Source organism: Pieris rapae, chromosome 20, assembly GCF_905147795.1.
Source record: "Pieris rapae chromosome 20, ilPieRapa1.1, whole genome shotgun sequence".
NCBI classification, from domain to species: Eukaryota; Metazoa; Arthropoda; class Insecta; order Lepidoptera; family Pieridae; genus Pieris; species Pieris rapae.
Genome location: NC_059528.1, coordinates 7,586,046 through 7,658,134, shown reverse-complemented (window position 1 = coordinate 7,658,134; position 72,089 = coordinate 7,586,046). Strand labels below are relative to the sequence as shown.

General features: G+C 32.9%; 6 protein-coding genes and 1 non-coding gene across 19 annotated transcripts in view; 6 read left to right on the top strand and 1 right to left on the bottom strand.

Moving 5' to 3' along the window:
- LOC110999899 (zinc finger protein 708) overlaps positions 1-5,486 on the top strand; it is an 8,936-nt gene extending 3,450 nt beyond the window's left edge. The window contains exons 6-15 of the mRNA XM_022269185.2: positions 732-806; positions 1,611-1,743; positions 2,168-2,289; positions 2,983-3,052; positions 3,321-3,343; positions 3,561-3,648; positions 4,124-4,246; positions 4,658-4,768; positions 4,919-5,034; positions 5,252-5,486. Of these exons, the coding sequence (XP_022124877.1) occupies positions 732-806; positions 1,611-1,743; positions 2,168-2,289; positions 2,983-3,052; positions 3,321-3,343; positions 3,561-3,648; positions 4,124-4,246; positions 4,658-4,768; positions 4,919-5,034; positions 5,252-5,378 (988 nt within the window). The 3' untranslated portion in view covers positions 5,379-5,486. The remainder of the gene's footprint in view (positions 1-731; positions 807-1,610; positions 1,744-2,167; positions 2,290-2,982; positions 3,053-3,320; positions 3,344-3,560; positions 3,649-4,123; positions 4,247-4,657; positions 4,769-4,918; positions 5,035-5,251) is intronic.
- A 510-nt stretch (positions 5,487-5,996) lies between these two features.
- LOC110999896 (PSME3-interacting protein) lies at positions 5,997-9,933 on the bottom strand. Its single transcript, XM_022269182.2, has 7 exons — positions 9,684-9,933; positions 9,336-9,434; positions 8,740-8,860; positions 7,828-7,942; positions 7,414-7,496; positions 6,876-6,996; positions 5,997-6,485 (listed from the first exon to the last, which is right to left on the bottom strand). The coding sequence occupies exons 1-7, from the start codon at positions 9,778-9,780 to the stop codon at positions 6,405-6,407; spliced, it is 717 nt and encodes a 238-aa protein (XP_022124874.2). The 5' UTR covers positions 9,781-9,933; the 3' UTR covers positions 5,997-6,404.
- Positions 9,934-10,340: 407 nt separating this feature from the next.
- LOC110999898 (guanine nucleotide exchange factor MSS4 homolog) lies at positions 10,341-11,300 on the top strand. 3 transcript variants are annotated; one of them, XM_045632528.1, is made up of 3 exons: positions 10,341-10,453; positions 10,561-10,735; positions 10,994-11,300. In XM_045632528.1, the coding sequence occupies exons 2-3, from the start codon at positions 10,601-10,603 to the stop codon at positions 11,228-11,230; spliced, it is 372 nt and encodes a 123-aa protein (XP_045488484.1). In that variant the 5' UTR covers positions 10,341-10,453; positions 10,561-10,600; the 3' UTR covers positions 11,231-11,300. The 3 variants fall into 3 exon arrangements, with proteins under 3 accessions (XP_045488484.1, XP_045488485.1, XP_045488483.1); XM_045632529.1 differs by having other exon boundaries at positions 10,355-10,445; XM_045632527.1 differs by having other exon boundaries at positions 10,373-10,735.
- Positions 11,301-12,103: 803 nt separating this feature from the next.
- Positions 12,104-12,176, top strand: Trnav-aac. The gene has a single exon. It is a non-coding gene; the product is annotated as a tRNA-Val (tRNA).
- A 12,033-nt stretch (positions 12,177-24,209) lies between these two features.
- On the top strand, positions 24,210-37,682 carry LOC110999900. Of its 4 annotated transcripts, XM_022269186.2 has the most exons (6): positions 24,210-24,291; positions 24,482-24,517; positions 33,900-33,975; positions 34,717-34,743; positions 35,727-35,813; positions 36,082-37,682. In XM_022269186.2, the coding sequence occupies exons 3-6, from the start codon at positions 33,903-33,905 to the stop codon at positions 37,623-37,625; spliced, it is 1,731 nt and encodes a 576-aa protein (XP_022124878.2). In that variant the 5' UTR covers positions 24,210-24,291; positions 24,482-24,517; positions 33,900-33,902; the 3' UTR covers positions 37,626-37,682. The 4 variants fall into 4 exon arrangements, with proteins under 4 accessions (XP_022124878.2, XP_022124879.2, XP_022124880.2 ...); XM_022269187.2 differs by lacking the exon at positions 34,717-34,743; XM_022269188.2 differs by lacking the exon at positions 35,727-35,813.
- A 3,324-nt stretch (positions 37,683-41,006) lies between these two features.
- Positions 41,007-47,197, top strand: LOC110999901 (facilitated trehalose transporter Tret1-like). 2 transcript variants are annotated; one of them, XM_045632739.1, is made up of 8 exons: positions 41,008-41,204; positions 41,971-42,200; positions 42,905-43,225; positions 43,849-43,975; positions 45,036-45,110; positions 45,764-45,981; positions 46,462-46,644; positions 46,909-47,197. In XM_045632739.1, exons 1-8 carry the CDS (start codon positions 41,147-41,149, stop codon positions 47,143-47,145), a joined length of 1,449 nt encoding a protein of 482 aa, XP_045488695.1. In that variant the 5' UTR covers positions 41,008-41,146; the 3' UTR covers positions 47,146-47,197. The 2 variants fall into 2 exon arrangements, with proteins under 2 accessions (XP_045488696.1, XP_045488695.1); XM_045632740.1 differs by lacking the exon at positions 42,905-43,225 and having other exon boundaries at positions 41,007-41,204.
- Positions 47,198-48,538: 1,341 nt separating this feature from the next.
- LOC111001779 (facilitated trehalose transporter Tret1-like) lies at positions 48,539-71,330 on the top strand. Of its 7 annotated transcripts, none has more exons than XM_045632638.1 (11): positions 48,539-48,612; positions 58,719-58,782; positions 62,873-63,105; positions 63,785-63,938; positions 64,918-65,087; positions 65,810-65,933; positions 66,727-66,816; positions 67,432-67,490; positions 67,766-67,924; positions 68,744-68,926; positions 69,907-71,330. In XM_045632638.1, exons 2-11 carry the CDS (start codon positions 58,746-58,748, stop codon positions 70,135-70,137), a joined length of 1,440 nt encoding a protein of 479 aa, XP_045488594.1. In that variant the 5' UTR covers positions 48,539-48,612; positions 58,719-58,745; the 3' UTR covers positions 70,138-71,330. The 7 variants fall into 7 exon arrangements, with proteins under 7 accessions (XP_045488594.1, XP_045488597.1, XP_045488599.1 ...); XM_045632641.1 differs by having other exon boundaries at positions 48,552-48,616; XM_045632643.1 differs by lacking the exon at positions 48,539-48,612 and adding an exon at positions 50,088-50,106.
- The last annotated feature ends 759 nt before the right edge of the window (positions 71,331-72,089 follow it).

The following is a 72,089-nucleotide window of genomic DNA, read 5'->3' as shown; positions in this document are numbered from 1 at the left end:
GAAGGGTTTTTTGTGCCATGCCCAATCTTAGCCATTCTAGTATCTCTATTCATATGCCCCCCAACCCCAATAATACAAAAAAAAATACGTTTATTTTGGAACATAAGATAATCATGGTATCACTTATTCCACGTCATTAAATTCGAGCCTGTTGGCATCCCTACTCATCGGCAAAGAAGACAGAGAGTGTTGGAGAGCTACTAGAAACACTTATAAAATTAAATGAGTTGTATTTTATTTATTAGTGTTGTATGAAGAAAACACTAATTAAAAAAAATTAAACATGGGATCACAGCTAACATAAAATTAGTGGGTGCGACGCTGGACTAACAAAAAACTAATGTGGTGTGAAAATGTGTAAACTTGAGGGGATGGGGGGGAGTGACAATTCGATCGCGTGTTTGATAAATCAGTTGACGTATTTGTCCCGCTATGCGACATAATACGCAAACTTTCCTCGTTATGCTTTTTTTTTTAAAGAGTACCGAGAGTTTTTTCGCCGGCTTTTTCTCTCGGCCAACACCCTCTGTTTTCTTTGCCGATGAGTAGGGATGCCAACAGGCTCGAATTTAATGACATGGAAGTAAGTGATACCATCATGATCCTATGTTCCAAAATAAACGTATTTTTTATTTTTCCCCCACTCCCTTGTTTAATGCTCAAAAAGTTTGCCGGTATCCAGGTATACCTTGAAAATATGTAAATCCGTCACTGAAGAAATGTGTTTTCAGATCGTCCGCGTTACATCACGAAGGGTCTCATACCGGGAACATCAAGACCTGCACTCTCTGCGGGGAAGAATTCAAGTAAGTGATCAAATAGTAATATGAGAAATAAAAAGTCAAAATTTATTTATTCATATAGGTAACATAATGTACACTTATGAACGTCAAAAAAAAAGAAATATTAAATGAATCTAATTTGCATTTACTGCCAGTTCTCTAATCCAGGGCGTAGAACGAAAGAGAAGAACTGGCAATAAACTCTCCGCCACTCTTTTTAATCGCCAAGTTTTTTTTACACAATGTTTTGTAAGGAGCTGCAACCACTACACCATGTTCCATATGAGTTATGACATATTGAGTAATAAATAATAAAAAAATAAAAAAAAAACAAAGATTTGTCCTCTATCAGCAGGAGGCATGGTGAAAGGGTAAACTTTTCCAGCCATCAAGTTCAGGGCACCGTTTGAATTCTTCGCTATTATATCGGATTGAACACTTGGATATATTCGGTAGTGGGCTTTAATCGGTTTTAGAGAAAGCATTGTTGGATGCCTTTCTCGAACCTAATTCGCTGTTTCGCATATTTTTTTTTCTGTTTTACCAAAAAAATTCTATAAATTTTATTTTGTTTTATTGTGTGCTTATTGTATCTCATATATGTTTTAATTTTTATTGTCTTTTTTTGTAACACATGTTTAATTTGTCATAAATTTTAGTTGGAAGATTTATAGAATCGTAATAGTATCAAATGTGAATTTAGTACTATGTATGATGACGTAAATTTAATAACTTAATATGTCAAGTCACTAACTATATTTGTCACAAACATTCACTATATACATTTTATTCATACATTTACACAGTATGTATAATAATATTTGACAGGCACCCATCGACGTATTACTCCCACTTGCGCACGCACAGGAGTCAACACATATGCACTATATGCGGCTCTTCGTTTGTCAGCGAAATTGGTCTTCAACAACACAAGCGCGTTAAGCATTGGGCGGGGCATACTGTAAGTGATAACATTATCTATATTTTAGCAAAGTCATAGTCGGATCGGAATACATTGCTTTAAAATATTTATTTCGTTGTGTGTGGCAGAGTTTCTGGAGATTTAAATGAGTGGCGGAGATTTCTTGCAAGTTCTTGCCGCTTCAAAAGTTTTTTGTCAGTTCTTGCAGAAGATGTTCGTCCCCAGGAACAAATGGATAATAAAAAAAAAATATTTTATTTTATAGAACAAGGGGCAAAAAGGGGAGGCTCACCTGATGTTAAGTGATATCGCCGCCCATGGACACTCTCGATGCTAGAGGGCTCGCGAGTGCGTTGCCGGCCTTTTAAGAATTTGTATGCTCCTTACATTTCAGGCAAATAAATTTTTAGTTGCTTCATTATGTGTATTGAACTTACTAAAGCGTTGTCTATGACAATTTTAGGAATCTCCAGAAGATGACGACTCCGCGAACACCTTCTGCGTGAAATGCAATAAACACTTTGAAACGCGGATGGCTTTCGAGGAACACCTGTTCCACTCAGCCATGCATACGGATAGTCAGCAGTGAGTCTATCTCCTTTAATTTTTAAATCCAAAACGACGGTTTTGCCTTTTCAAGTGTTTTTTTTAATAAAACCAATAATTGAATGGGAGTATCACCTGATACGTAGAGCTTTGGACGCGTCCAAAAGGTTGACGAGTACGTTTCCGGCCTTTTACATATGTATACTCAAAGACATATTTAAATATTTTTGCTAAGCGAGTGTGGTCTTTGATTTTCGGTTGAGCGATTATTATTATTTTTAAACGGAGTCGAACACAGGGCCTCAAGATCGGAAAATTTCGCCCTATAGCTAGGTTTATTATAAGTTTTATTTAAAAAGTACTTTTAACAATTTCTTGTTTTAAATTGTGCTGTTTGTATTGCGTATTTATGCCGCTCCCGCGAACCTTATTTTGTCAAATAAAATTTAAAAATTTAAAAAATTAATATAATACATTTAAAAAATTAATCCCTTCCTCTTGAAAGAATTGCACGTCATTAATCTATAATCTCTAGGATGGTCTAGGGCTTAACGTATTTGTTTTACTGAGCCTTCCTTTTTAGCAGTTACGTACCAACATATAGAACATTTTGCTATGCCCCATAGAGACGGGTTGCTTTTTTCTCTACATAAAAACCTTTCAGGAATAATAATAAATAAAATACTCGAATTGGCCTCACTGTTTTGTATGTGCGAAATATGTGTATTTCAGAAACGATGCAGAGAACAAAGCAGATGTTGGCTCAACAAGAAAAATACTCGGGAAGAAAATGCAGGCCAAGGTACTGTTTTACATTCTCAAACACTTTTGTTTTACATGGTATGTTCACTCACACGCAACCACACACTCACCCACACACTTACACACTTACTCATTCACTCACATGCACCCATAAACTGACTATTTCACTAACAGGCACACACAGATGCACCAATAAACTGAATATTTGTTAAAGTGTAAGTAAAAGTATTTCCAAATCTTACACTTAATGAATCTAGTCAAATTCTTGCTACTTATTGTACTATTTATCGAAGTATTTTTCTTTTCAGATTACGAGTCAATTAAAAAATCGGTAAGTCAATAGAAGTAACTCGTTTGTCACATGATATGCCTTAGTTACACGATCTTAAGATACTATTCACACAAACTATCCCTGAAAGCTTACCAAAGTATTTTCGTCTCTTTCTGTCATGTATGTTTTCGCTGTATTGAAAAGAGAGATGAATTCTTATAAAACCGTGCTGATTGATAACCATGGCAACTGCCCAATAAGGCTACACCTTTTACAGAAAACCGGATGATATAAAATTTAAACCTATGAAGAGAAGATGGCGTCGGATGAGGAAACAGTTCAGGAAACCTACGACTTGTCATCAGGTGAGTTGTTGGCTCTTTTATTTAGTTTAAATAATTGAAGTCATAGATATGTAGGTATTTTTATAATTTTCATTTTAAAGAAATCGTACAGGAGGCACTCGCATTGCCAAAAAGCTCGCTAGTGCGTTGCCGGCCGTACAATCAGTACGATCGCGTCATACCCTGAAACGCGCTATCAAAGTATTTCCCGTTGGGCATATATTCATCACGATATTTAAATTTTTTGATATATACCCCAAGACGAGGTTCAATCCCTACCCGGGTTCCTAGTCTTTCGGGAGATGCCCTTGCAGTTGCGCTAGTCGCGAAGAGAGAAAATATTCCTTCCGAGCCACGCTCGCCAAAACAGCCTGATCTATCTATATTCATATACATATATGAATACATATTCAACAATCAATGCCCAGTGGTTAGAGGAACTGTTCACCATTTCTCCACATACAAAACTAATTCTAACTGCACGTTTTTACCTTAGTGTGGAAAATATTTCGATTCCCAAATGGCGTGTATGAAGCATCATCTAGAAGAACACCCGCGTACATCGTTCTATGCGCCGAACGAACGACACATATGTGAGATCTGTGGCGCGTCTTTAGCGGTGAGTTAAAGTAGTGTCAATTTCAATGATGACATTTGACTTACCTTCAATAGATACATACCCTATAATGGCGGGATTTTTTTAGAACTGCACCGTTGCTTATTTCAATTTTAATTACATATTTATTATAGCAATAGAATGTACAATTAATTTTCACTCATAAAATATATTAAACAATCTGTTCTAAACGAACAAAGGCTTGGAAATGGAAATGGGGGCATAGTCAAGATGCCATAATAGTAGTGTGTGTAGAAAGTCGAAACCAAAGACACCTCACGTTAAAGCGTCAGTGTTAAGTTAAAACTGACAGATGTCAGTCTACATTAAAATATTGGCCTGATCAATATTGTTACTCAAATTTGGAAAAAAAATCTACTTTTAAGTAATAAAAAACTATCATTATTTTCACAGCCGGGTAGTGTACCGACACATCAAAATATGCACACAAAAGAAAAGGTACACTCGTGTGAGACTTGTGGACGGCAATTCGTATCCAATGTGGGGTTGAAACGACATAAATTGGTAAGATTTTGAAAATATCTTGAAATTATTTATAAAAGCCTTCGAAATCTCCAGTAGACTGTTTGCATGGAGGGTTTACGCACAATACCAAATGAGCGCCTCTCTCTATTCTATGAACATAGTTTTTTTTATTGATTCATCTATTTACAGACACACACAGGTGAAAAACCATACCAGTGCACATTGTGCGATAAAAGATTCACACAAAGCAACAGTATGAAATTGCATTACAAAACATTCCATCTGAAACAGCCTTATCCTAAAAGGTAAGTATTACAGATCAAAATGTGTAATTTCAGAGCTCTATATAAACAGTTCAATCCAAAAAATCTATCGAAAAGAAGTACGTAATCTATTTTTGTTATATCTTTGATGAATTTGCCTAAAACAATGTGCGACAGAGAGCGCTATACGATTCCGAAATTACCCAATTGTCTCGTTCTAAAGGTCGTCCGATTTTATTTCGGTAATTTTTTTTTGCAGAAATCGAAAGAAGAAAGAAAAGGATGTTATAATGGAAACGGCAAGCGAAGAGTCGGATGTCAATAAAGAAGTTGATCAGCCCGGAGTCGAACCCGTAAATGATGCTTTGTATGGCTATATACCCTGATGTGACATTTTGTGTAATGAGTAATGATAATCTCATTGTAATATTAGGTAATGAAATTTTGTGTATTTATAATTTGTATTAATGAAATGCTTCGTGTGTAATTATTTATTATTAAATATTAAAAAAAAGACTTATTTATTTTCTACAGCTTAGTACCTTGATTAAATTAAATTTTGTATTTTATTCCATTCACTCTTACTTAAACTTTAACTCGTTCTTACAATACATATATAATATATATACTAATATTATAAAGAGGAAAGATTTGTATGTAATTATGCTTGTAACGAAATGGCTCAAAAAGTGCTGGAACGATTTTAAAAATTCTGACTTAAATAAAAATAAGACCAAAATCAGTATATGCGACTATGCCCTGAAACAGAGGTGTCGTCTATGCCCCAAGCCCCATTTCCTTAAACTAAAATATATTAGAGGTAAGTATCGTGGACGTTCTCGTTGGACCAATTGGACAGATGTCAGCAATTACTTTTTTTTTTAATTTATTTATAAGCCGGACACAAAGTCCATTGGCAACAACAATGACATTTCAAAGAGTATTACCATTGTAAAAAAATAATTAAAATTATATTCGGTTTAAATTTCAATAAAAAACACACACAAATGTAAAACTTTATTACATTAAAAAATAACAATTCCAATTAGAAATTATGTACATCACAGAACAAAACAGTATTTAATAATTAAATGCCTAATGCTGTAACATACCAATGAAAATTGAATTTTATAATGTTACAAGTATATACCTCGGGTACATTCTGGGTGCTGGTATATTTAATAACTGCTACAAATCACTGTTACTGTAAAATTATATTTGTATTGACATTTGTTACCCCATACAAAAATCATTTTTCAAAAATACTATCCAGACTGCTATCTGTGTAATAACTGTGATATTCTATTATGGCCTCTCATAGTAAAATCGAGATGTCATTAAATACATCCAGATTTGTTTAGCCGTTAGGTGGTGAGGCGCACTAGACCGCGACATGCAGAATCTTAAAATGTTTAACATGAATCATCTTTTCTTTTATCTGCTACTTGCTCCGGTCTCCTTCCAAGTAGATCTCTCTTTACACATTTTTCATGCTGCGAAAAGAGTATAAACTCAATGTGACAGAATTTAATTAAATCTTTAAAAAGAGTGCAAGTAAACATACAGATATTATGAATAAGGGAGCGTGTTAGAACCCACATGAGTTGTATCATGTTTTTCAGGCATGTTGTTCTTCAATTCATAATAATCTCACCAACATTTATTTGGGGAAAAAATTTAATTTTGCCAATATTTCAAATATTGACAAAAGATTAAAGATTCAAAATCTTAAACTAAAAAAAAATTACTAACATAAACATTTTAATAAAATTACAATGTTAAAATAATTAATGTTAATTTTTACTTGAAGACAAAGAACCGCATGTAAAATGTCTAGCCAAAAACAAAATTTTACCAAATTCATAAATTAAAAAAAAACTAACCTCATCATCCGATGAGTCATCAGTGTCAGTGGATGTGTCCGTGTAATGGCCCAGACCAGGTAACACCGCAACAGACCTCATCGCTCCCAATGTCTCTGACTGCACTACTATATTGCTTACACTGGAAAAATAATAAAATATTAAATTATATAATATTTTACAACAAATGGGGTATTTTCAATTATAATTAATTTTAGTCACCCATAAATAATAGAATTTATTTATTTATATATACATTCTAAAACAATGTGTATGCCTAAAAACACACACAAGAAAATCAGACATCAAAAATTTAACACACATACACATAAATTACATTAAAACTTAAACAATATATCAAAGAAAAAAACTAAAGAAATGACCACAAAATAAACAAAAATACAATAAAAAAAAACAAATGTTAAAAATGTTTCCAGGAACATATATAATAATATTTAAACTATGATTAATAAGTGCAACAAGTTGTTAACCTCCTATTAATTATATTTAGTTTATATACATTAATACAAAATTAATTCATATAGATTGGAGAATTCACCTATCAACTCCATTTTTCTGTGGTGCAGTGTCCTTGTCTTTTTCTCCATCCATTTCACTCGCTTTCCTCTTTCTTACAACAACCTGAAATTATATTAAAATAAATCAGAATGTGGAACAGATTGATAGATATATAAAACTGTGAAATAAACCAGCTGTATAAATTTTTACTATATAATAATAATCATAGGAATTTTAAAATAGTATTATAATTATTGTTATCAACAAGTAACATAAAATTATGTGCAAAAATATATAAGGATTCCACAAATGGATAGATGATTAATTATGAAGATGAAGTATTGTGGCAGGTGTATTATTATGTTTTGTAGTTCAAAATCTGTGTAATTCTTAGTATAAGTGCTTTGTATAATTTTTTTAGTTCAGCTTGCAGCTAGTTATAAGTAATACTTACACCCTGCAATTTATTCTTCTGTTTTTGAGCTGCAGCTGGTGTAGTCCTTGCGGGTGCTAATTGCGCACGGAGGCGAATTATTTCCTCACTCTCTGCCAGGTTTGACACTCGCTCTCTGGAAATGCATTTATATTTGCACATTATATTATATTTAACTTTAATAGTGTACACAATTTTTAAGGAGAAAATATTAAGTACTGTTGAAATCTAAATATTATAACAAATAAAACAAAAATTAAGTTATTTATATGTTAATATATATATTTCTTGTGTGCGTGTGTATGTGACTGAACTCCTCCTAAACGACTGGACCGATTTAGACGAAATTTTTTGTGTGTGTTCAAGGGGATCTGGGTATGGTTTAGATTCACAATTTTGTCCGCTGGACAATGTTTTTTTAATTAATTTTCAATTTATTAGTTGTCGTTGATTTTGGAATGTTTTACATTGGATCCGACAGACGGCGCTACCATCGCAGTGTCAAATTTTAAATAATATTCGAATTTTAATTTTAGTCTGTCCCGAAATTTAAAAAAAGTTTTGTTATCATTGTGTTATATCGTGTGTGACCATGTGCTGGATCGTTAGATATTGTCATAACATTTGAATAATAATTTTCATCAAAATGGCTTATTAAACATTGAAATTTTGAAATTAAAGACGTGTAGACAGGACAACGTCTGTCGGATCCGCTAGTATATATATATTATGAGAAATGTTCTTACATGACACTGTGGGTATGCACCACTTACTTATTATTAAGGATTATTAATAAGATTAAAACTAGCAGTGGGCGCACATTAGCTTATACCAATTAGTGGTTACATCTCATTTGATGGACTGATTGAACTCTACCATAAGTTGTGCCACCTAAACTATGTCTATAAACATATATTAAAGTAAAACACTAACCGAAACTCCTGCATCTCTTTCTTCTCCTCAATGCTAATCTGTTGTGCAACTTCTGCTTTTGTCCTCTCAACCAAGTCAAGGAAACCTACTTCATCATCATCCAGACCTCTTATCATGTTCTCTGAAAAATTATACCATTCCATTATCACATAGTATATGTGTGTTACATTATGTATGTACGAGTTAGTCCTACATTTTGACTTCTGATTTCAATTCCTGAGCTCTAAATTTACTGGAATGTTTGAAGACATTCCAATACTCATGTAATATGCTAGTGAAAGCTTTCACTTAAACAATAAATGGTAAGTATAAAAAAAATTAAAATTAATTTTTTTCATTGTACAGTGTGCAAACAGTCAGGGGGCTAACCAGATGTTAAATGATACCGCCCATGGACACTCAATGCCTGAGGGCTAAAGATTGCATTGCCAGTCATTTAAGATTTGATACACTCTTTTTTTGAAGAACCCCAAGTCAAAGTTTGAATTGTCCAATTTAGTTTTATGTTTGTGTTATTTATGTATTGTATTATATATTTATACATTTTTATGTGATGGAATAAGCACTTAATTAAAAGTAAAAAATTTATGACTTACTAAGTTTGTGTGCCTCTTCAAATTCAGCTTCTTTTTTAAGCCTCTGTTCTTCCAATCGTTGATAGAGTGGTCGAGTATCATAAGGCTCCTCTGGGGCCTCTGTTTAAACAATTTTTGTTCTTGTCAATTTACAAGTCTTTGATTAATATGGACAATAGATTTTTGGTTTTGCCTTCAATATGCACAAAAAAAATTAAGAACATGATTGTTGTGTTAGAACACTTTTAGCAAATCAGAGATGCTACTAAAGTTAACATTAACACACATATAAAGAATCTTTTCACCAAATATACAATCATAAGCAAAAAGTAGCTTAATATTTGAGATAAGTACAGTAATTGTAAAAACCTTTAGGCTGATCTTCAGTGCGGACTTTTTCCCATTCTTCTTGTCGACGACGCCGAGCCTCCAAAATTTCTGATTCCGATATAAATCCGGAACTCATTTTGAAGAACTCTTTTTTACTTCAAGTTCAAGCAATTCGTGCTGCAGGTATGTACAATATTTTACAACCTCTGACAAGTATTATGGAATGTTTTCAATTTCATTTCATTACATTTTCATATTTCAATATCTCCGACCTTTCAATAGTAAAACGTCACAGATTCTATTCTGTCAACTGGTAATCAATTATCAAGTTACAGATACTACACTGTAACCAAAAAACACCCCAAATTCTAAGTTTTCAATTCAAATTCTGTTTTTAAAGCTTCTGTTTTATAAATATATGTTTGTATGTCGTAAAACTAAGATATACGCTTGATTTTTTTTTAGTAAATACGCTGACAAGAAACGATACTGGCTTAAAACTAACTAACTCTTAATAACCAACGTAAATAAAATACAAATCACAATAAACATTGTTTGATATCCTTTTTACACATAAGTATGGCCTTAGTAAACAAAGTTCTATGATTATTTTTATTGCTAGTTGTGTTTGTATTATAAAGTACATTACATAGAAATTGTATTTTAATTTTTACCTTTTTTACCTATAGAGAAAATTTTAAATATCTGTTGTCTGTGAATGTTTATAAAAATAAAATCGCATAAATTTTGAGTAATTTAATGTTTTAAAGTGGACAAATCAATCAATTAAGGGTGGACTAGGTTGTTAGGTATAAGTGGAAAGTTTAAATTTACCTATTTAAATTAAATTGATATTTACTTTTCTTAAAAAATATCAACTTAAGTTGTTTACTATAACGATACTGTTTTTTAACAGTTAACAGTAATATCATTGTGGGAATAAATTATCAGTTACGATGTCTGATGCCGACACAAAAGATGCCGTCGAAAACGAATATGTTGAGGATGAATCTAATAAACTCTTGATAAAATGCAAATTTTGTGGTTCTAAAATTCTAGAACGGAAATCTGGAAAATTTGTTATAAAAGAGGTATGTTCATTTTCATCGCTTAAAACCTAACCTAATAATTAATAAGGTTTTTATCGTAAACGTATTCCAGAATGTAGACCATATACTGTACTGTGTCACTGTGATAGATTGTTGTTTTTTAATGCTTAATACTAATTCAACTTGTTTCACTAAATGTGAATAATTAAATAGTATAATTTATTTTGTGCTTTAAGAAATACAGACTATAAGTCTTACACACATAGGCCAAAGAAAAACTAAAGATATTTCTTCTTACAGATTGATTTACCACTAATGGAACAAGATAAAAGAGCAGAGGCGAAAGTGCAATATGAAAAAATTAATCAATTTTTCTTTGTAGAAAACATGTATACTTTTGAAAACATAGGTTTTACACATACAATAGATAATTGTAAGTATTTAAGTTGTGCCGATTGTGATGCGGGGCCTGTTGGCTACTATAATATGGACACAAAACATAGTTATGTAGCTTTGTCTAGGGTTAAACATGAATAAAATTAAACATATATATATTATAAAGTAAGACTATCTCAAATTCAGCTATCCTATTATGAATATACCGGATATAAGCTATCATACAAAATAAAAAAAACTTATTTTATATCATTTTAAAATCAACATGAAAATTTATTTAAAAAAATACAATGGTGATTAATGTTTTGGTGATTTCCAGAATCCAGATTAGTATTAGACACATTGTAAGAATTACTATATATTCTGATATTGTATAGATTTCTACCATTTTAAAAGTCTTTGCTTGCATTATTGTTACTATAATGCTTTGACTTTATTGAATTAATTTTTATGTAAATTAAGTGCATATTAAAAACTTGGGTTTATCATTCCATGCATTAGCATTTCACTTTAAATAATATATGCTGAAATTTAATTACTTTTACTGTACTGGGCTTATTTATGTAAATATATTTATATAATAATTTTAAATCTGGTTTCATTAACCTTATAAATACATTTTGTATACATAAAATTAGTAATGTGATATAATATATTATATCTACAGCTTTCTCTACAAAATTGTTTGGCACCATTGTAATTTCTCTTCAATTATGTACTAAAAGTAAAGTAGAACTATTTTTACTACTTTCCTTTTTATAAATCAATTGGTTTTATATAATACATAGATGACTCCTACTTCTCCCAATCATGAAAATATTTCACTAATTTTATTATTTACTAAACTTTTCCAAGGTGCCAAAAGCCAGACAAGACTACACCTTTAGCATATTATGATTATGTTACTAATATTCATTATCACAAATGCTATTCAGATCAAACATTGTTCTGAAATTTGGTTAAAGTAATTTAAATTTATAAATAATATTACAAAAATTCGAGAATCTCGTATCGGTTTCCGTGGTGTAGCGGTTATCACATCTGCCTAACACGCAGAAGGCCCCCGGTTCGATCCCGGGCGGAAACATACTTTTTCATTTTCTTATTTTTGCTTTTTATAAACATATTACTATAACAGTTTCACACTATAAATGAAAATAACGTGCTTCTCTATCTTTTCACCCAATATCGTATTAGTACTGCAATAATAGTAAAGGTTTTGGAATTCCTATTAAGAAAATGCAAGTCGATCTCACGGTTCAAAAGTCATGCATGCATAACACTTGCTTATGTGTGGCTAGTAGATCAGCGTAACGACAAAGATTAGAACTTTTCCTACTCCCCTCTTAACCCCAAAACAGGTCTAATGTTCCCTATTGCTATTTTTGGCTACAGTACTGTTTTTTTTATTATAATGTTTACGAATAATATTATTTTAAAATGAGAGTTATACATTCTAAACAGTTGACAGTTTATTATGACAGTTGCCATATATTTTGATAGCTTATACTATCTATATGAACTATTTTATTTGACACAAACAAATCCGATTAATAATTATTGTATGTAAGTATGTTTGTAACCAATTGGCTGAAAAAGTACCTACTGGATGAATTTTAAAAATTCTAGAATGCTCCATTATCACTGATATTATATGGCTATTTTAAATGCAATCAAAAAAGTAAGGTAACCTACTAAAACTACAATAATGTTACTTAATGTGTAAATAATGCCTATAAAACTCTTTCATTGCAAACACTGCTAAAACTTTTGATGACAGGTCAAAAAAATATCTAGGACTGTGTTTCCCAACTTGGGGCCGACGCCCCAAAGAGCTGCAATTTTATCGGTTTTTTAAATAAGTAATTATTGGTAATTTTAGTTTTTCAGTATGTTTTAAATGTACTTACTTATCGTTAACAATTTCTTAGTAATGTCTTTGTAGAACCAACCATATAAGTTTCTTAAATAAATTTTGGGGTTGTCACTGTTCTAGAATGTAATATTACCACTCTTATTTATTTTTAACTGTCGCGTTATCTTTTGATTATTTGGTAGTAAACTTCGACGTAGTATTACAATATTTATGTATTAAAACTTGGTTGTAGAAATACAGATAAACCGCTATCGAGCGATCCCTACTAGTATAAAAAAAATTTGATAAAGTGATCGCAAAAATTTAAAACATATAAACATAGTCTTCGATGTCGAGACCCTTGGTCCGTGGGGTCCTAGCGCTATAAGGCTTATCAAGGAAATATCAAAAAGGTTAGTCGACATCACTAGACACCGAAGAGCTTTTTTTTTACTTGGAGAAATGCATTGCGCATACCCCTCCGCGGAGCGACTGCTTGGTGCAGAATGGTTATGTGGGACTCGCCATTGTGCATACCCACTAAAACCCCAAGGTGCCATACATATTAAGTAACTTAAAAAAAATTATTTGTAAATAATACTACATTTTACTGACAAAGTAATGGAACGCAGCAAAGTAATTAAATCATATTATGCAAACACGAAATGGGACAATAATAAAAATGGCTGACATGAAGAAGAGCGTTTTATTGTCGCACCGCTTTTCTCGTGGCCTGTTAGAAAGCTGCTGACGTCAACACTCGTTAACTTCGTTACATAGAACGAGTCATCAGATTTATGCATCTCCGGAACTAGCAAGTAACGTGCCTACTGCCTACCGGTGAAGATTTTCTACAGATTGAATAATATTGTTTTCCTGTCCTGCTAATGGCTGCGATTGCCTGCTATTTTCCAATATTGTATAATTTGTTTTATTAATAAGCACATATTTTGTATTTTTTTTAATTTACATTCGCTCGTATCAAACTTTATTACTATCAAGTTATAATTTGAATGAAAAATGCTACCCTTTAAGAGTACTCTTAAAATTAAAGCTAAATCAGCTGCATCATGAGGACTCCACACATACATCACATTCCACACAACAGCCGATTTAGGTATTATGATTATATAGAGGAAAATTCATAGAAAACCCAAAAAAGTTTTCATTCCGGGAAACCGAACCGCTTCTGGGGTAGCATAGTAAAATGTTCCATGTTGGTATGTACTAAAAAGGTAGGCCAAGTTCACATTAAGGAGAAGCGAAGTTCGCGGGGGCAGCTAGTGTTATATATAATTTATTTATTTGTGTTACGAAAAAACAATTGAATAGCACTTTAATAACTTTTAATATAACCTTTCTCATAAAAACAAAAAATATTTATCGTAAGCGGGTTATACAGTCAACCAGTAACAATTTAGGTCATTCCCAATCTAATGTCTACTGCATGTAGGAAATTGATTCGAACGTCTGGAAGGCATAGAGTTTCTAATTTCCGCTGTGATAATGTGTGACTTAGTTCTTTTGTTTCAGCACGAATAATGTTCGAACGTTTCCAATTTCAAAAAAGTTCGATGCGTTTCTAGAGTCTTCATCCAATCTATTATGTAAAAATTCACTCCAAACACCGGCCTTTCTGGATATATTGTTCATCGTACTTATTATCGCTACAGATTGTAAATACCGCTGCATGTCTGATAATTTACAGTTATTCGTGTTAAAAATAATTATAGTCTATATCCGTTAATGAAGTATTTAAGTATTATTATTAAGCTTTTGTCTATGACTTATAAAACTAAAATGTTAACAACACAAAGTTATAAAATTGAATTTAGTGTATTACAATTAATTTTTTTAAAACATTTTGTTTCTCATGATTAATAAAAATATTTTAAATGTTCTTTATTTTACTCTCCATACATAGTCTTTGAAACGCGTAGTTATCAAAGGGATTGCATTATTAAGTCATATATAACTCATACCGAAACTGCTTATCACCACTTGATAATTTGCTTTAATGAAACTATTATAAAGTGAATTATACATTATGTTAATTTCTCGTAATTATGTACATGATGTATGTTATACAATGTTGACGTGAAATGGTTTTAGTTAGATTTCAAGCGACTTTTACATATTTTACTAGACTAGAACGAGAAAATATTTTCTAGATTTTTATATAATGTTTAGAAACGTTTACAGACAACATTTAATACCACCAAATTTGTTAATCACAAATGTAAATACTCAAATATATTACGCGCGTTGCAAACTGATGTTCAAGTTAAAAAATATACGCAGAAGAGGACAATTTAGAAGGTGCATCGACCAGACACAGTGAAGACAGGAATGGCGGGATTTGGAGGAGGCGTCTACCAAAAAGGGAAAACCGATATCTAAAAAGAACTAGATGATGGAAATATAAATATCTAAAAATGTAAAAGTCCAGTTGAATATAACATTTAATAAGAATAATATTAGAATAAGAATAAGACATTAGGTTCGCAAATGCAATAAATTGAGCCTCTAATTTACACAGTATTATATAGTATTTCCATGTATAGATAAATGTCGGTTAATTGTAGTCTGTGGCTGCTTTGTTATTAAAAGCGAAATTATTACATAACTAAGAATTATAAAAAAAAGTGAACTCCGCACCAATAGAGCGTATTAATATGGCAAGATTTTTTTCGACAAATCATAATATCAAATCCTTGTCAACTTTATGTAGCGTTGCCTAAAATTGTCAAGGATTACTTAAAATATATGAAAATTATAAAATCACACTTCATTTTTATTATGTAGTTCCTGCGTTAAACAATAATGTTTTGTTGAATTTATTTACAAAATAAAACAATAATTTTTACATAATACGCAATTAAGTACCTATACATAAAAATCATATAATATATTATTTAATTACTTCATAGCTTATAACTATTCCTCTCTTACATTAATTAACCTGTGAAAAAGCAAAATTAAATACATATTTTCAATTAAAGGCGCATATGTTAATAAAATAAAAAATTAATGGCATACAATACAGTATACACGAACAAACAAACAAACAAACAATTAGGTAATACAGTATACACGAAAGACACGACGGAATTAAAGAAAAGAGCGTACCTACTCCCCAAAGGCGGGCAATGCGTGCGCTAACAAATTGAGTTTCCATGTGTTATATCTGCTTTTTATGACCGTCCCGTAAGCTCTGTTGTCCAATTTAATTTAATTATATTATAGGGTGTATTTTAGTGGTACTTCTGCTTTTGTGTCACAGTAAAACTTTATTTAAATAACTACATATTATAATGTAGCTTTTCTAGCCATTTTTGTTCTGTTCGATAAACGAAAGCGAAGCCATTTGCTAAAGTTTACAATTATGTCATAGGTGAGGTTTACACAATAATCGCCGGAACATATGAATGTTACGTGAACGTCATAAATGTATGAATACTATACGGCACCAGAGATATGTAACTTATTTACAATGTCTCAGACACTTCTTAAGTCAATTGTCAAAATCCAATGCGCTTTTGACGTACGTGAGTCTGAGTTAACGCTAAGTCGATTCTGATTCGCTAACATTCACGTAAATCCAAATCCAAAAAAGATATCAATTGTTGTTGGAATGGGATTATAATTAAAAATCATTTTGGCTTTCTAGCACGCGTGTTGAATGTCGTAATTGTCTATTAAAGTTCTAGGAAACTAAAAGTCTTTAGAGGTGATTAACTAAAGATTTTTAAGCCCACGTATATTTCAGTTTAAGGAACTGTCGAAGAAAAATCGAAATCGCTTCTATACTTTTTGAACACTACCCGTTTCATTCGAAGGGCTTTCGATGAAAATAGTTTGGCCTCCTGGTCCAAAATTTCCTACGTACATTCAGAAAAGTACCTAGTAATAATATAGATCTGACTGTAAGGTACTCTAACAAGCTGTTAATTCATTAGTTTTAGAAAGAACTTGTATTGAACTGTCTAGTCTGTTTAGGACGTTCTATAACCAACTATATATAACATGAATCTTGTAAATACATTTTGATTAACCTTTAATTATAATAACATTGACCTTATTTAAGATTTTACATAATCAACACAAAAATTGTAAATATTGCATAAGTTTGTCATTGGTATTTTTAAGCCGTATAAAGTCGACCGCAAGAACTTGGCCGTTAATATGATAAACTTCAAACACATATTTATTCTGTGGGCCGCAGCAAAGACATTTTAATTTTAACCGGAAATGATAAGTGACTTGCCTTAGTATTTTTAATACAGTTATTTAGAACGCATTTTATATCTACCAATCAAAGTTTAAATAATTTAATAATCCGAATAAAGAACAGATAAACGCCATTATAGCGTGCCTTAAGTGTAAAACATTAATAATCGTGGTCATTCTAACATGTTCAAAGATTTTAAGATTAACGTCAGTTAATATTAAAGTATGAATAGTTTTTGTATTATTTAAAAAAGTATTACAAACAAATTCAAGAGCATACACGCTGAGCGTATAGTGTGTGTGTGTGTGATACCCAGTGAAAAAAAAAGGATATTAACGAAACCATTTTTCATCCTTCAACCTTATAACACACCACAGGTTCCTTATCTCTATCAAGCTACAGTCCGGAGTACTGCAGTCATCTCGGGACCGGTTCTGCCAAATGTCACCTTGGAGGCTATTGAGAGGCGGGCGATGCGAAATCTCAAGTCTTATTGTATCTAAATTTTATTAAATAATACTATTGTTTAATAATCTGTAAGGGTGCGTCCACATCTAGCGAATATGCCGTGATTGTGCAGCAAGCGAACCGTTCGCCAGCTGCGCGCGTGCATGTTTGTTCGTCCGCCGCCAAACAAAGCGCCGCGCCGTATACGATGAGCGCGCGGGCGGCTCACGTCTTCCTTCCGCCCGCACCAACTAAGCCAGTAACGGAACTGTAAGCGCGGGAAATGAGTACGCGTGCGCGCTCCTTTTACGAACCTTGCACGCGCGGCTCGCTAGCTGCACATTCGCCAGATGTGGACGCACCCTAAGAGTTCAGAGTCGACAGTTACTTACGTCATGCTACCATATGTCAAAAACGTATAGGATTCGTTTCCGAATATCCTAGACCTGCCCTCTGCAATACGAAATGTCTATAGCCTAAGATTATTATGGCGCTTCTAAACGGGCCATGTTTTGCTGCAATTGATGGCTGCAACACATGGCCCGGCAACATTGCAAACAATGTCAGCCACACTATGCAATATTGCAGTAATGTCCCGGCCATATAGCCAAACATGTTTTGTGTAGCCACTTATGGCCGATATGGCCCCGATGGGTTGCCGAACGATCGCTAGGCTATCGAATTCAACTGCAATATTGCACAGCCAGTTCTATTGTTGTTTCAGTCACTCTCTTTGTTATGGCATAGTGTATCCTTTTCTACGCGACATGAAGTTTGCTATGAGTGAAGTGTGCCTGTTGCTATATTCTGTGTTTTGCGATCAGCTGCATTTTGACAACTACGTAAAAATGGTTACTGGTCTAACAAGACAATTACTGATTTTATTAAAGAAATACATTTGCACCCCGAGTTGTGGGATATAAAAACCGGCACATACAAAGATAGAAATGCTAAAAAAGATGCATGGAATGAAATCGCTGAAAAGTTTGGCATAACAAGTAACGAGGCTTACAAAAAATTCAGAAGCCTAATAACTTACGCAAATAATGAGGAGAAAAAGAAGAAAAGTGGTAGTGCTGGCGGTAAAACAGTAAAGTGGTTTGCTTAAGATGCGATATCGTTTCTCTTTATTCAAAATACCACGAATATAGGATTACATAGTGAAAATGAAAACTTCTAACGTAAGTATCTTTAATAAAGTATTTTAGTCATTATAAATGTACATATCTCTGTATTACGTATGTATCATATCGATTGATAAATTGAACTTCTTCCCTCGAAATCTTTTGCAACTTGTTTCCATTCTGTTACTCCTGAGTCCTGACGGCATGTGAAAGGCTTAAAGATATACTAACAATTTTATGCATTCACAGGCGACTGAAACTACACACACTGACATCAGTGCTGACCCACGTGAAGTCGTAGAATCAGAAACAACCGACACTTTGGAAGCCGTCGATACTACTCCAAAACCACGTACTAAAAGGCTAAAAATATTATACGCGATGCTGGCGAAAATAAAAACGAATATGCTGCTACTAAATACCTATTATTATTAAATTTAAAAAGTACATAATAGTTACTACCTATGAGTAACATATTTAATAAACCTATGTTAACTTACCTTGATGTATTATTTTAATCCTTCTATAATAGCTGTACACACCTCTGGAATAAAAGTTGAAATCTAACACTCGGAACAGGTACATAAAACTTTTAAATAAATCTCCTGTTGCCAAAAACCGTAGAGTTATCGCAAATCTCGTGATGGCGATGAAACAGGTATTGCTGTTCTCATGTTTGTATCATTTCTTTTTATTTTTGGTCCAATTTTGTTTAAGAGAAAGTCAAAGTCGCCTTTTGAAATTCTAGCCAAGTTCTTGAATAATTTATTATCAAGGCTTATTACTGCTAGACTCAAATTGTCTACAGTTTCACGCCTACTTAAGTAAGGTAGAATCCTCAATCTCTTCTTTTTCTGTTCTTTTAAAATTAATATAAGCTGCTGCGACAAGTGTGATTTCATCAGCCATTGTTGCCGGTATGTGTGGCCCGTTTAGGAGTCTGCATCATGGGCCATACTATTGCTGACATATTGCAACACATGGCCCGGCCATAGATTGCTCGGCCATCATCTGCATTAAAACATTTTTGTGATGGCCGGACAATTAATTGCCAATAGTGCAGCCATCAATTGCAGCAAAACATGGCCCGTTTAGAAGCGCCATTATGTTCATTTATTAACAATACCTGTAATAGAAAATATTGAATTTTGCTTTTTGACAGGATAATTAAAGTGTTTAAAGCTATGAATTGTATATTTAATTGCGTATATGTAAAATAATTTCTAACTATTAACAATAAACGTATTTATAAGTTTTTTTACCTTATTTCTTGTCTTTTTGGAATTAATTCTTGTTTTAGTTATATATATATTTTTTTGAATGTTTCCATATTAATGCGCTCTATTGGGGCGGAGTTGTCTATTCTTTCTCTTCAATTCTTAGTTATGTAATTTATATAATGAATTCGCATTTAACAAACCCACACAGACTACTATTTACGGACATTTATGTATATATGGAAAGTATTTATGAATTTAAATTAATTTAAATATGCTCATTAGTTTTCTCTTTTCGCACTTTTAGTATATTTATAAGAAAGTATTCATCAGAGCATAAACAATGACGTCAATTATGCTTGAATCCTTCCATATCTAAAATTAATTACCTGTGGTTAGCTTGGACGATTGTAGACTATGAGTTTCTAGAGTCGATTTCCTTCCTTCCGGGTCTAATATGTCAGTGTAGATAAGCCACCGAGCCTAAAGGACAAAAAATGAAGAATATATTTTACAATTTTACTATTAAAATCTTTCACATAAGTCTATAAGTACGATTGTGTGTGACAACTTCAGACGCCAGCAGTATCCCAAAAATATTAACTAAATAATATAAACATTACTGGGGTAATTAGTTTTTTTATGACAGTATCTCAGTTAAGTAAAAGTAAAAAAAAGTCCCAGAAATGTACTGAAGAACTCTCACAGAAAAGAAATGTTTTACTGGATACATGTGGTTTTTTATTAATGTATAGAAAGTTGCCAATTTCATTAACATAGAAATTAATTTGTTTAATTAAATAAAAGTGTATTGTAATTAAAATAATATAATTATGTATAAAATTAAAGTTCTGATTTAAATTATTGATATTTTTTCAAATAATAGATGTTTGTACCTCTACTATACGTCTACCCGACTAGAGGTTCCGACAATGGTACAGAAGGAAATTAGGTTATAAAGTAATAAGATAATATTCATTTTTATAATATTGGATGTGCCGCGTGCATATTCCAACTTGGTTCGCAAAGCGCTACTCACGACAGCAAAACAAATAATTAACAAAATTTCTATTGTGGTAGACCTATTAGTACACTGGCTGCGTTCACAAGAGTGGCTTGCTATATTGTTAGTTATAAGATTTAGGCATATAAGTATAATTTTTAATGTTTTTTTTATGTATGGTGTGGGTTATTTTGGAGTTATAACGAATTAATAGTAACTGTTAAGGTATATGCCTTAAGCCTCTCAAACGTAGGTTCTGATATAACATTTTCCTAATAACGAATCAGTGGTTTTCTTAGTTTATACATCTAGATATTAATTGAGTATTACCTGAGATTTCAATTCACTACTGTACACTATTTGACACTAATTTTTTTAAATCTTGGTACAGAAATAGAGAACAGTTTGATTAAATACATACACGTACATACACTAAACAATATTTGAAAACCTGAAATCTAATTACATCTGTACACAGCATTTTAGTGGCATCTTTAGTGCTGGTTCACCAAATATCAACCATTACATACAATACACACACACAACATACACATAATAAACTTAATGACAAAAAAAAGTACTTTAGGTTGCAAGTCATCACCGTGAATAATCTTTTAAAATTCACAAAATTTAGAAGCGAAAGAACAGAGATGACGGCGAGTCACATAAGACATTTATTTCTATTAAAATAAATATGTAATGAATAGTTTTGCAGTTAAAATTTATTTCCTGGTAATTTGTTCCATCGTTTGATTATTCCGACGATAAGACAAATTCACCTAAGTAATTAACTGGCATTAATATTGTAATTTTCGTTATGCAATTTGTGTTTTATGCGCGTTTACATTTCTAGGTCAACGACAAATTGTGAAGAGTAATGCGTACAAGATTGGGAGATGTGAAAAGAGCGGGAAATATCTATTGCAGTATAGCATAGATCATAGATAATTTACGTATTGGTATAGGTACAGTTAGTGCAATGTTGTCCTAGTGGCTTCAGCGTGCGACTCTCATACCTGAGGTCGTATGTTCGATCCCCGGCTGTGCACCAATGGATTTTCTTTATATGTGCGCATTTAACATTTGCTCGAACGGTGAAGGAAAATATCGTGAGGAAACCGACATGTCTTACTTGCCTATTAGATTTAAAAATGATCATGAAACAGATTCAGAAATCTGAGGCCAAGACCTAAAGAGGTTGTAGTGCCACTGATTTATTTATTTTATACATGGTACAGTTTAAAAAGTGCGTGCTTACAAAGTACATATGTCAAAAGTGAAACTTATTTGTACATTAATTATTACTAAGATCATGTACCAGTATGTGATCACTCCATGTATTTGTATATCTATATTGATGATCATAATGATAATATAAAAAAATAAAAATCTACGTTAACAAGACGTTAAGCGACAAAATTACCACCTAAATATATATGTAACTACTAAACGAATACATCAACCAACAGCGTGTATTGTTTGCGCGATTAGATGATAGGATTTTATATCGTGTAGCTAATTATATAACTCCTTTTTGAGCAGTCGCGTAAAAAGCTCAAGACGTCAATATTGCAACATTGATTGTCGAAGTGATAACATTTATTAACTTGTCTTTTGTTTAGCCGACATAATTCTAAATTGTTCTGAAACCAAATGGGTCTCTCTACATCTAATCGGCTTAAAAATATAATTTACTTATAAACCGAATTTTTATTGAATAAAATATAAATAGATAAAAGGGCTCAGTACAGTAGTTAAGCATGCGGTTAAACCCGCAAGATATGCGTTTGAACTCCGGCTGTAAAAATGATCAATGAGAAAGATTACGCAATTTGACGGCAACACCTTTAAAGTGTTGTTGTGAATGATTATAGAGAGAGATTATAGTTGTGACGATTTATAGAGAGAGACTCTCTCTCTCTGAAAAGTTAAATTTTGAATAAAAGTTTGACTTCCACAAATTCCTATCATAAGGGTATGCAAAATATATTAACTATTTCTATTATTATTATATTACCTATCATGTCGAATGAGAGCATTTCGATGGAGTCACATCGATCTATAACTGTGCACCAATGGACTTTTAATGTGCGCTTTAAAACTCGTTCGTATGGTGAAAGATAACATCGTGAGGAAACCTAAGATAAAAAAAGTTGACCGTGTGCCAGGCACAGAGGGTTGGATAGCTGCTTGCCTTAAAAATTATTACGGGACAGATACAAAAATCTGAGGCACAGACCTAAAAGCTTGTAGCACCATTACATTAAGTTAATGTCCTATAACCCCTAGGTGAGCATAGCTTGTAGCACCATTGGTATATATATATTTTGTAGAATGAAATCAGCATGTTCTTAATTTAAAGATATCTAACATCTTTAAATTATACTTAAATTAATTATACTAATGTAAAATAATATTTTAGTATATATAAATAATTGGATTGCAAGGCTTATTAAAGCACTGTGAACCAGATAGTGCAATAAAAAAAATATTATTTGTTTAGGGAGTCCCTTTTAACTCTAAGCTAGCCTTCGTAAGTTTCTCAACACTTAGAGCTTTTTATTAATTAAGATCTTTGTTTTTTTACACAATTGTTATACTCCTTATTGTCTAGGACTTAAAAATCTATTAATTATTACGAATTAAAAGTAGAATTTTATATATTTGTTATATCTAATGCTTTACAGGTGATTTACTTTGAACGTTGACAATCGAAATCGTAATTGATATGTCTATGATGTCATAGATTACAAAGTCATATGTCATATGTCACACTTAAAATGTATTACACCGTCCTTTTGATACAGAGTTTTATGAATGTGTGAAAACTGAAAAGTATATACTTTCCCTTTCATGTTGTGGGATTGATACAATATTTTTACAATTTTCAGGGACAGTTTTGTTCATTTACTTATAATATAAAACAATGCTAGAAAAATGACGTATATATAATTCAATAATTTCATTTGCCGGCCTTAATATGTGATAATTACAGATGAGCTGTTTTAAGAGACATTTTTCTAAATAAATAGGTAGTACATAAAAATGGTTGGTAATGTATCTTAAATTATGGTATTAAAATAGTTATGATTAAGTAATATTAGTTAGTGACCTTAAAAATTGTACAACCTTCAATCATTTAGCATTAATCAAGACAAATTAGTTGAAAATCAAAAGTCTAATACTATTATATCCCAGATAAAGAGAGTTACAAAATGGAGGTCGGTTTAGAATGGTGGTAGTGTCACCCAAGAGGTTAAAAGCGTGCACTATGATCCACTCGCGTACATTCTGCGCATACGATTGCTATTTGCGCGTTGAAACGGTCAGTTCATATAAAACCTTATTTAACAAAACCTCATTTTAACTTAAAATTAAAAAGAAACCTATTTGAAATTTTACTTTAAATTAATTTAAAATACTTAATAAATCGCTAATTTGAAAATAGAATCGCTCGAGCTTTGCATGGATTCGTAGTGTAGTGCTGTGGTTTTAATTGTTTTACTTTTTTTTAGGCTGTGGTGCTTTGTGATTGGAAATAATTATTTGTGGTAAGTTTTCTTTACATATTTACGTACTAATTAATGATATTTACAAAGTGTTTATCATAAATATATCGTAAGATTATCTGTAATAAAAAAACTAGTTGTTATACTACTACGACAATAATATATAAATAAAAAGTCAATATCTTTCACATAACGCGGGAAAATTCATTCATTATAAACTTCTAACTAGTCGAAATCGAAACATGACGTAATCTAATACAACAATATTTTTTTAAATAAAAAAATACAGTGATATTTAAAAAAATCAAACAAAATCTTATCTAACAAAACATTTAAACCGCTTGTCTTGTTTTGGCCCACGGACAAAAATTTTATAAATCATAGATAATTATTTATTGAGAATTTTATTTTTGAACTGATAATTTATATGGGGTGACTGCGAAGGGCTTCTATCCATGGTCACATAATTATCTATTACAAAAATTTGCAACCGACTTGTGATCTGTTTAAATGATATATAGTTATGTATATACTCTATTACCTATGTTTATCTGTATAATAATGAAATCGTAAAATTACCCAAAAGTCGTAATCTTTTGTCTTAGATCTTTTACGCTCAAAAACCTTAAATAAGCTATTGTTACGTTACATAATAGTTGTGATCAGATGTATTATGGGAACTGTGCCAGCGGTCGACATACTATACGCCATTGCACTCATGACATTTTTTTGCGATATAATTTCTGATGTAGAATTATTATTACACAAATTATGTATTCTATTTTTGAATTTTATCGTTATCTTTTACATTAAGTTACTTTTATTATAATCTTTTAATTGCCTCGAATGATGCAATTTCGGAAGCACAACACAAGGCAGACATTTAAAAAGCAAAAGTGAATAAACCTCTCAACTCATGGCAATGACATGTCATCCATAAACAAAGAGTTCTTAATTCGATTTTTAAAAATGAAACTGAAGTTTTGCATAATATACACAGTTTCTATAATCGTTCTCTAGTCTATGATTACCGAAGCATGGTTACTTCACAGGTCATAATGCCGAAAGTGATATGTGGAGAAAGTATGGAATTTATAATAATTGCTGTGAATAATTAAACTTATTTTGAGCCTATCATTGCGTCATGGGTCTTGTTAATTTTCGGGTAGGACCCGCTGTGAGATATCACTCTATTGGTATCGCCGTTGTGTACCGTCCCATATACAATATATAGGAGACGTTATAACGTAAACTGTATTTCATGTTATTACCAATGTAGTTTAAAATGTCATTTCAAGAAAAAAACATTAATCTCTCTATTGGTTTCATGGTTGTATAGCGCCTCATATACAATATACAAGAGACGTAACCTGTACTACATGTGAAGATAAATCTATTTTGAAATGTCATTTCAAAATTCAATAATGAGAGAGCGATTTTAAGATGCACTTATCGGTATTAAGTGTATTTCAAATGAGTTTGCTTATTTATGTTTCGTAATAGGGCAAAAATATTGAAGTTTTTGGTAGAGTAGTTAAACTGTTAATGTAAAGATCGTGAATTCTAATCACGGCGCATCATCGATTATTATTTTTTTATATTCATCAATCACTCGGTCACAGTAATATCTTTAAACATTGCTGAACAAGTCTTATTTAAAGTAACATAAACGTCTTCACACAAAAATAAACAAAATTTTTAATCTGTGATATAGGCTGTATAAAATATTTATGCGTATACAATTCACTGATAGATTTTAGTATTCTGAATTTAAATAATTAACGTGTTCGTGTGAATTTACCACGCCTTTTTACAATCTTATTTTTTTTATTCATTAGAAATATAATGCTTTGAAAGAAATTAATTACGCCTATTATATATATGCTACGGGGAATATACATACAGACATAATTATTAGATTTTTACGGATGACATAAAATATATAAAAATTTACTACTGGGATTTTAGAATTCGTAATTTAAATAAAGATAAATGTTCTTTATTTAAATTTTGAATTCTTTATATTTGTCATGCATTTACCACGCCTTTTTTACACCTGTTTATTTATATTTACAACTAGAACATAGGTTGATTTGAGTTTGTTATTGACGATATATAAAATCGTGGCATGCAATTTGACTCAATTGGGTAATTTAACTATAAAATTGATGCAATCGCCGCCGTAAACATACTCTTATAATACAATCAAGCTAATATGCGAGACCTTCAAGGTTCATATGGAAAATTTATAAGAAATCATACCAAGTTTTATATGTCGACTGTGAATGACCTGATATAAACTACCTGTCATTTGTAGGCAATTGTTTATATATGTCGCAGCAAACTAAGTTAATTAGCCGTTCAATTAACAGTCTAGCCTTTTAACTAAACGGCGCCATTTGACTAACGGCCTGAAAAATGTTCAGACAGTTGATCTAACAGCTAGGCAAATGACTTGGATCGATGACGTTTCATCACTTGCCTAGTCTTTTAATTTCAAATTTAATTCCACTTTCTGCCGCTCTTAAACTCGAAACGATTTTTCTAACGTGTTTTATTATTTCTATATTTATATAGTTTATTTTTATAAAATAGTTTAAATAATTCAAACACTGTTTTGCTGTTGGTAACAAAATGCATAATCCACTATTATAACGATGAATGATACAATGTTTCCATAAATTATCTTTAGAAATAATGATCATTAACACTGTCAATTTTGCAATGTTCCATTGTATATGATAATGAATCTTTTTAACAAATTTTCATGTGACATATTTAAGACTACTTTAAAACAAATGGACAATATTAAATCACCTTCTAAATCTTTGAAACTCCTATAGTAAATTTAAGTTAAGGCTTGGAGATGCCGCGTAAAGGTAATTTCTCACAGCGACAGGGTCAGAGGTGAGCATCGAACCCGAGACTTGTTTCTAACCTAGACTTTCCACGATGACCTTAAATGGTTCTCTAAGTTTCACTAAGGGCTAATGAGAGCCAATAATTTAGCTCTAACCTGTACGAACAATACAGCGAGTAGCATCAAAACTTAATAGATAATTGGGTAGTAGAAATGTTGTTAGATTAAAAAGAGTGTGTTTCTTGCCAGTTCTTCTTGCCCGCGCTACTTGATTTGCGAACTAGTAGTAAACGTAAATTTAGAATTAGAATATTTTTTCTGTTGACCTCCGTAAGTGTACTTGGTTTTTCATATTTAAGCAAAAGCTTCCTTGTCTGTGGAACATTAACATTTCATTAATTAACGAAATAAACTAATATTTTAACCCTTTTATAAATAAACTAATAAACATTTCGTTCTCTCTCGCCAATCAATATGATTAAAAAATAATAAAAGGCCCACCAGAGAAAAAAAAGAAAGATCTTCCTCTTGTATGATGGGCTGAACGGTTAAAGAAGTTAATAAGAAAATTGCTTAAGATAAAGAGAGACGGAACCAGATGGATGAGGCTTAAACTCTATAAGATTTCATTGAATAAAATTTAATTATGTTTTAAAGAATAAATGAGGCTTAATTATTATTATTAACTTTTTTTTAAATCGATTAAGTTAGACTTGATTAAAGTTTAATGGTCAGCGCCATTTGACCGCATAAGTTGCCAGCAACAAAGCCTTGGAAATCTAAGTGAAGGGTGTCATCAATAAGTTACGAATCTTTAAGGCCAATTCTAGTGTACTTAATGTTGCAACACCGCCTTGGCTCAGGTGTTAATTTAGAATTCGTACAAAACATCTTCCATAACGAAAAGTGTTTAAGATGCGCGATGGAGACAAAAAGCCTATAATCTATAAAAGGTCCTTGCAATTTGGATAATTGCTAGAGTTTAAATTTTAAATTTGAATTCGGAATGATGAAATATTAAACATAATGACAGCTTCATAAGCTTTATATATAATAGGGGGGCAAACGAGCTTGCGGGACGCCCAAAAAGGCAGTCATCGTAGCCCATAGACACCCATTTTTAGAGTGTGAGTTGCCGGCCTTTAAGGGAGGAGTACGCTCGAATTTTGAATTGTTGGAGGTCGTATCTCTCAGGGAAGACCCCCGCCGGTAGTCGATTTTCTGCACGTTGTTTATTAAGAGAATTAAGCTCGGCACAACTTTGAGCTTTTATGCCATCCATACAAATTATAATAAAGTGCAGTAAGCAGTGAGCAGTTTAGGCCTAATTCTAACAACTCATACCTGTGGACGTAGGTTCGATACCCGGCTGTGCAACGAAGGATTTTCTTTGGCATTTAGCACTCGCTCGTACGGCATTAAATCCAAAACGCGCGCGGAACATCTGCAAAAAACCAGACGATTGGCAAAAGATTACAGCTATCATAAAGCTACTTGAAAAGTATGTATCAGAAAAGTTTGTGAACGGGTTTTTTGTATTGTGTGTGAATTATCATTTTTAATGATAACTCTATATAAAATAGAAAAAAAAAACACGACATCCAACCAGCGAAAGCTACTTTAAAAACATGGCACGTCCTATTAATAATATATATTTCTCATCTTTTCAAAAAAATTATTTTACACACGTCGAAATTCCCTGGTTTTGGGATGAATATAATTTTAACGTCCCTCCATTTCATAGGTCTATAGCGATGAGTTTGCAGGCTGTGACCAATTCCTTCTGCAATCTGAGCAAATGCTTTTCTTTGAACCTTTTTAAGCATATTAATATCTTTTATAAAATAAGGATTCCAAATATGTTCACGTTTGTTTCCTTAATTATAAAATTACGAATTACAACAGAGATATTAATCGGATGATTAATGTTCAATCGAAAAAACATATTAATGAATCTAGTTTCGTGTTTCCCACAGCGTTGTGTGAACTTTTGCGTTATTGCTCCCATTGTATTTATAGAAAAATCTAATAATTGGTTTATGGATAATGTTTCTAAAACCACTCCCACCGCTGCGACCCAAAAAGTACCTTCGAAAGACTTCCAGCTTCATCCTCTATTCTGCGCAACACAAATATTTCTTGAAACGAACCTAAACTATTACTTTTATTTAAAAAACATGGGTATGAGCCGGTAGGTGGAGCTCTCTTTCCTTCTCTTTCCGTAAATTGTTGGCTTTCAGCTGGAGCCGAACCTTCTCCGCTCTGTCGATCTTAAACAAACCTGGACAATTATAGATTTATTTTAATTTCAGAGCGGAATTGAAACACAAGGAATTTCACAAATGTTGTCATATAGGCAACGTAATTGTAAAAATTGCATTACATATATGATATACCTACATTCAGATAACATAAATTAAGGAGGCACCGGGCCTATTGCTGTTGTTGTTGCTGTTGCGGGCTGTATTTTTACTATAACAAAAAACAAACAAAACAAAAATTTCCTTTATTAAGTTCCTGGTCTTAAATATAGATTTTAGTCCATCCCTTTTAAGTTCTATAACCTGTGTTAGGGATGCACACTCTTTCCTACATGTTGTTACTTAACAAAGGTCTAACAAAACCAAAATGAATTTAAAATACTAAAAGCGATTAGCTCAATCAAAAATTTCAATCAATCAATCTTCTTAAGAGTTATTACAACAGTTATTAAACTGCCCGTTTGCCCCCTGTTCTATAAAAAAAAGTAGTGTAGCAGTTTATGACCAGTGTTGGTCAACTTGCTTCAGCGTGCGACTTCTTTCCCTGTGGTCGTAGGTACAATCCCTGGCTGTACACCAATTGACTTGTTCATGTACGCATTTAACATTGGCTCGAACGGTGGAAGAAACATCGTGACGAAACCGGCTTGCCTTAGACCCAAAACGTCGACTGCATGTGTCAGGCACTGGTGGCTACTTGCCTATTACATTGACAAATGATCATGTAAGAAATACTAAAATCTGAGGAACAGACCGAAAAAGTATCGTCTGTAAATATATATTCGTAGCATGACATATAACACATAGGTTTGAATTTAAGAAACAGATATTTACATAAACGATGATAATGAATGTGCAAATCAGTGTTAGTTTGTCTCTGTCTGACCCCAAAACAGCGGAGCGTAAAACTGAAGGTATTGCGTAATTTTTAAACATTACAACATTTTATTGTTTTCTTTGGATCGTTCAGTGATTAATATAGCTATGTAATGCAATAGGATATCCATGGCTTAGTGGTTAACGTATTGAGAGCTGCAACTTTAAGGTACAACACATATTAAGTAATTAATAACCTGGATATTTAGGTATGGAAATGACATCTTCGTGTTGGATCTAAGTCCTATGTAAGCCCATTCTCTTAATCTAAAAAATCAATTTTATTTATCAGAAATGTAAGCTTCCTTAAATGTAACACTAGAAATATTTTTTTATAGAACTGGGCAAAAGGACAGGAGGCTCACCTGATGTTAAGTGATACCGCCCGCCGCCGAGTACGTTGCCGGCCTTTTAAGAATTTGTACGCTCTTGAAGGACCCTAAGTCGAATACTAACTATAAATATATATTAAATCATATACTAACTAAAACTAAACTACACTAAAATACATATAATAATATCAAATGAAAGCTAATCTTATGGTTAATAATGTATACACACAAATCTATATGTAGCTAATTACGACGTAGAAGAGACGCACAAAAATATTCTTAAATAAATTTAAAGCTCGTTTGATATTAAGAGGATGCTTTGCATAATAAACGGGGAGGATTCAGTTATTATTAACATTCTTTCATAATCAGGAAGTATTTGTAATCGAATTTGAACCAATTTCCAAATCGATATTGTGCGAATTGACGATTCATCTCAAAGTTACATCATTTGGTCTAGATTCATGACAATAGATCGTAAAATTATGTACTAAGTATGTTATAAGTGTTGCTAGTTTCGATTTGATTAATAGGAATGCAAATTATATATATATATATAACTATTATTGTTAGTTATGGATAGATAGATTTAGGAATATAAGTTAAATTTTTTAATATTTTTATCTAGAATAGTTGGTGTGGGAGTTATTTTGGAATTCTATCGTATTAGTAGTTACTGTTAAGATAGAAAAATTAAGTGAAAATAAATAAACAAAATTGTATATCTTTGTATATATATTTCTACTATACGATATGTCACTGAACTCCTCTTAAACGTCTGCACTGATTTGATTTTTTTTGTATGAGGTTTGGTGGCACCCTGAATTTTTTAGATTCACAAATCAACAGCAGATTTCGCTGCATCTCGCTATATCTCGGTTATACATATGTATATCTACGGCTGCTGGATTATATATAAATGGTCGGTACATGTGTTCGTTATTAAACACCTGAACGGCTGGATAGATTTTTATGAAATTTCTGTGACCAAATTGAGTATTTATTTATTTCTTGAGCTCTGATGAAGGTTTTTGCAGCTTAAAGTTTAAGAACAAATCAGAAACCATTGTACCAGAAATTGGAGAGAAAATTACACGAAAAAAACGAGTTTGACTAAATTGCAGTTTTTACTGCAAAATTAAGTTTAATTTTAAAAATATTTGAAAAAGATACTTTATAATATATAAGGTTTCAAATCCGAAGAAAAGATTTCTATGTTAGCCTAGGAACTTGTCACCCAAATACAGATTGTATTAGGTGGGCCATTAAGAGCAGTGTTCTTGTGTATTATTTCTCCAATTACCACAATTAAACACTTAAGACGTGAACAGTACATAATAGCGGAAGATGTTGCATAAAGTTGAATAATAAATACATAGAAATCTTTACCTGACCTAAAGATGCTTACGTTTCGTGAGTTCAGTGAAAGTAAAAACAGAATCAGACGAACAGTTGTGATCATACTAAAATCATGTTTGATTATTACATGTATGAGTTTCATTTATTGTTGTTATTTGTTTTATAAAACAGGAGGCAATTGGCATGAGGCTCTCTGATAATAAGTGATTCCCATAGACTGAATTCCTAATGGGTCGCGAGTGCGTTGCTGGCCCCTTTTTTAAAATTGACAGTTATTAAGTTGAACAATTGAGTTCAAAGAGGGATGCATTCAGTTATGAGTAAGCGTTAATGGCGCACGTTTAGAGTTATAGTTTTGAAAGGCCGGCAACGCACTCGCACGCTCTCTGGCATTTTTTTTCTCATTAAAATATTATAATTCATTTATTGCGAAACGTGTTACTTTACCAACTGATTTAGTTTTGTTACTATAGTTATATACTATGTTAGGTCATAGGTTCGATCCCCGTGCACAAATGGACTTTCTATGCGCGCATTTAAAATTCGCTCGAACGGTGAAGGAAAACATCGTGCGGAAACCGATTTGCCTTAGACACAAAAGTCTACGTATGTCAGGCACAGGAGACTGAGAAATACTTGCCTATTCGATTGGCAAATTATCATGAGACAGAAGTTATAAGCTGTTTCTATATCAGACATTACCAATATTAAATCCAGTGTTTCCGGAAGCACGAAGAACTATGCCACGCTATTATTCTTATATGTTTAATCAAAGGAAAAATAGTTGGTCAATAGATAAATGTCAAAATGACGAGTAATGCCACTATACATCTTGTAATTATGTAATTCTTTGTAAACGGGCGTTTGAACGCTTTGAGTAGGTATAGCTTTTTGATACTTCAGTTGTCAGTATTAAGTTCGGTGGGGGTTCTTGTAGAGATGTTCAAATAAATGTTGTCAATTTATGTATGAGTGGTAGAAACTATAGAGCTAGTGTTCGATGATTACATTTTAAATACGCTACTAATTATTTAAAAAAATGTTTATATGTAACTTCATTAAAGTTTTTACATAGCTCACCACTGGTTTGTTTTTCTATTAAAATTTCACATGTCATGATGATTAATTGATTAACGACCTCCGCAATTCGTCTGGCAGTAACTATTGTCCATTGTAGGTTCGATTCCCAGCGGTTGATGTATCGCTCTTAGAACAATAGGTAATCTTTATAACGCTCGTAAAAATTTATCTTCAAACAATTTGTTAAGTTTTATTGGGGTACATTTGGTGTTGTCTTAATTTAAGTTGCGATTCATTCCTATTTACTGTACGATGGAAAATATAGTTGGTGAACCGGCATGTATTAGAGTAAAACGAAGGCACAGAAGCCATCAAGCATCACCAACTTGCTTATTAGAAATAATGGAACGTATTCTGAAATATGGATACAGAAATCTAAGGCCCAACCTAAAATGCTTTAGCGCCATTAATATTATTTAGTATTAGTATTTTATATTATACAATTATTTTGCATACTTCGAATGTAGGCTATTTTTATATGCAATATAAAAGGCTATCTCTGCATATTTTCTATATCTATAATAAAGCTTTAATTGTATTAAATACCTTTTTTATATTGTTAGTGTCGTTATTTCTATTCTTTCTTATTTTCTTTCTTACGAATTTTTTTTTTACTTTTTTTTATTAAATATTCTTAAACGTTTTTTATTTTTCAGAACATGAGGTGGTGCTTGCTTCTTGCGATTTGCGCGCTCGTGTGCGCCGACGCATCGGAAACACACTCTCGCTTCCGTAAGTTAATATTCCCATTATATTTAATTGTGCTTCTATGTAACGTTGAAAAGTCCAATCTAAGAAAATTCATTCGTGTGTTTCTGTATTCAATTGGGAGATTCTAGACTCGATTTCTGATATAATAATGATTCTTTCGGATTGGCGAATGTCAGGCTATTACAAATACATCAGAAAGGTGCTCCCAATATGTTTAAACCTACCTCATTTGTATAGATATTATTGTATATGTTGTAATACTATGTCTAAGTTATTGGTGTTGTAACATCTAATACTGTCTATTACAAATTTCATACAGAAAGACCTTACTTGATTCTCAAGATACACATTTTTCACATGGGACATTAGATGTTAAACTGAAAAAAACGTTTTAAATATCGTTCCGGGTTCGATTCTTGGTGAAACGATAACTAATCGAATCAAGTCTGTTGTATTAAACTGACTTCGATACATACATATTTCATTGTCAAAAAAGTTTGATTTCCGAATCTGTTTTATGATCATTTGTCTGTCTCCTGAGCTTGACACACGTCACGACTTTTTGGGGTCTAAGAAAAGCCTTACTTTCCTTTACCGAGCGCATGCTAAATACACACATGGAATGTAAATCGAACCATCTCATGCACGAGATTCTCAATCAAGCCTAACGCTAGGCTAACACTGCTCAATATTAAACTGTCACTAACTATATGTTATTATGTAGTTGTATATAACCTAATGTAACTAATATTATTTTTACAGAACCAAAAAGACAAAGGTCTAGAAATGGTATGTTACAAGGAAGGATTACTTATAATTTTACGCCTGGACGCATTTATTCGCTTGCATATAAAAAGATATTATGTTTCATTATTGCTTAAAGAATACGAAATCAATAGTGAAATATACGAGCTTTCAATACTTGTTAAAGCACACTCAAACTCCTTAATTAAATCGTGTCCTATTTGCCAAACCAAGTTTGTTTCTTGTCGTATTCAAACACGATGTAAGAGATTTAATGTGTATTTCTTTTTTAACGTTCATAAGTGTACAGTATGTTACCTACATGAATAAATGATTTTTGAATTTTAATTTGTAAATGTTTCTTGTGACGGGGTCTGTCTGTCAAAGTCAAATCATTTATTTCAATTATGCTAGGCCTTGTAACTATTAAAAAGGCACCTTTGAACGTTAAAATTACAAATTAAACATATAAAAAAGTTTATCTAGTTGCCCCTTTCAAAGGTTTCATATTGAGAAGAAAGGGCAAGAAACGTACTTACTCTTATAAAATAGCTCTTACAGTATTTTGAATATAAGGATTTGATAATTGTATGTGAAGACCATGCCCCTAGAACAAAAACTACTATACTAAAAAAAATTGGCGCATGGTTATATGCAGACAACTAAATTATGTATGTATTAGGTGCATATTCAGAAATATTGCAATTATAGATTTTAAAATTTAGATTTTGGCTGGGTTTCTTTCTTTGTTCTTCTTTGTCTCTTCAAACACATTCGCAAACACTCTTTGAAACACTTTGAAAACTGGTGTCTCGGTAATTTTGTTGTTTCAAAAAAATTACTTATCTGTCTTTTGTTTCTTCTTTTAACAAAATTTCTTGTACTTCTTCCATTAATTAATCATCTATATTCCAACATTATTCTGCTTTCAACTATTTGTTTCTTCTTACGTCTTCTCTCCTCTGAGATCTGTCTTTGGTGGTGGAATGATTCTCATAGACCTGCCTGACTTTGAGGCAATTTTACAGCTGACCAACTCGGAGATTCCACAGATGAAATGATTGGTCAACTTTTGCAGTGGATTCAAGGGCTTACTCAACAACGAAGCCGAAAAGGTCTGTCTTAAGATCCATCATTCGAAATTTTCTCCTCCCAGAGTTATATAATCATGTTTTTTCAAGATTGTTTGATACAATGTTTCATTTTATATATATATATATATATATATTGATATTTTTTATAGGTAGGGTTCGCTACTCTATTAAGAAGAGTTACTCACCTAGCACTGTTATGCACAGCTTAGCTACAATCACAGTGCACATTGCATTCAATTTTAACTATAAATTATAATTAAAAATTTAAATGTTATATTCTAAATTTCAGCTCGTCAGTACTTTGGAGGAAAACCAGAGAAGCCAAGGCCATTTGAACCAGCATCGTACCTCCCACCTGCAACTGGTTATCCTGCAGCCGGTTCTCGACCGACACCATCCTACAGTGAAGGACCTTCACCAACTTACCCTCCATTCCAACCTAGCGTACCGTTCCAGCCTTCACCAGAACAACCAGCCCAACCTCCTTATACAACAAACTATCAACCCAATCAGCCAACCGTCCCACCTTACCAGCCTTCACAAACCCCCGACCAACCCTCAGAAACTCCATTTCAACCAAGTCCTACGTATTTCCCCAATCAACCAAGCAACACAAATGAGCCAAACACAGATGAGTCTACCAATGGCTTCATTCCCAGTCAAACATCTCCCGCGGAACCTAGTCAACCAGACAGAACTGACGACACTTCAGCTACATCTGATGGGGCACAGCAAACCGTAGAACCCGAAAAACCTCAAAATAACGGTCCGCAAATAACACCTGCAGCACCAGACGATGATGAAGATCGTCACCCACCTCATATCCACGCCATTTCTGTCGATTGTGGTAAAGAAATGATGACAATTAATATCGAATTTAACAAACCATACAACGGTATTATTTATTCTCAAGATCACTTTAAGGATCCGGACTGTATCTACGTCAGGGAAAACTCTAATCAAGCGAAATATTCCTTTACTGTCAGCCTAAACACATGTGGGACAAGATTTTTCAGCGATTTCGAGAACGAAGGTCAAGCGTATCTGGAGAATGTTTTGGTGCTGCAAAACGAGCCTGGAATTCAGGAGGTTTGGGATCACATTCGCAGAGTGAGATGTCTTTGGGAGGGTAATTTGACCAAGCAGTTAGTGTCATCGTTGAGTGTTGGAATGCTTAACCAGATAACAAGCAACTTTAGCGGAGACACCGCCATGGCACGTTTGGACATTCAGGCTGGGAGAGGTCCATTTGCGCCTGAGGCCAACGGCTTAATCAAGATAGGAGAGACTATGACCCTTGTTGTATCTGTCACTGGAGATGCTGGCTTTGACATATTTGTTAGAGAATGCGTAGCTCGTGATGCTGATAACAATTACGTTGTACCTTTAACTGACTCAAACGGCTGCGTGCTTAAGCCAAAACTGTTCGGAGCCTTCCAAAAAACAAGAGAAACTGGAAACACAGGCGCATCCATCATTGCATACGCATTCTTTAAGGCTTTCAAGTTCCCTGATGAAATGGACCTGATCATTCAATGCGAGGTTGAGCTGTGCAAGACTGACTGTGAAGTGTGCACTAACCCAGGAAGCATAGAACCCAGAAGAAAGCGTAGAGACGTCATCCATATTGGTAACCAAACCATGGAACCAGTAACGATTGGCAAAGGTTTGAGGGTTGTTTTCGCTGAAGATCTGCCAATCGAACCAGATTTCTGTATGTCACCAACCACAGCAATGTGGGGCTCAGTCTTGGTACTAGCTGCGTCATTGTTAAGTAGTATAACAGTCTCTTATTGCTGGCAGAAATCGCGAGGTATTGTCAAGTTCTCGTAAGCAATACAGTTTATTAAGAATACTCAAAAATACAAAAAAATACATTATTGATCATTATGTAAATACGTCAAAGTAGTTCAAATTAGGAATAAATTTAGATTAAGTAGTCTTTAGATAAACCTGCTTATAATTGTTATCAAACACTGCCAATAAAAATCACTAATTAACAGTATTCTGTTAGTCAATTAGATTATGGTTATCTAATTCATTAATTTATGTTGTATGTTTGTAAATAGTATTTTTATTTGTATTAATAAAACGTTAAAGTAATTTACAATGTTTTATTTATTGCTCCAAAAATTTAGAGGCCCAGCTTCTTTCTTTTGGCGGAAGGTTTTCGAATTTTTATCTCTTCTCTCATATTACTGTGAAGACTGTTCTGAAAAGTTATTTTTGGGTTGATCTCTTCTGATTTGTTACATCACTACAAACCATATTAACTCAAAATTTCATCAGCATCCCTTCATGGCTGGAAGTCTTCCACGCTTTACGAGACATTTTCTTTACTATCTAGCGATCTGAAGAATCGACTCCTGGTTTGAGTATTCTGCGAGATTTCCCATTATTTATTGTGAGCCTTAAACCGGTAACCTCCATAATAAAATGGGTGTTCACGGGCTGCGATGGTTGCCCGGAACAACAGGATTACCCTATTCTATAAAAATGTCAGAGTGGCTCGCCAGGTACAGAGAGAAAGAGATACTGTCTGATTCAATTTATTATGATGCAATAGAAGTATAATGATGCCGTCAATTCATTCAATATTTAGAATTCCTGAAACAGGTATGTTTTCATTAATTGACTATAATATTAAAATCTCAACAACTTTCATTTTTTGGTTTATATGCGGTTTTTTCCTGATACTTCTTCCCCTATACTCACTTGTTCCGCTGGCGCTGCAATCCACAACAGTGTATTGACCATCGAAATGAGTATCTTCCAACGCTCCCCGTCCTGTGCCACTTCCCGCCAAGTGTTGGCTTTCAGCTGCAGCAGGTCCTCCACTCTGTTGATCCAGGGGTACCTAGGCCGACGTATAAAAACGTAAATTAATAAATAAAGCTTTTTATAAATATGACGATTATTTAAATGATCCTAATCCTTGGGATTGATTTGCTCCAGTTCAAACAATTTGTGTGACTCAAAACTTGGTGATTAAAAAGAGTGGCCGAGAATTCTGCCAATTCTTCTTGCTACGTTTTGACTTGCTAGTACTAAATGTAAATTTAGAATCTAGTTAACATCTCTTTGTTGATGTTCATGTACTTGGTTACCTATATGAATAAAGTTATTTTGAGTTTGAGTTGACTAGGCTGGCTTGGGTAACACACAGCCAATTTAGAATTAACCTAGTGGTTAACACTGTATCTACTAAACGGATTTTACATGTATTTGCTAATGTAAATTCATGCGGTAACATAATCTGATAAATTATATGAATGTTGCGGGCGCTCTGTGGGTGAAATACTTTGCGCATTTTATTATTTCACTATTAATAATTATTCATATATTTTTATTCTGTTATCAATGACATTATATATTATTAGGTAATTTACCATGGCTACGACTTTCAATGACGAATTTGCCAACTCTCAGACAGTGACGATTCACCTTTCTTTAGTATATTAGTAAAAGACGAGGCTCAGTGATATCGCACCCATGGCGCGTTCAATGCCAGAGGGCTCGCGTGTACGTTCTCGGCCTATTAAAAATTGGTACACCTCTTAAAAGACCTAAAGTCGAATTGGTTTGGAAATACTTCTGTGGGTAGCTAGTTCGTCATAGAGGTGCGTGGCAGAGAGTTGTGGAAAAAATGTAGAAATGGACCAACGTAATCTTGAATAAGAACGCGGCTAAAGAAATAGATATTAAATCCCACAACGGTTCTCTTTCCGATATTATTGTATGGAAAACTCGAAAAATATATTATCGTATTGAAAGACGACTAAACCAAATCGTGAAGTTCTTATTACATACTCATTTAGTAGCACTACCATGACATGACAGTAATAAACACAGTAATTACTTAATTATAGAAATGGTTTGAGATTAGGAGTTGTTTCTGCCACGTTGTCGTTTTACACGTTGGATGTAGTACAGTCAGCAAACAATGATATGACATTTTTATATATATTATAAATTTTTAATATAACCGTAAATATTTTTTTTATAGAACAGTAAACATTTAAAGTTAAGTGATACCGCTCATGGACACTCAATGCCTTTCGAGTGCGTTGCCGGCCTTTTGAGGTAAGCTCTTTTCTTGAAGGAAATTGAATCGGTTTGGAAATACATCGATCGGTTTTTATTAAAAGATTATTTATTATTTTATTTATTTACATATAAATTAAATAAATATAAAATATGTATTTATTACTAAATACATCCTTACAGACTATGCCAATACGATAATTTCAAGAAACATTTAATAAAAAAATAATAAAGTACATATATAATATTAACCAAATATATAAACATAACGTATACAATTTAATTAATTATAAATTAGTGGAAATTACTCGAAACTTTAAATGAAGTGAATAAAAATGTTTGATTAACAAATTACAAGAAAACTTGGTAGCAAAAATAATTTTTATTTTTTGTAGACATATATATATATAAAATTTTGCTAACGCTTCCGACAATAAATATTTGACTACCGTCTATTTACACAAGATAATATACAACTACTATGGTACTATCTAAACTCGAATTTGTTTTGTCTTACTATCTTAAAATAGCAAGTTTAATCTTATAAAAGTAAAAAAAATTAAATACAAAAATAATTAAATTTACATTCAATAATTAGTTTAGTCAAGTGTACCGGTGTACTATAAAGAATTACTTCAAAACTTTTTCCCATTTATCACTTAAATGTCATTGAGTTTTCTGCCGTAGTTAGGAACAGTTTATTTACAAATTTGTTGTTTGATCTCAATGAAATATATTTCAATTGAATTTTACAAAATAAGTTAGTGGCGTTTTAGTTCTAGGCCTCAGATTTCTGTACCTGTTTAACGATAATTTATCAATCTAATAGGCAAATACGCGATCAGCTTTCTGTGCTTGATTCATGCCTTTTGAGTAATGGCAAGCCACGCTCACAATGTTTTTCTTCACCGACCAAATGTTAAATGTGCCCATAGAAAGTCCATTGGATCACAGCCGGTAATCGAACCTACGACCTCAGGCTAACACTGCTCTGAAAATTTTAATTTTTTATATTCTACGCCATTTAAAAGTTATTTTAAATAAAATATTTTAATAAAAGGAAACTGGTAACAAAGCATTGTTAAGATAACTTTAGAGAATCATAAAATTCAGTTTGTATATAATCCTATGTAATAAACTATAGATATTATTTATAATACAAGTATGTTGCATCGTAATTAATATACAGTTTCACTGAGACAAGTTCTTGTCACATAAATCTCTCTCTCTCTCTCATCTTGATAATAAAATGTTTTGAAAATTGTGAAGATTTTTGTCTCATGTTGTTGTGTGTTTAAAACTAAGTGAAAATGAGTGGAAAAGTGAAGACATCAGCTCTGTTGGTTCAAACACTTGCGACTTTTAGCAGTTTGTATTATTATAGTTTACTTGAGCGAATGTTAAATGCACACACAGAAAGAAAATCACACACACACTAACATACTAAGACAATACAACTAACTCTATTTACAAATATCATATATATTTTCATACGTAATTCTGGGTACATAATATATATACCTTTTTTGCATTACGTAGTGGAAGATTTTTACAGATTTTATATAACGCTTAAAAGACGACGTTAACGTGTTTAAAGGCCGGCAACGCTCACACGAGCCCTCTGGCATTGAAAGTGTCCATGACCGATTATTTATTTATTTATTCACACTCGTTGCAAAGAAATAATATCATAATACATGAAAATTACAAGGGATGCAACGGGCGGCCTTATCGCTAATAAGCGATCTCTTTCAGGCAATCCTAATTCATAATATAGAACAGAGGGCAATTCAATCGGTGCCTTCTGTATATTATTTTTTATCTTTAATTAAAATAAGATAATGGTCTGTCAGGTCAGGAGTATTCAACAAGATATAAAACATGTTGGCCTAGTGACTACAGCGTGCGGCTGATACCGGAGGTCGTAGGTTCGAACCCGGATGTGCACCAATGGACTTTCTATGTGTGCATTAAATACCCGCCCGTACGGGAAACATCCTGAGAAATCTTGCGTGACCAGGTCCCAGTCGACATCATGTATCAGGAACAAGTTCAATCTAATTGATTACAAAAACAAATGACTGCAAAACAATATTATTTTCAATCTCTTTATTATTTTTAATATTGTTTATAGTTGCGTATCTTACCGGACTAACTGGATTCATTTACGCCTGGCCGTCATACACTTATGAAACCTTCACAACAAACAAGACAGTGCTATCTGCCCCTCTGACTCCAACACAGATGTCTCTATTGGGGAGCCTGACAAACATTGGGGGACTGATAGGAACCCCCTTATGTGCCCTGGTGATTGATAGAATCGGGAGAAGATATTCTGCTATGCTGTTTGGGCTGCCATATGTGGTATGTTGTATTATAAGCATATATGTCCTATATATGTATATGTTGAAAATTTTAAAGATTGTAGTCTCTCCTCTATCATTAGATTAAACACCTTCTTTGCAATAAAAGATTATTTTTAAAAAAATCAGCTGTAAAGGGACGCCCAATTCATTGATCAAATGAATCTAGTGTTACGAAGACGGGTTGAGTGAAATGTTTATCGATTTTTCCACTAGTTACAGAACTTTTCAGAAGGCTTAATTGTGATATCTGCCCGTTCCTGGAAGGAGTCACATATTAGAAAATCCTAATTTTCAGGAGGGTGAAACTTTTATTCAGGTGATTTCAGAACGGGCGTAGTCAAGTGGTACATTTTTCAGGCGTTTTCTGGCCTAGTTATTTGATAAAGGAATACCCTCATTGATTTACCAAGAAATAAACCCTTGAATAGATCTTCGGCTTCTTTACTATTTCATCTCCTAGCTCATAACACAACATTATTACATACATAATAAATAAACATTCATTTCTATAATTCCAAGACTTATAGGGCAGAGGAGTTATTATTATTGTAGTTGATTATTCAAATTAGGTGGCTTGTATAAGGGAAAACAGATAAAGATTTATGTTATTTATTTACTTATAATCAATGCATATGTATTGTGATTTATCGAGATATAATTTCTCTTTTGTATTGTGTCGCATAAATACTTAATTGATTTCAGATATGCTGGGCGATTATATCAATGACAACATCCATTAATCTCGTCATGTTCGCGATTGGGTTTGCTGGGTTAGGCGCAGGTGGGCAAGCCATATCGACCGTCTACATATCCGAGATATCGGAGGACTCTATAAGGGGTGCCCTTACATCTTCAACCGTGTCTGCGTATTTCATAGGCCTCCTACTCTCGTACCTTCTAGGAGGCCAACTGGCATATCATCATGTTTTATATGTGCACTTGGCGATGTCTGTGCTGTATATATTGCTGCTTATGTTGTTAAAGGAGTCTCCTGTGTTTTTGATCCAACAAGGGAAAGAAAAGGTAAATACTCAGAGTTATACAAGATCATTAATTTAATCATTTTTTGAAACTAATTATAGGACTGCGACGCACCGTGTAATCGGTTGAGTTTCATAATGAAGCTTGTTTTGAGTAATTGCCAACAGTAAAACACTTTAAATCATTTTTAAACACGCTGCTAACTGTACTTGTAAGAAATAACAAATCTTTTTTTTAGTTTATTTAATAATATCACATTTAAAGTGATTTGTTTGGTAAGTAAAATATTAAAGTTATAAAAAGAAAAGTATTCCAAGTTCTCTGTTATATAGAACTTATAATGATGTTTCATTGACACAGAACTTGCGTTTGTATTATTTAAATAGTTCATAATCTTAGATTTTTAACGCCTGTAGAAATATAAAGGCTTTGTGTGATATTTTAACAAACTATTGCGATCTAGCTTATGCATTACATACACATACATACATTATCAGATTTAAATCCGAATTAATCTTTGGCGAACCTAACAGTATACGTGGCCTGTGTAGAATATATATGTAAATAGTTTAATTAACTAACAATTACTAATCAAACCCATGGGTGTCTTCAAATACATCAAATTTCCGAACAGTACATGATATGTTACATAAGTATATTTTCAGGAAGCTACCGAATCCATAGCCTTTTATAGACGCGTGGGAGTTGATTCAAAGGAAGTTGAATTAGAAATAAATAAAATAAAAATGCAACTTGATCCCCGATTTGATTTGATGCTTCAGTCTAACGAAGGTATCAACATTTTTTTATTCTTGGCTGACCTAGCAGTTTTGTTATTATTATTTAGGATTCGTTTACCGCTGCATTTTTCACACATGTGTATTATTCTGACATATTATAGTAAGAATTTGATTGTCCTTATTTTAGCATATGATCGAACATGATTTCAATAACAAAAATTCTTTATTCAATGTTCAACAACAAAATAATAAAAGTACTACATGTCCAGTGTACATTATTTCCTGGAATGTAACAAACTTATAACTAAACACATTTAAAAAAAAACAGATAAAAACTAAAGTAGGTGAGATTTGCGTTTTTGAACATATAATCAGTTTTAATATCTAATTGATTCTGATCATGATTGCTGATAGTATCATCATGGTAAAGTACATGAAAGGTGCAATACACCTTTATACATTTAAATATATTAACACAGTGAAACATATTATACAGTCGTTTTAAAAAAACAATATTTAAAATTCATTTTATTCTAATCGAAGATTTCTGATTTTTTATTTATTTATTTATAGCCTTATATCAGAATACAAAATACATTATAGCTATTGTTTTGGTTAATGAACGATAACTAATTCTATGTACCCACGGGCAAAGGCCTCCCCCATTTTCCTCCATTTTTCCTTATTGTATTAATCTCGTCCAGGTCTTCCCAGCAATTTCCACAATTTCGTATTACCTTTTAAATTACCTACCTCGGTTTCTTTTATGGCCTCTTGGTTGCCATTGTATTACAATTTTACTCCATTTATCTGCTCCTCTTATAGTATGTCCAGCCCATTTCAATTTTAGTTCTTTTATTTTATATACGAAGATTTCTGATTAGGTAAACTTAATTATGTATTTTTTTTAAATACTAATATTTTTAAAGCAACAATTAAAACTTCATATGTATATTATATTTATTATGGTAGGAGGTTAGCTTTATAATCATACAAAATAAAATTAATTATAAAATTACACACATCACCGCCATCACACAATTTAATATAAGGGCAACAATCCTTTACGCTTTTACTACCAGCATGCTTTCAGGTCTCTCTAATGATTCCAGATGCCAATGCGGTGAAGCACTTGCTAGAAAAACCAATGGAAAATGCTAAGAAGGAGCCATCTTGGAAATTTTTAAGTGAGTACATAGCTAATCTATATTGTTTGAAAGTCGAGTAACAAAGCTGCTTTATTGGTTTCAATTAATATTATTGCCAATATAATTAGTCATTAAAGAAAAACTTGTCAAAATAAAAAATAAAATCACGTTTATTTTGGAACATAAGATCACCAAGGTATCACTTATTCCACGTCATTAAATTCGAACATGTTGGCATCCCTACTCATCGGCATAGAAGACAGAGGGTGTTGGCCGAGAGAAAAAGTTGGCGAAAAAAACTCTGGGTACTCTTTTAAAAAAAGTGGCGTTTATGAAAGCGACACAGAAACTTAGAGTATCAGTTTTTCAAAATCCAATACATTTTTGACGAACGGGAGTTATTACCGTAAATATTTTTTCATTCACTCACTCACTTACTCATTTACTCATGGCACAACAAAAGACGAAAGTTATATATATAAATATGTTTTTTTGAAATTTACTATTAAATTACCAGAAAGTCGACGGCGTCTGACAGGTACAGGAGGCTGTTCACCTACTTGCCTTTACCAAATGATCATGATGCAGAAATCTGAGGCCCAGTCCTCAATAAAATAAATGTTGCCACTGATTTATTTTATTTTTTAACAACACTGCTTTTATACAAATTACAATTTTAATATTATTTACAGTGAAATCTGAGTCTTCCAAGGGAGCACTCTTCGCTGTCCTCTTTCTTATGGGAATAAACATATTGATGGGATCTATAGTGCTGCAAGTGTACGCAGAGCCTCTCTTCAAGGAGGCTGTACCTACGATGCACCCAAATCTATGCTCTATACTTTTGGCTGTAGATTATCTAGCTGCTGCGTTGGTCTGCGCCTTTGTCATAGACAAGTTTGGGAGGAAGGTATTTACGTAAAAAATCACGAAATTTGTTTTTGTTTTCAACCTTAAATTATTAATATATTTAAACTACAAACAGAAGGCAATAAATATGTTTTTATTCAATTGATTAAAAAAAACTTCAAACAAATAAGCGAGCCGCACTCATATTACCAGAAAACTCGCAAGTGCATTGCCTGCCTATTAAATAATTGGTATGATCTTTTACTCAGGCACTGGAGACTGATCACCTACTTGCCTATTAGATTTAAAAATGATCATGAAACAGATTCAGAAATCTGAGGCCAAGATCTAAAGATATTGTAGCGCCACTGATTTATTTATTATGATCTCTTACTGAAGGATCCCAAGTAGAAGTGGTTCGGAAATATCTGAGACTACATTTTGCATACAAAAACCTGGTACCTTGGCGGACTTGCAACTTACCCAAATAACTACACTATAACGTAATCTGTTGATTTATATAATAAACGTGTGTTTCTAGAGTCTGATGACAGTTACATCAATAGCATCAGGTTTCTTCAACATTCTCTTGGGCAGTCAGCTGCAATTCCACTGGGCTCCTCATTGGTTCACGGCATTTGTGATATACGCTTATAGCTTCGTGTTTAACCTTGGAGCTGCTGTAGTACCCTTCGTTTTAACCGCAGAAGTATTTTTGCCAGAGGTAAGATATATAATATGAAAGAAAGAAAAACAAGAATGTTAAATTATAATTTATGAGTGTGGAAAAAACTACTGCTCATATTGGCTTCATTATATTTACGCTTCTCATTATTAACTAATATATATGTTAACTTAACTAATGTTAGGTAACATAACTCTCAGAAGAAGGTAATATTGTAAGAGCCCGCACATATATGAATAAAACTTAACAATATTTGACACCTAATGTATAGTTTTAAGTATGGAGGCTGTAATTTGTTTCCAGGTCCGAGGTATATGCAGCAGCCTCTCTATGGTATGTATGTGGGTAATGAACTTCGTCACTCTAATAATTTTCAACCCATTGGTGGATCAGCTAGGCCTGGGTCCAACGTTTTATTTCTTTTCGATAATTTGCTTCATCGGAGGTACATATAGCCACCTGTGGCTTCCAGAGACGAAAGGATTGTCTGCTGACCAAATACAGCCATTGTTTATGAAGAAGAAGACCAGAAATACATAAGGTTAAGTTATATTGAAGATAAAGAGAATTTTATATTAAAATGTACCATTTTTTTTCTTTATTTTTTAACACAATCCCGATGGAAATTGGCGGTCCGCTCGGTACGAGCTCTATTTAAATCAATAGTACCTGGATGACCGAGCCTTGCTTGGTATGTTTTTTTTATAAATTGTGTTTTTTGGAAATTATATTTAAGTACGAATTACATACTAATAAAATGAGGAAATATGAATAAATTTCGATCTTACCGACAGATTAATAAAAAATAAAACACGAATAAAATGACATTTTTTAGAAATAATTCCTAGATCGATTTATCGCTCCCGAAACCCCCCGTATACTAAACTCCATGAAAATCGTTGGAGCCGATTCCGAGATTCCAATTATATATATATATATATACAAGAATTGTCTTGTATATATATATATATATAATTGGAATCGTTTAAAGATATAAGATAATACACTAGCGACTTGAATGCGCTGCTCTATTTAAATCAATATACTAGCGACTTGATTGAATATTGATCTTTTATTAACTGTATAGAGATTCAATTAATTCTCTGATTTAACTACTTTACTGCGAAAAGTACTGTCAGTATGTCGAAGGGAGGAGATGATGCCCCCGAGGCTGGGAATCCAAATATTTTTCCTAAATAACCCTGTTAACAATAACAAAAGAAAAGAAAAACTATAATATACCCAAGTATATTATAGTTTTTCTTTCTTTTCTCTTTCAAGATTACTCTTTTCTTTATACGAGTATCAAAACTCAACATTCTAGACAATTAAACAGCCGTTGATGCTGATGAACTAATAATTCTTACTAAATCTGAACACTTCAATTATTAGACTTACCAAAATAAATCATGAGATATGTAGTCATAATGTAAATTTAAATATTATAATCAGTCGTTATATTTGCATATGTCGAGTATTTTTCCACGCCGAATTCCTGTTATCAGTCAGGCTTATCTATTTATATTTTAATTGTGATTTTCTTAATAAAAATTTTTATATATGAATATGTTGGAATTAAATTAGCAATAAAAAATTTGAACATTTTAAATTAAATCAGAATAGAAATTGGCTTTTTGCGTACTAATTTTAGTCCATTTTCATTACTAGGTGTAAGATTTGAAACACCTTTTAAGTAAAAGTACGCCTTAGTGCATGCATGAATGTGTGGGTGCAAATGTGTGAGTGAGTGAATGAGTGAGTCAGTGAGTGAATGAATAAATAAAGTATACCATTTTTATAATTAATTGATGCCCAGCGGTCATTGCTAAGCCGGAACTTGACTTGTGCCTTTATAACCAAATTACAATAGTTTTTATCAATATTCAAAAAACCCGTTGGCGAATTTACTTCGCTATGTAAAAATTCCATCAGTTTTATGAGCTCCTTTGCCTGTGTCACTTGTGTCATATAAAATGTAGATAATTAGTGTGTGTATGTGACTTAAATGTGGGTAATTTAATTTATATTGGTGCTTTTATCGACAAACCTAAATCCCAATACCAAACAATATCTATAGAAATATTTATAAAACAAAACTAGTTAATTTGTCTCGACTTCTCTGATTCATTTAGCTATATTTGACCACCGTTTTAACTGTTTAATGTTTGTTTGTTGAGTATAATAATATTTTTTATATATATGTAATAAATATGAATAAAAAGGCCGGCAACGCACTCGCGAAGCCCTCTGGCATTAAGAGTGTCGATCGGCGGTGGTATCACAAATCATTAGATGAGCCTCCAGCCTATTTTCCCCCTGTTTTGTAAAAAATGTAAAGGTGATTTTTCTCCTGTTAAATTAAAAAACGCATTTTTCGGCTAAAATCTTCAGACATAAGAAATAATGATTCCTCTCGTCAATATATCTTTACAAAACTCATCAGTCAATCTTTACAAAACCACATTCGTACGGTAATCATAAATGAATACGCAACATTTGAATATTTATGTAAATAAATTATATATTTATGTAGCTTATCTCTGTGATAAGCTTTTGCCAAAATATTTCTTATCAATTTACACAAAATATTATTTTCAATTCGTTTCGACTTAATATGGTTTTCAGCCTACCTGTTTAGCAGTTACATAGCAACAATATGGGATATTTTCTAGCCCAACTATTAAAATAAAATTTAAATTACAACAGATTGGTTCACGGACGAAGGCGCTATAGCGCATATATATTTTGTATGTACCGTCGATACGGACGGACAATTTTGTATGTGGCCGAGTATATAAAAATGCCAACAAAAACCGAACTTGTAAAAGCCAGGTCTCCATATATGTAAACCAACATACGTATGTAACATATATATACAAGTTATAAATCAGAAGCGTAAAAAATGTAAACAATCATCGCCTTTTAATTTTTGTAGTAAAAGTATTTGAGTCCTCTTTAGATTTATGAACCCTTAGATAAGTCAAGTTTGGTTTTGTTAGCATCGCTTTTAGCTTTCATCGACCTGAGGTCGTAGATTCGATCCCCGGCCGGACCAATGGAGTTTCTTTCTATGTGCGCATTTAACATCAAGAAAACATCGTGAGAAAAACTAAATCTATTACACCCAAAAAGTCGACGACAGGCACTGGAGGCTGATCACCTACTTGCCTATTAGATTTAAGAATGATTATGAAACAGATTCAAAAATCTGAGGCCAAGACCTAAAGAGGTTGTAGGCCACTGATCTTTTTTTTTAAATAGCGACAGATTTAAAACCTAAATAGTAACTTACCTTATCATCATCACCATCAATACGCGTATCAAATACTTATCGATACTATTTCACCTAGAAATCCGTATGACGATGTGGTCGCTATCGCACGGTGTTCTCATAGTAGAGTTTGTTTGTGATGATGCGTTTTTGTTTATTTGTTGAATGCACCAAAATCGGATGATGGATCATGGAACAAAAGAAACGCGTCGCACTTGGAGACTACCGCGGTAAAGCTATTTTATACATTTGTTTTAGATTTTCTTCTGTCTGTCTGTCTCACGTGCAATAATATTCAGGGTGCGCAAGACACGCTTAAAATAGATCTTTACAAAGATATTTTTAATCGTACAATGTTTAGAATGGTAAATTTATCTTAGTACTAAAGAAATTTAATTCCTGACCTTAATAATGCCAGTCTAAATCTTGCTCAGTCTGCAATATCTTATATATAAAATTCTCGTGTCGCGGTGTTTGTGGGTAAACTCCTCCGAAACGGCTTTCCCGATTCTCTTGAAATTTTGTGTGCATATTGGGTAGGTCTGAGAATTGGACAAAATCTATTTTTCATCCCCCTAAATATTAAGGGTAATCCACCCCAATTTTTTTTCAATTGTTAGATTTAAAAAAAAATATGATACAGCATTAGTAAATACATACAACTCTGAATTTTCAACCCTTTACAAAAACAAACAACTCAATCCCTATTTTTTATTTCATTATTAAAAACTGATGTTGTGAACTCTGAAGTTTATACAGAAAAAAATTCACAGAACAACCTAAAAAAGATTTCATTCCGGAAAACCGAACAGTCTCTGGGATAGCATAGCAAAATGTTCCATGTTCGTATATACTAAACAGGTATGCTCAGTAAAATCTCATTAAGGAGAAACGAAGTTCGCGGGGGCAGCTAGTATGTTATATGTTTCTTAACACATATTGTGAATGTTGATACTTAAAAGATATGAATTTTGTATTAACTCAGAGTAGCACGATATAATATTTGCCAACTATGAGCGACTTGCAAAATGAGATTTTGGTGCCCCATTTCAATGTAGATGAGATTAGATAGGTAAGAAGAAATTTTATTTCACAATATATTCACTGTGAAGATTTATTCATTTGTGTTATTATAGACGTGCTATTCATCGGTGTTTGCGAGGTTTTTCAAATTTTTCCTCAGGTAATATTTTTACTAACGCTTTGCTGAATACTAAATGTCGGCTGATATTTGATGGCGACACACAACTACGATAGTAATGTTAAATTGTCGTGAAATAATTTTCATTGAACTGCGTTTTAATAAATTTAGAGGTAACGGTGATAAATAGTTTATGAATATTTTAGTTATTGATCATATTTTAAGTTATTCAATATAAAGAATTGATGAGGCGTACGAATAAAAAGGTCATTTATTTTGCAGTTTAATAAACAGAATCAGAAGGGTAGAGTTCGCTTTAGGAGAGTAGAAGTTGCTTTAGGAGGGTAGAAGTTGCTTTAGGAGGGTAGAGGTTGCTTTAAGAGCTCGAATAATTTGTACTGTAGACTTCCCTTTCTCTAGGTCAGTTACTCATATCTGACTTTATTGGTCAACGATCTGGTTCGTTAATAGTTAATAAACGGCATTTAACATGATACTAAGCACCTTTCTAGTGCAAATTAATTCTTCTGAAATGTTAGCGTAGTGGTTAGAGGCGGACTGGGTTTGAGCCACGCCTGTGCAACAATTATTTTATGTGCATAATTCGGACGCATAGGCCAATCAAATGGAAGAGAGATACATGCGGTGTAAGATTACAATGAGCGTAACGGGACATTGAGCGAATCGGGACAATTAGGTCACGCTTTTGCGTAAGCGCAGCCGACGATCATGATTAGACGTTCTCATGTCAGAAGTGAGAAGCCAAACCAAAGCACCGTGTATGCTACTCTACTGAGTCTCAGTGTATTTGTTTGTCATGTTTGACTCTGACAATTAATAATATTATTTATAATAATTTCTCGGATTAAATAATATAATTTTCACCATTGAATAACTTGTACTTAAATACTTAAATGTAATGATTATATTATCATTAACAAAACATGTAATTAAAACATTTGATATGGCTTAAGCAATGATAAAGGTATTCATTGGGCATAACCTCCACAACTGAGAAAAAACATTGCCGATACTCAAAATAGACGTTTATATACTCTAATACCCACTGTTTTCATGTCTTTCATGTTCTTTGTTCATTACCTCGGAAAACGAGTGTTTTGGAATACAACGAATAGCACACTACACCATAGTCTAACTAACTAGTCTAAAAACTTAGACTGTTTGCTCGTATTCGAAGGATTTGTGATGCGTTAGGTTCGAGCGTTTGATTTTTGTAGCCTTGGGTATAAAAAAGAAGATATATTGATCGTCATTTTCTTATTCGAAAACAAAAAACTGACATGGTATTTCAATGCCAAAAACGAAAAATTTGAATTAAACTGCTAAGTCATGTTATCACTGTATTATGCAAAGGATGCATTGGAATTGGAACATTTATTTATATCCACATCATTATTCTATCTTAACATTACCTACTAAAGTAGGACAGCACAATAATTATACCTACACCGATAATTCTGTAAATGAAATTACATTAAAACTTGACTAATAATAAAACAAACCGCTATTGTGTATTCACAATTGCGAGCCAGAGTACCAGAAAAAGTCTACCTCGAGAGAATTCTTGTTTATTATGTTTTATGGCGTACGATGACAGTGAGAAAACTGACATACTCTAGAATTCCTTAGAATTCTGACTTTAATGTGTTGCTACCAAAAAAGTACTCCACCGAAATGGGACAAATTTGAACCATTTGAGGGCATTTTATTGCCCTGAAAACTCAATAAAATGCTACCTATTTTTTATGTTTTACGTACCAAATGGTTAATCGAAATATTTACTTACTCAAGTGACCTAAACAAAAAAAATACCAAATATTTTAATATCGAGAATAATACTACAAACGCACGCACGCATTTTAAACGCACAAAAAAGGATTTTTATTATGAAATTTTTGTGCGTTTTACTGTTTGTGATGAACCTTTATTCAGATGTTCAGACTCGTATTGAAATTGAAAAATGTGCTATTTTTTATTAACATAGCTTTTACAAAAAATTATATTAAATAATTATAAGTTTATAAAACATAGCTTCAATGCGGTAACAAAATGTGTTTTCTTTAAATTTGAAAAATCTGCCTAGGCAGATTTGGCTAGCCATAATGGTTTGTAATATCTGACATGTAAAAAAATTTTAGTTGTCAGATTTTCATTGAATTAAAAATCTGAGTATATACTCATTTGTAATTAAACTGATAGATAGCATTGTTTATTTATTTACTTTTATTAACAGCCTAAACCAGCATATACACTTAAATATTATCGCACTCACATTACCAGATAGCATGCCGATTAAGTAATAATTTTATATGTTTTTAGTTATATAATAATAATAATAAAAAGTCTTTATTCATTTTAAGTACATTTTCTTTTAAGCGTAAGATGTGAAATCCCTTTTAGGTAAAAAATACCTGTGTTCGGGTTCCCAGATATTCCATAAACAAACTTAAAAATATATATATGATTATTCTTGCCTTCTAAACGTTTCCCTTCTCTCTGGGAATTGTCTTGATTAACTAAATATAGTTATATAATAAATATAATACATTTTTGACCTACATGTAGAAATTTTAATTCTCTCAGTACTAAGAAACTTTTTTTTAAAACATCACGTGAGCCTACCTTCTGCTTTTCTATAAAATATTTCATTCCAATTGATTGCCCGGCAACAGTCATTTATATGAATGTGTAAATTTTACGTTTTATCTTAAAAGATTTTTTATCTCGCAAGATAAATCTCTGTTTTGTATATTGCTTGAAATGTTTTATAAAGGAATACAGTTTCTTTATTAAGTCCTCCGAAGTAAGAAAATATTTACAATAGCGATGGTTATGTATGACTTGATATTTAGTGTCACTATATATTTATCAGTTTTTAATAAACATATTTCAAAGGAAGGAAATTACCGCCACTTTTTATTTTATTTTATATTATTTTTATTTTTACATTTAGGTACAAATACAGAAAACAGATTGATTACATATAGTTATTACACACTAAACAACATTTGAAAATCTGATTTCCAATTATATCTGTACACAGAATTTTACACTAAATATCAACTAAACAACATAGACATATTAAACTGAATGACAAAAAAAGAAAAGAAAATATGTATATACATTAATTAATTCAAATTAGTAATTAAGGTTGCAAGTATTTACCATGAATCTTTTTAAATTTACAAATATAATTGTGAAAAATATCAACTTCAGTACACACAGCATTATAATATTTGCACATTTGAACGAGCGGATCATTCTGGGACACATCGTTTTAAATGCATGCAGACGCACCACAATTGGACCGCAAACGCACTGCAACTAGACCGCGTTTTAATGTGTCCATGACGGGGTAACGCACTTTGCATAAAAAATTCGATTAACCACTAAATCAACATTCGCCAATATTTAAACAGCCCATAATTAATTACTTTAATAGTTATCCAGAATAACAATGAAACCAATTGTACAATCAAAACGCAGTCATGGGTGTTTTATTAGTAAAAGAATAAAACATGAGACAATAAATCACTTGTGAAAATAAATAAATTTAGTGGTTTGCAAATTTTTAAAAGGCCGGCATCGCACTCGCATGCCCTCTAGCATCGAGAGTGTCCATGGGCGGTATCACTTAACATCAGGTGAGCCTTCTGCCCGTTTGCCCCCTGTTCTATAAAAAAAAAACTCACTTTTGAGAATTGAATTTTTAAATCTTTCTGGTGGAATTAGCGCGGTTCTTGCCCTTACATGGGTCATTGCAATGACTGCATGTGCACTGTACACGATGCAAATACCGTACGTATATGAATGTGATGAAGATAACTTTTAACTTACTGATAATATTTTGACTAAAATAACATTTAGATACAGTGTTTGTGTTTATATTATGTAGTCTTGAAAAAACACATCTACAGTATTTACAATTTTCATAACCTATATAGTAATAAAAATAATAATTTCAAAATAAAAAATAAAAACTTCGGTCCATATGGCCTGCACCTTTATCGCTTTATTGCGATAGGTACTTATTAATTGACAGAGTTACCCAGCTCTGCGGTCATCAATACTATCTACCACATGCGAACTGCCAACAGGCCACAACAAAAGTCATATCAAAAGTGTTTCGACATGTAATTAAAACAAAGATTTGTTAAATTTTCAAAATTGATAAATTCGGTTATTTACTTAAATAAACAATCTTCTTATGCAAAGATTTACCTGTGTTTTCCGACCTTATATTTTGTGTAGTGTACTTAACCTAGCTTCAGTCTATAAGCCCTTCCTTCAGTCTTCCGTCTATCTTTCTATAAGGGCATTTAACATTCCCTCGAATGGTGATGGAAGACGTTAGCTTGGTAGCTTGCCTAAGACTCAAGAAGTATAGGGCGTGTGTCAGTAACAGAAGGCAAAACCTACTCGCCTATTAGATGATTTTAATGATCATGAAACAGAAATCTCAGGCTCAGATCTAAAAGGGTTTTAGGGCTATTAATTTATATTGACGTTATACTTCTTGTGGCGCGTTAGGCAAGAATGATGAGAGTAAACTTTTATGATGCGCACGCACACCGTCACAAAAAACCGACACCCTGAATTTAGCTATAGTTAACAATTTCAGTTTTGTGATATTAAAATAAACTTTAATTAATTTTAATGAAATACCTTTTCTATTGTCGTTGTTTTATAAATCGTTTACGTAGAACCAACAACGCTAAGGCGAAAGATAAAATTAAAAAGAAAAGCATTTTTTTATCTAGCTACGCCAAAGAAGTATAACTTCTAACGTGTGTAAAGAGATCTCTTTGTATTGTCCAAACGTAACACACAAACATTTACGTATCACCCTCAGATTCCTTATGTCAAACTTATCAGTTTTGATATATACAAGTCACACACGTGATAACTAAGTCAGTCCTTCCAGATGTTTCGGCCTTTTCGATAATTAATACAACAATAATAAACAATCATAAATAAGAGAAATAAAACCAACAGGATTGATTACCCAGATGTTTACTTTGCTGAATATGCTGTAAAGGTCATACAAAAATAGTTAAAAGATGTATGTAGTAGTGTTTAATCATCCGGGTTATCAATACGATTTACGTAAGCTATTTTATACATAGACATAGTCTTCCACGACTACATAAAATCGGTTGTCTGTAAAGTTACTGACGATAGGTTTTTTTTTATAGAACAGGGGGCAAACGGGCAGGAGGCTCACCTGATGTTAAGTGATAACGCCGCCCATGGACACTCTCAATGCGAGCCCCTAACCGAATACTGAATACTGAAAATTTTAATATTATTTGTTTGATAGAATGGATATAGAGAAGGAGGTAAATGGAAATCACAATTGAATTGATCAAGGTACATTTATTTGTTCTCATAAATACAATTAGGTATAACAATTTTTAACGAACGGAAAATGCCAAATGCGGAGGCCGATTGAGCCTCTTTGTCACTTCCACGCTCTCGCTTGCACTTCAAGGCTTAAAAGGAACGCCTCAGAGTGAGGTAACGCCGCACGCGTCGTTGTCTCGTCAAAAAGGAGTAACACACAGTTCTAAATACAATTTGAAATATTCAATGAACACAATTCAGTACAATATACTTTTATATATTTATCACGCAACGAAAATTATTTAAGATATTGCATATTAATATCACTCTTCGCATAATTATTTGTCTATGCTCATTTTAATATAACATTTGGTTGTGTTCGCTAGTCTTGGATATATAAGGTAATATTTTTGTTACTATCACACAGTATTATCTTTATGGTTTAAGTTTAATTTAAATAGTTTTATTATTTTAGTTTTATTTTTTGTTTGTTTTTGTTGAGCAGTGTTGGCCTAGTGGCTTCACCGTGCGACTCTCATACCTGAGGTCGTAGGTTCGATCCCGGGCTTAGCAACAATGGACTTTCTTTCTATGTGCATATTTAACGTTTGCTCAAACGGTGTAGGAAAACAGGTGTCAGGCGCTAGAGGCTGATCATCTACTTGCTTATTAGATTTAAAAATGATCATGAAACAGATTCATAAATCTGAGGCCAAACCCTAAAGAGGTTGAAGCGCCACTGATTTTTTTTATTAATTTGTTATTAATTTTAAAAATTAATCTTAAACAAAATAGTGGTGAAATTGTATTTTATTTATTTGAAATCTGTTTCCCGCGTAAATACGTGACAGAGTATAATTTGCTTTTTGACAATTTACAATTGTCTTTTGTTTACGCGAGCATTTACCTTTCCAGAATTTTGCTTTTATTCGTGAAATCGAGATAATTTAATTAATTCGTCATTATAAATGCTGTATTATTTATTTCGTAACGTTAAAATTATTGAATTTGTCACACGTAATAGAAGAAGTATATACTTATAGTCAATATAATAATAATAATAAAAGCCTTAAATTCGCTTATATAGCGAATATAGTTATATATAGCTTCGTCAATACAGCAAAAAATCACATCAACTACAGTCAGGCTAGGATAATAATGTTCATACAAATTTACAAAATTATAATACTATAAATATGCGTGTCTGTATACACTACTCATAAGCGTCTATTAAACTATATTTAATGTACTATATAAATAATGATATAACACGTACTATATTAACTAAAGTAATAAAACTTATTGAGAATCATTAGAACAATTGAGATTGGCCAATTTTAATTTTCAAAGTGGAAAATCATGTGAAAACAGCATATATATATGAATCCGCCTACACCAGAATATCTTCTCGTGCTCCCTACAAGGCCTAGGTGGAAGAATCCGTGCGAGCTAACCTAGTATCTGAAAGTATTTTTTTTAACATTTGACAATTTTAATAGGCATAGGCTAGTCATCCAAATATTTTGAAAAAACTAAGTCAACGTTACATTTATTTCAATTAGGTCTATTAAAAGGCATTTTTTTTGTCACTGTCAACTTTATCAACAGTAGGTAGAAACTTTATTCTAGGTCAGACAAGTATAGGAGTGTTTATGTACATTTGTCATAAACATTCAGGTTTTTATTAAAAGTTAAATACAAATAATAAAAAACTAAATATAAAAAGCCGGCAACACAAAAGCCGGTGTTGCGGTGAAAAGTATTTGTATTTCAAAATAAATAAAAACAGTGGCGCGGCCTTTTTAGGTCTAGTCCTCAGATTTCTGTATATATTTTATATTAAGTAAAAAGTAGTAATAAGTAGTGTAGTAAGTAAAAGAAAAACACTTTTTTAACGGATTATAGATATGTATTATTATATTTATTATATTAATCTATTAATAATAAAATCTATAATCCGTTAAAAAAGTGTTTTTCTTTAAATGAGTAAAAGTTATGTAAATAAAAGACAATACTAAGTGTAGTAAGTATTTTTTATTTTGATATTAAGTTCATTTGTCAAACTCATAGACAAGTAGGTGTTCAACCTGTGCCGCACGTCGTCGACGAGCGAATGTTAAATGGTACAGGTACACAGAAAGTCCATTGGTGAAGAGCTGGGTATCGAACGTATGACCTGAGGCATGAGAGTCACACGTTGAAGCCACTAGGCCAACACTGCTCATCGAAGTGTCTCAAGTAATTGGATATTCAGAAATAACCCTCCGCGTTTAAGGGAATTTCTGAGACGACAGTTATAATAGCAGTGTAAGTTTAATTTGATGATTTTTGTTACAGTTTTGCGTGTAAATGTGAAGAAACAAAATGGGATATCTGCGACAGTATCAAGTTACATTGGCATGTAAGTAATTTTTATAAATCATTGATGTTGTCGACTTATAAATGGTCGAAAAGGTCTTTAAGTATTTTAAATAATACCACGTGACAGTTCTGTAAACGCAATATTTTTTCTGTCTAGCGTGCAAACGATTTCGTAGATAATAAAACATTATTTTTAAATCATTGGGTTGAAATTGACCTCGTTTTATTTAAACACAAATATAACAACAAAACAATGTGATCATTAAAGTGTACTTAATTAATAGTATACATTATATAGCAGGATAAAGGCACCGCAAGCTTATGACAAGTATAAAGCGAAAGACGTGATTCAAAAATACCTTAATATTTTTAAACAATATAATAGCAAGTTTTGTACGAGCCAAGGCCGTACATTTTGCTCACTCGTGCTTTCTTAATTTATAAGCGTGGCGATTACATAAATGGTCGGAGTTACACCCCGAGAGTATAGCTAGACGTAGGCACTCTTTTCAACTATTAATAAAACATTAATTCGTTACATAGCAATAAACTAAATAATGGGAGTTACGCCCCGAGAGTATATTCAGACAAAGGCACTCTCTTCAATAGTCAATGTTACGTTTATTCGTTACATAGCAATAAACTAAATAATGGGAGTTACGCCCCGAGAGTATATTCAGACAAAGGCACTCTCTTCAATAGTCAATGTTACATTTATTCGTTTCATAAAAGTTAACTAAATCATGGGAGTTACGCCCCAAGAGTATAGACAGACATAGGAACTCTCTTCAATAGTCAATGTTACTTTTATTCGTTTCATAAAAATTAACTAAATCATGGGAGGTACGCCCCAAGAGTATAGACAGATATAGGCACTCTCTTTATTTGTCAATGTTACATTTATTCGTTTCATAAAAGTTAACTAAATCATGGGAGTTACGCTCCAAGAGTATAGACAGACATAGGAACTCTCTTTAATTGTCAATGTTACATTTATTTGTTTCATAGCAATTAACTAAATCATGGGAGGTACGCCCCAAGAGTATAGACAGATATAGGCACTCTCTTTATTTGTCAATGTTACATTTATTCGTTTCATAAAAATTAAATAAATCATGGGAGTTACGCTCCAAGAGTATAGACAGATATAGGCACTCTTTTTAATTGTCAATTCAAACATTTATTTGTTTCATAGCAATTAACTAAATCATGGGAGGTACGCCCCGAGAGTATATTCAGACAAAGGCACTCTCTTCAATAGTCAATGTTACATTTATTCGTTTCATAAAAGTTAACTAAATCATGGGAGTTACGCCCCAAGAGTATAGACAGACATAGGAACTCTCTTCAATAGTCAATGTTACTTTTATTCGTTTCATAAAAATTAACTAAATCATGGGAGTTACGCCCCAAGAGTATAGACAGACATAGGAACTCTCTTTAATTGTCAATGTTACATTTATTTGTTTCATAGCAATTAACTAAATCATGGGAGGTACGCCCCAAGAGTATAGACAGATATAGGCACTCTCTTTATTTGTCAATGTTACATTTATTCGTTTCATAAAAATTAAATAAATCATGGGAGTTACGCTCCAAGAGTATAGACAGATATAGGCACTCTTTTTAATTGTCAATTCAAACATTTATTTGTTTCATAGCAATTAACTAAATCATGGGAGGTACGCCCCGAGAGTATATTCAGACAAAGGCACTCTCTTCAATTGTCAATGTTACATTTATTCGTTTCATAAAAATTAACTAAATCATGGGAGTTACGCCCCAAGAGTATAGACAGACATAGGCACTCTCTTTAATTGTCAATTCAAACATTTATTTGTTTCATAGCAATTAACTAAATCATGGGAGGTACGCCCCGAGAGTATATTCAGACAAAGGCACTCTCTTCAATTGTCAATGTTACATTTATTCGTTTCATAAAAATTAACTAAATCATGGGAGTTACGCCCCAAGAGTATAGACAGACATAGGCACTCTCTTTAATTGTCAATTCAAACATTTATTTGTTTCATAGCAATTAACTAAATCATGGGAGGTACGCCCCGAGAGTATATTCAGACAAAGGCACTCTCTTCAATTGTCAATGTTACATTTATTCGTTTCATAAAAATTAACTAAATCATGGGAGTTACGCCCCAAGAGTATAGACAGACATAGGCACTCTCTTTAATTGTCAATTCAAACATTTATTTGTTTCATAGCAATTAACTAAATCATGGGAGGTACGCCCCGAGAGTATAGCCAGACGTAGGCACTATCTTCAACTGTTACACTGAATTCATTCGTTACATAGCAACTAACATTTCATTATTTCGCTTATATTGTATTGTTGCACGCATGGTTAATACTGTAATCTAAAATCTCTATTATTTACAGCACCTCTGTGACCAGTACCAGTTGGGTACTTCATATCGCACTATATGTCCAAATTCACATAACATCATTCATTTTTTTTTCATCAACATTTTTTTTTTGTGTCCTGCGACTATTTTTAATTATTCTACCTTGATATATCAACTAATAAAATACATTTAACATTAAATAAGTTACAGTAAAACCTACGTTTTTTTGTACTAATAATGCCTACCTAATACATCTATCAAATATTTAATCTGTTTGAAGAAATAACTGAGAGTAAATATACAAGATAAAACATGTTACATACACAAGACTAACACTAATTAGCTTAGCCAAATAGCTGTCATAAGGTTATTGCCCTTGTTAAGGTCCGGTGCTGGTTGTTGCAGATATGTTCAGATATACGTTAAATGAATTTGTTTGAAGCTGGGTAACAAATGAGGTCGGAGGTTCGAATTAAACATTCGCTCGAACAGTGAAGAAAAACATTGTGAGGAAACCGACCCAACTTGCCGATTAGATTTGAACTGATTCAGAAGTAAGGTTGTAGTGCCGCTGATTTTTTTTAACTTTACTAAAGTTTAAAATTAAAATAACTATGTGAGATCCTCTAAATATAGGTTAGTTTGTTTTGGGTGCAGTTCTGTACCCGTACCAATTCTTACAAGGCCGGCAGTGCACCCGCGAGCGTGTCCATATCACTTGACATATGGTGAGCCTCCTTCCGCCTGCCCCCCTTGTATATAAAACGCTAATATCGAGATTTTTTTCAATAAATACCACTTATAATGTGGTTCACCACACTTAATAAAATGGTCATATTCACTAACATATAAATTGTATATACGTAGAGTCAAATGTGACCGGCCAAAAAGGTTTGCCACCTCTGACATGTCATAAAATGACAGCTGTCAGAATTCTATGGAATAAAAAATGAGAGTATACAGTAATGTCATTACATGACCAAGGAAGCTACGGAAGTGCCTTTAGGGTTATTTTTCTTATATCAAGCGAATAGATTCGTTGTCTGGAAAATGTTATGTCACTCTTAACATCACGTGCCGTGACATCAGTGTTATCAGATATATTTAGATATTAAGGGGCGTTATATGAATAGTACAATATCTATGCTAAGCAAACAAATGCTACATTGTATTATATCATACTGCATTGTTTAAGGGGCAAGAATTATCTAGTGCTAATACAACTGGGCTAATTGTTACATCTGCCATTTGCCCTCTGAGACAAACGAACATTTTTAGCTCTTGGACATGTCTCACGATATTTGTCTCGAAAGAAAAATTAACACACATAACCAGGATTCGAATACACGACCACTTGGTTATTATCGCTTTTATTATGGAACAGGGGGCAGACGGGTAGTTGATCTCATGATACTACCGAAAGACCAGAAGCCTCGCTAGTCGCTAGTGTTGGCAAACTTTTTTTGTTTGAACGACTATAATTGGTTCGATTTATTTTTCAAAGGAACGTTCCACTGAATGGTGGGAAAGTAAACACACACGTTTCATCTTTAGATTTATGAGATTACTGACAATCACTTCAAGTATGCCGAAGTATGTCTGAACCAAATGGACTTAGAGTTCACCAAGAAAACAGTGTAGCAATTCTTAATATAACGCAACCCTCTTGCGAGTCCTCTGGTGTTGAGACTATCCATGGACGATGAAATCACTAAACAGATAAGACCCTTGGCCGTTTGTCTCATCCAAAAAACATTTATTTTACAGGTTCTCTCGGCAACTTCATCATAGGCATTATTTTTGTCTGGCCATCTTATACTTTAAAACTTTATAAATCTGCTAATACAACCTTGCTGGATGAACCGCTGTCAGACATGCAGAGTGCGCTGGTGGGCAGTTTACCAAGCCTAGGGGCTATGGTCAGTACCATGTTTGCTGGGTTCATGCTGAACACTCTTGGAAGGCAGAAAGTTAGCTTGTGCGTTGCTATGCTCTTCTTGGTACGTAATTACCATGTTTCTAATTTTCCACCTGCACCAAGTTTCTTGTTATCACGTCATAACGGAATGTAGTTAAAAAAACTATGATAATTTCCGAAGGCTCCTTCTACTTGCTTGTTTGATTAGAAGAAAAAAGATGTTTGAGAAAAAAATTTTTTTTTGCAATTAGTACCCTCAACTTATGCTACATTAACATTTTTTTAAGGGTAGATATAAGTATTTGTAATTTAACTTCAAATATTGGAGAACATTGTTGGGGTTAAACATTCTTTTTTTTTTGTATGGAACCGGGGGCAAACGGGCAGGAGTCTTATCTGATGTTAAGTGATACCACCGCCCATGGACACTCTCAATGCCAGAGGGCTCGCGAGCGCGTTGCCGACCTTTTAAGAATTGGTACGCTCTTTTCTTGAAGGACCCTAAGTCGAATTGGTTCGGAAATACTTAAAATTCTTTGGGGTTTTGCTGTTCAGAAATATTCTTATATTTATTTTCTATCTATTTTACTTAAAGAACAATGGCACATGGCGTAAAACTTAAGATTTAGGTTTTGAGTTCGATTTCTGAAATAATTATATTTGTATTAACGGCTGGCGTTCACTTCACCATACCACCACCACCACTTCACCAACGCCATGCCCTGTATGGGACTTCAATAATATCTTTTTTTAACTTCCAGCTGTCGTGGTTATTGATCGACCTCAGTTCATCGGCTACATTGCTACTCCTGTGCAGATTTCTATCAGGACTGGCATGTGGAGTATGTTTTGTCCTAGCTCCTGTATTCATATCCGAAATCGCTGATCAATCGATTCGGGGATTGCTCGCTGCTGGTACGTTATTAAAAATTCATCCACACGCCGTTCAGTTGCCTGCCTTTCAATCCACAGACGAAAAATACTCATTGTCAAAAAAAGTCCAAAAATCATATCAGGGCGTAGAATTGAAGATAAGAACTGGCAATAAACTCTCCGCCACTCTTTTTAATCACCAAGTTTTTTTTTGTTTTACACAACGTTTGTAAGGAGCTGCAACCATTACACCACGTTTTACCTGACATCTTTACACCATGTTCAACATGACATCCTAAGTAAATAACAATTAAACAAACTAAACAAAGATTTGTCTCAGATTGTCAAAGATCCTCTATCAGCAGGAGGCAAGAAATAGGAGCACACACTTACATTTTCGTTTATTGGAGCCATGATTCCGTCACCCCCTTTCAAAGAACGGTCATCTAGAAGCTCGCTGGTGTTTTTCCCCTTTGTTGACATCCCCAGATGCCGTACTCTCGCACTCATATTAAATTGAATAGAGAAGATGCCGTGCTCCATCTTCTCTATTCAATTTAATATGAGCTCAAGCGGCAGTTTAATAGGCATCTCCAATAGTTCGCATCTCATTTAACATCCGGTGGGATTGTGGCCAAACGTATCTAGTTCTATATAAAATAAATTAACAGAATCATAACTTTAAAATTAACACATATATTATTTATTTCACTACATTTTTCTATCTTAACAGTAACTACTAATACGATAGAATTCCAAAATAACTCCCACACCAACTATTCTACATAAAAACATTATATACAATATTTTATTGCAAATATTTGTTTATTATTTGATACAATTCTAACAGATGGTTAAAGTTTCAAGTTAAAGTTTCAATAGTTTACTACTATGTAATATAACAAAAACATTAGCCACAGCAACGCTTGGCTAATGTTTTTGTTTGTCTGCTAGTTTAATATAAGTAAATTGTGACAAACAATTGTGTTTAATAACTTCGCGAATTTATCACATATTTCAGCACCTACGGCATTCTACTGTTTCGGCGTGTTAATGTCATTTGTGATGGGCTGGACGCTGACTTTCAAGTATATAATTTGGACAAATATATTCATCTGTGTGCTGTATGCGGCTTTAATATTATCAGTGAAAGAAAGCCCCGTGTTTTTGCTGATGAAAAATAAAGAAGATGTAAGTATTTTTAATTTTAAATAGCGCCACAATTCTATATTTATTAATTATTATCTCCGTTAACAAGCACTTGCCTGGGAGATTTAAATCTACGGCTCAAAGATTTGAACTGATTTTCCTCTATGTAGTCAAGTAGTACAAACAAATATATGTATACACAGAAATAAAGAAAGGCTACAGATAAAACATTATTACATTTCATAAAAAAAGATTTTTTAATTAAAAAGAAGTGTACTAACCACACTCTATATATAATATATAGTCAGACTTATTAGTTTAACAGCACCAATAGCTGTGTAGTAAAGAGAGTAAAGAAAGAAAAAATATATTTTACACAATAAAAAGCATGTTTAAGTAAAAAAAGATCAATACAACCTCTTTAGGTCTTGGCCACAGATTTCTGAATCTATTTCATGATCATTTTTAAATCGAATAGGCAAGTAGGTGATCAGTCTCCCGTGCCTGACACACGCTGTCCACTTTTTGGGTCTACGACATGTGTCAATGTTTTCCTTCACCAAGCGACCAAATGCGCACATAGAAAGAAAGTCCATTGGTGCAGAGCCGGGAATCGAACCTTCGACCTCAGGGAAGAGAGTCGCACGCTGAAGCCACAAGACTAACACTGCTAGCATACAACACTTCCATTTTATAATTAAATGACCAACGCGTGATAGTTTCATGAAACGCTTAAAATTAATTAGATTAAAATTTATTTTTAGGAAGCAAGGAAGTCTATTGCATATTACAAAGGAATGTCCGTAGACTCAAAACCAGTGCTGGCAGAATTATCAAGATTAAAACAACAATTGATGCCAGCCTTTGAGCTTATGACTGTAACAGCTGGTATGTTCATATAATAATACAGAAATTTATGGGTAGGCGCAATTTTTTCATACGTATGTATGAAATTCTCGTACTACATCGAAACGGATCGATTTTTGTGCAATTTGTGTATATTTGGTACACCGAAAACTATTTTAATGTAATAATAAAATGTTATAAAATAATAATTTTCACATAATATGTTCTTGTCATGTCAAACACCCTTTAACACTCACTAACACACGCATGCGTACCCTTCCCCACTATCACACACACTCACATACACAATCCCTTACAAACTACCTTTTTGTTATGTATATGCTATGGAATGGAAGCCTGGTTATCCATATTACAGGTTCTTACCTAGTTTGGAAACCAGTCTCCCAATACTGTTACTATATTAAGAATTATTATTGTTTAATGTTTAAGGGAGAAAAATAAATAAATAATAATTATTATTATTATTATTATATTATGTATTAAAATTAATGACATTTCCGCTCATTGTACGCATGCGCCGTATCTATTTCTCTTCCACTCAAAGTCTTAAGTATGCAATCATTGCATCAATATTATGTTTATGACGTTTTCACGTTAAACTTTGGCCCGTAAACCGACTTTACAGACAATCATTTTTTCTAACATGTTTTATAAGTATCTTATATTCTCTTTGTTCTCGTTTAAAATAATGGATTTAATGGCTACTAATTTTTTTCATTTCTGAAACTGTATATGAAAGGAATCTTAAATCATAGAGCAATACAATAGTATTTGCTAATGCTAGTTAATAACAAGCAGCTTTATACCCTTACAGATGGGAAAATAGATGAAGCCGAAAAGGAAAAGCTCAATCCAGACCACGTCGATATTAACACAGAGAAAATGCCGCCCTTCAAGATGTTGAGTAAGTGTTACTTTTAAATGTAAGAAAACAGAAATGCAACTGTTTTTGGCCTTTTGTGCCAAAATTTCGGCACTTGCTAGCTCTCTGGCAATGTGATGTGTATGGATGGTATAACTTATGTGAACCTCCTGCCTCCACTCTTAATCTTGTGGTAACGACTTAACGGCCGGCAATGCAACGACATCCTTAGTTCGCAGGCTTCTGGAATAATAATAATCTTTATTTATTTTTCTCACAGAAACTTTGTACATAAGTAATTTACAACTATTCATTATTATAAATAAATAATTATTGTTTTTCTATTTTTGAGAGTTTGTTTGTGTGATATTGATGCCTGCTAAGGTGAGGAGGAATCTGTGTTTTTATCGCTTTCGAGCGATCTTTTCCAGGATCTTCTTCTTCTGTGAGATAAGAATTAAATCCCATACGTTATTTAGAGAGAATCCACAATTATTATTACAATAGGTTGCAACGTTAACAAAAAATTACAGATAAGAATATATTATATAAGGAAACCACATGGTGTATTTGTATGTGTGTGAGTGTGTGTATGAGAGTGTGTGTTACTTTGTAAAAAAGTTGGATCTTATTTAAGTTTTTCTTTGTACTTTCCAGTATTTTCGGCGACATCAAGACGTGCGTTGACCGTTGTGGCAATCACAATATCATTTCAAGTAAGTATAAAACGTTGCCGAAAATATTAAATGATCCACGATAAAGTGTAAACAGTACAATACACAAAAATAAAAACAATTACAAATTAAAAGGAAGAATAATTAAGAACATCTTAAGCTAAATCACTTGCATCATGAGCACACTCCACAAAGTTAGACCCTTACGAACATACCCATACATTCACACCATCGCACAGCAGTAGCTATTTAATGTTTTTAAATTTACTCGCTCACTACGAGACCTGTGTGTTTTAGCATTATTTTTTATACTACAGGTTATGATGGGCATGGTGGCCGTCCAGGTGTACGCGGCGGAAATCTTTCAGCGTGCAGCTCCAAAGCTTTCTTCGGACATGTGCTCTGTCCTCTTCGCTCTTGTACTGTTGTCCGGTTGTCTCTCTTGCGCGTTCTTTTCTGATAAATTTGGAAGAAAGGTGAGGTGTTTTCTAGTAAATCCAGTATTAGAAAATTAACAGTGACGTTAAAACCCATGCTATATTCGTGGACTGCGACTATTCTCCAGTTGCTGTCTGCTATTTATAGATTGAAAAGATATACATATGTGAAAATAACATGAGAAATTAAGCCGCACCAACAAGACCCATGCAACTTCCTCACAATGGAGTAGTCCTCAATATTTTGGTAGAACATAACGACGGGACTCTTTCTATTGAAGTCGCATAGGTCAGCCAAGCATCCGCGAATATACAGTGTAAATACATAATTATGTAGGAAAGAAAATAGTTGTTAAAAAAAAACAATTATGTAAATTTTGTTTGTATCTAAATTGTAATCTAATAGGTTACATTTACGTAGTTTCTAACTGAGCACTTGTCGTGCGATCTTATATATGTAAAACTGAAACTTGCTTAGTAGAGAAGACATAGTAAGAAAACTGATATGTCTTAGACTAAAAAAAATGTAGTGCTGCCATCTTTTATTTACTAAATCCTTTTATGCTATTTCACAATTTTGTTGGTATACATTTTTGACAGAAAATTTTTTGATTCCGTTTTTTCCGTCAAATTAGAATAATGGCTGCGGTCGGAAGGTTTTCCTCGTGTAGGCCAACCGGAACCGCTTGCACACGGAGTAATGTTCTCACCTTTGGGCGGGAGCTCCCCAGTACCGGCTCCATCCATTTCACCGTATTCAACGAAGAGGGTAGTCGTAGAGAATAAAGATATCAGGGATACTCTTTGCATCCTCAACCGCTTTACGGAGAGTTCTCATGCTTAATACTTTGTTTCTAGCCCCTCATCATTGGATCTTCCGTGGGCGTGACGCTGTGCCTCCTTAGCATGGCCTACTTGATGCAAACTAATATCGGACCAGCTTGGGTGATCGCTGTATTGATCCTGATCTACTGTTTCTCATTCATGTTTGGAGCTGGATCGGTGCCTTATGTACTGTTGGCCGAGGTCTTTTTACCAGAGGTATGTATTTATTCACTTTGGGTAAGTTGGGTAAGGGTGGACTTAACGCTAAGTATGACTCCCGTATGTAATTGACGTTATGGAGTTGACTGAGTCTAGACCCGTGATTCTTCCTTCAATATTGTTAAAATATAGACAATCTGTTTCTTTAAGTCACTTGTCATTATTTCATTTTAAATTTAGAATATTCATGACCAAGAGAGTGATAAGACTAATGAAAGTTCGTGATAATTGATTTACTTTAATTGGAAACCATGACACTCCCATCATACTGCTGGATATAGCTGGATATGGACCATGATAGCCGAAACTAGTTAGTTTCGGTAAGTAGTTACTTACATAAATTTTTTATTACTATAAGTACCCGTCGTTGTCTACAATTTTCTTGTCTACTGTTGGTTGAGACTACACATATGTTCTTTGTTTCAAAACAAGCATGGGACATGGTGTAAGTTTACCTTATATATATATAGATATATATATTGTATCTCAGGCAAAATGTATGTATAAACTAACTAGTTTCGGCTATCATGTTAAGTAGTTACTTACATACATTTTTTATTACTATAAGTACCCGTCGTTGCCTACAATTTTCTTGTCTACTGTTGGTTGAGACTACACATATGTTCTTTGTTTCAAAACAAGCATGGAGCATGGTGTAAGTTTACCTTATATATATATATATATATATATATTGTATCTCAGGCAAAAAGGGGAGATGTTATTTAAAAAAAAATGTAATTAACAAAAGAAAAATAGGAATTAACTATTTAGTAGTAGTTTAGAACCCTGGATGAGGTTTTAACTTAAATTATTAAAAAATCTATTATTATAAATACTGGCCGAGAGTTTCTTGTCTGTTCTTTTTTCCTATGTTCCCTTCACCTTCACCTTTCTTTTGTATGCTAGCAGAAACTTTAATTCTTGACTGTATGTAGTACTGACCTAAATTTTGACATAATTCTCGTCACATCTTTCAGGTTCAAAACTTGGCATCAATGCTCCTACTGGAACTTGTCTGGCTTCTCAACTTCAGTCTGGTTGGAGTTTTCCCCTTCATGATCAAGTTCTTAGGCGTCCACGGGTCATTCTACTTCTTTGCCGTATTTGGAGTATTGGACGTCCTGGCTGGAATATTTTTGGTCCCCGAGACAAAAGGACTATCGCGAGAACAAATACAGGAGGCTTTGCAGGGGAGAAGAAAAACGTAATTTATGGATTTTCTACCCTAGTTGGGTTTGTGACTTTTTAAATTCGATTTTTTACTAGAGGAATACTTCCGAACTATTACGAGTCATAACAATAGCTCATCAAACACAAAAAACCTCTACAATATAAGATAAATAATATTAATAATAATTTATTAATTGCAAGAAAATGGTACAAAATATTAAAGTGGTACGATTGTACGTCGAAAGACGTACGATTGTACGTATCGTCGTATGTTCTGCCGCACAGAGTGGCGCGCAAATTTATTTTAATTAACATTTTACATTATTAGTTACAGTCAATTCTTATGTTATCTGTATCGTATATATCATACTTTATTAAAGTAGAAGTAATGAATACGGAGTTAGATTATATTTATACAATCGTGATCAACTTATTTTATATAAGAATTTACAATTGAACCCACAATTATTTATATCGTACCTTTAAAAATAAATAGTATTTATGGTTTTAACTGTGTGCCTTATATTTAAGGATATTGTAATAATACTTTGAATAAAGTTACCTTTTGTAAAATAAAAATTATGTCTTCTCTTATTGGCGTATTTCAAACATCTTTAGTCTTAGTATTAGCTCTATTTTAATATTAACATATGTTTCTTACTATCAAATTGTGTTTACGCTTTTATAATAAGAGACAGGAATTATTTTTAGACGTTAATATTATGTTACTTGAAAGCATGTTGCAATTACAATGTCAATCCTTAAGCGGGCAACGCATCGGCGATCCTCTGGCGATATGAATTAACATCAGGTTCGCCTCTAATCTTTATGCCCCATTCTATAGAAAAAAATGTTTTGTCTCACAGTACAATATGTTATAATATTTAAGATAGTAGATTACATATAATATTTATAGTATAGAAAAGAAATACAGACAAATTATCTAAATTGACATTAACTGCCAGTTCTTAACGGCGTATAAAGGAACGGCAAAAGAACTGGGAATTAATCACTGATTGTGTTCCTGAATCAGTCTATTGCTTTTTTGTACGTCCATTGCAGCAGTTGAAAAAATGCTTTTATTACCCATAGTTTTTAGTAGTTAAGACTTTTTAGATTAAATTTTGCATTTATATTCGATATTTTAGAATGAGTTGTGAAAAAAAGGCGTTTCCTTACACCTTTTTTAGATGATTAGAAAAGCTACGCCAAATAAAGATAATTATAACCAGCTTGTCTTTGATTTCAAACTAATGGTTTTGTAAAATGTTTTGTAATATACTAACTACTGTTGTCTTATATACTGAAGTATTTCTAAACCAATTCAACTAACGCCCGAACCCAATAATTAATTCACAAACTCAGATTGAAAACAATCTGAGATCAGACCGTGGCAGTCCATCGATCTCCTATCTGCATCCCAATAACAAAACCCTACGAAGACAATCCATATTTGGCGACGTATAGAAGTCGTTTCGCTCTTTACACTCTTATTTGTTAATCAATATAAACCAAATAAAGTACATAAAACCGTACAAATAAAAAAATATATTACATGTGTATGTTTAAAACATATAAAATAGCTTTTTAATTATTTGAAAAACTGGTGTAAGTTAAATTCTTAAGATAGGATATTGGCACAGTTGAACTGTCATTTTCATACAAAGGTACACACATACACAGAGCCAAACTGCAAAGGATAGCTTATGAAAAAAAAACGAGTCTTCTAAAATAGATAAAAGACGTCAGAAGAAAGATACAAATTACACATGAAGCTATACAAATAATGTGGCAAATATTTCCATATTTCATATAAATTCGTTTTGCGTCATATTCATATATAAAAAACGTGTTTGTCCGCGATGGACTCTTATACTACCAAAGCAATATCAATCAAATTGGAATACCGTGTGCAGTTTGATCTAACTTAAAAGATAGGATACCTTACATCTCAATTTATACGCGCAATATTATATATTTTATTGCAAAT

What these genes read in the sequence shown, in the direction of transcription:
- LOC111001779 (XM_045632638.1), top strand. Translation starts at nt 58,746, where the DNA reads ATGGGATATCTGCGACAGTATCAAGTTACATTGGCAT. An exon ending in TCGGGGATTGCTCGCTGCTG is followed by an intron (nt 63,939 to 64,917) that starts GTACGTTATTAA and finishes CACATATTTCAG; the next exon opens with CACCTACGGCATTCTACTGT. An exon ending in GCCGCCCTTCAAGATGTTGA is followed by an intron (nt 66,817 to 67,431) that starts GTAAGTGTTACT and finishes TGTACTTTCCAG; the next exon opens with TATTTTCGGCGACATCAAGA.
- LOC110999898 (XM_045632528.1), top strand. Translation starts at nt 10,601, where the DNA reads ATGTCTGATGCCGACACAAAAGATGCCGTCGAAAACGAATATGTTGAG. An exon ending in GAAAATTTGTTATAAAAGAG is followed by an intron (nt 10,736 to 10,993) that starts GTATGTTCATTT and finishes TTCTTCTTACAG; the next exon opens with ATTGATTTACCACTAATGGA.
- LOC110999901 (XM_045632739.1), top strand. Translation starts at nt 41,147, where the DNA reads ATGAGTGGAAAAGTGAAGACATCAGCTCTGTTGGTTCAAACACTTGCG. An exon ending in GATGCTTCAGTCTAACGAAG is followed by an intron (nt 43,976 to 45,035) that starts GTATCAACATTT and finishes TAATGATTCCAG; the next exon opens with ATGCCAATGCGGTGAAGCAC. An exon ending in GCCATCTTGGAAATTTTTAA is followed by an intron (nt 45,111 to 45,763) that starts GTGAGTACATAG and finishes TATTATTTACAG; the next exon opens with TGAAATCTGAGTCTTCCAAG.
- LOC110999896 (XM_022269182.2), bottom strand. Translation starts at nt 9,780, where the DNA reads ATGAGTTCCGGATTTATATCGGAATCAGAAATTTTGGAGGCTCGGCGT. An exon ending in CAGAAAAATGGAGTTGATAG is followed by an intron (nt 6,997 to 7,413) that starts GTGAATTCTCCA and finishes TTATTTTTCCAG; the next exon opens with TGTAAGCAATATAGTAGTGC. An exon ending in ATGACTCATCGGATGATGAG is followed by an intron (nt 6,486 to 6,875) that starts GTTAGTTTTTTT and finishes CTCTTTTCGCAG; the next exon opens with CATGAAAAATGTGTAAAGAG.
- LOC110999900 (XM_022269186.2), top strand. Translation starts at nt 33,903, where the DNA reads ATGAGGTGGTGCTTGCTTCTTGCGATTTGCGCGCTCGTGTGCGCCGAC. An exon ending in AAGACAAAGGTCTAGAAATG is followed by an intron (nt 34,744 to 35,726) that starts GTATGTTACAAG and finishes GCAATTTTACAG; the next exon opens with CTGACCAACTCGGAGATTCC. An exon ending in TCAACAACGAAGCCGAAAAG is followed by an intron (nt 35,814 to 36,081) that starts GTCTGTCTTAAG and finishes TCTAAATTTCAG; the next exon opens with CTCGTCAGTACTTTGGAGGA.